The sequence below is a fragment of the Oratosquilla oratoria genome, chromosome 2 (assembly GCF_046742065.1).
Source record: "Oratosquilla oratoria isolate Oo_2021 chromosome 2, ASM4674206v1, whole genome shotgun sequence".
Lineage (NCBI taxonomy): Eukaryota > Metazoa > Arthropoda > Malacostraca > Stomatopoda > Squillidae > Oratosquilla > Oratosquilla oratoria.
This window is the reverse complement of record NC_134778.1, coordinates 52,000,983-52,058,487: the sequence shown is the minus strand read 5'-3', so window position 1 is coordinate 52,058,487 and position 57,505 is coordinate 52,000,983. Positions and strand designations below refer to the sequence as shown.

The following is a 57,505-nucleotide window of genomic DNA, read 5'->3' as shown; positions in this document are numbered from 1 at the left end:
CGGGCCCAGTGACCCGCTAATTTTACCGGTTAAACTTTTACCATTAAGCAAGTATGTACCGCTAAGGTCTCGATCATTTTTTTTTTACCAATAACACCATTTTTTTTGGCACTTTTTTAATTTCTCAATAGAATTAATGCTATTTCTGTGATCAGCATACGAAACTGTATTAATTGTGAAAGTTTCATAAAAAAAATTCCGCGTGTCACCAAACGAAGATCCAATTAATATATGGGTCTTCGTTTGGCGACACGCGGAATTTTTTTTATGAAACTTTCACAATTAATAGTTTCGTATGCTGATCACAGAAATAACATTAATTCTGTTGAGAAATTAAAAAGAGTGCCGAAAAAAACGGTTTTAATGATAAAAACTTACTGAGACCTTAGCGGTACATACTTGCTTAATGATAAAAGTTTAACCGGTAAAATTAGCGGGGCACTGGGCCTGTCACCACCGTCACTCAGTACCACCAAGACGAGACGTGCTTACTGCCCTCTGAGTGTTATGGCATAGCTTATCGAGTTATCGGTTAACGAAGCTTTACCGGTAGCAGAATGTTTGTCGGTAAGCTATCATTAAGTTTGTTGCCGATAAAACCGGTAATTTCACCGGTAGCTGCCCACCACTACCCATAAGCCCTCCCAACTAGCAAGCTAATCCCTCTGTAACTACTACACTCACACTTGTCCCCTTTTCCCTTGTAAAGTGGAACTATACAGTCACTCCTCCAGTCCTCCGGCATTCTTCCCTCTCTCCAACAAACATTAAATAACCTCACCAGCCAGTGCACCAAATCCATTGAGACCAGGTGTCTTACCTGCTCTCATCATCTTAACAACTGCCTTCACTTCATCCTTCCTTATTTCTCCACGGTCATTTTTTAGCACTTCCCACTGCAACTATCTTTCCCTCCCTGTCCTCCTTCACATTTAGTAACTCCCTAAAATACTCTGCCCATCTTCCTCTTACTGCCTTCTCCTCCATTATCATTTCACCACCTGCACCTTTTACCTTCTCTACTTGATTCGCCTCCTCTTCCTCTTTTAATTTCTTTCCAAAACATCTTTTTATTACTTTCAAAAATTTCTGTCATACTCTTACCCCAATTCACATCTGCTCTCCTCTTTGCCTCCTTTACCTTGTGCTTTACTTCTCTTTTCTTTGTACCTCTCATATGACTCCCTCGTCCTATTTTGTAACCAATCTGTTAAAGCTCGCTTCTTCTCTTCTACAACCTTCTTTTGTTTCCTCATTCTACCACTTACTACCCTTCCTTCTATTTCCTCCTGTCCTTCTTGTTCCACACACCATCTTTGCACACTTTGTGACTCCATCCTTGAACCATCCCCATTCTTCCTCCACTCCTAGCTCTACTCTATCCTTCACTACCTCCCACTCCTCTCTCAGCTTCTTCTTGTACTCCTTCTCCTTTCCCTTCTCATTTAAGCAGTGCGCCCAACACTCCCTACCTTTTGTCCTTTTCCTCTTTCTCCATCTATCCTCCACTCTCAACTTACCTTCCACCAAAAAATTATCTGATATTCCCCAACTCTCTCCCTTTAGATCATGTACATCTTTAACTCTTCCTATTATACTCCTATCTACCACTACATAGTCCATTAACGCTCTATCTACCACCCTTCCATCCACCACCCTCTTCCATGTGTACTTATGCTTGACTTTCTTCCGAAACACTGTATTTGCTAATATCAACTCTCTTTGTAGAAACATCCCCACCATTAACTCTCCACTATGATTCTTTCCCGGAACTCCACATTTTCCAACCACTCCATCAATTGGTTCATTTTCTACCCTAGCATTAAGGTCTCCCAATACTACTATATTGACGTTCCTCCCTAATCCCTCTGGCACTCATTTAAATCTATCCAAAAAGCCTCCCTTTCTTCTACACTCTTCTCACTACCAGGCCCATATGCACTTACAAAAACCCACACCTCCTTTCCCAGTTTTACCTTCATCCACATTAACCTTGAAGAAACCTCCTTCCACTCCACTGCACGTTTACCTATCTCTTCACTTACTAGTATAGCCACCCCTTCTATCCCTCGCCCACTCTTCACTCCTGAGAACCTCCCAACTACACCCACAAACTCACACTCGCCCTTCCCTCTCAACTTAGTTTCACTCAAAGCCAACACATCCATCTTTCTTCTCACAAACATACTACCTATCTCTTCCCTTTTACTCTCATCTGTACCACATCCATGCACATTAAAAGACCCAAACCTTAGGGTGCTGGTTGGAAAACTCCTAGACACTCTTATGCCTTTACTTTTTTTTTTTTTTTTTTTTTTTTTTTTTTTTTTTTTTTTTTTTTTGTTTTTTTTTTTTTTTTTTTTTTTTTGTTTTTTTTTTTTTTTTTAAGGAATGCTCCCTGTGGGGCTACAGGGAGAAAGATGCCTGGTCCCAATCCCCGTCCCTTTTTTCTCGCCTCTTATGATCGAAGTGGGAAGACTTGGTGGCAGCATTCTTTTCCCCCACCACAAGGTAGGCGAAACAAGGGAATGAAATTCAGAGAAATGGTACAGGACAGCAACAAGGCGTTGGGGGACAGCATAATGGAGGGACAGTGGCAATATAATAAAAAGTTTCATAATTTCTCTGTGAGCAGGGTCCTCTATCACAGACAAAATGATGTGTGGTTCTGGTCCGTAGGGGCCCCCATATAGTCCCTAAAATATCAATTGCATGCTACTTTGACATAACAACATGCAGCCAATAACCCAGACGGGGTATACTTGGTAATTTTACAAACCTATTTTGGCAAAGATGACCACAAAATAATGAAAATAAAAACTCGCTGAAGAAAAGATATTTTTTTACGTGAGAGTTGTAATATCAAAGATCTAATGTTATAATCACCTTTTAATCTATTTTCTAAATTACCACAATGCAACTTCAATCTTCCCTGTTTCATGTCCTTGATAATTCTTTAATCACGTACAAAACAGTATCCTGAACACTAACAATAATTCTATCAATTCATGTCATCCGGTCCAATTTCGGCCGTATACTGAAGTCCACGCTCTTTCATGAATTTTGCTCGTAGCTGTTCTTGTTCCTGTCGCCGTTCTTGCTCAATGCGTTGCGCTTCAAGGATTTCTTCAATACTAACATGTTCTAGAGGAGTGTTGTCTTCGTTAACTTCATCGATTTCTCCGAGGAGAACAACATTTCCCTCTAATGATGAAGACAATATCTCCATAGCGCTTACCAACATGGATACGCTCAATTGTAACACTAGATTAGCAAACTGATCAACATTGCGCAGGTAACCAATCAAAGTCCGACCATCAGCTTTTCATACGCCAAAATGACGTATGAATATACACTCATTCATAAAAAAGAACAAACAAAAAAAAACTTACTACATCTAAACAATTCAGAGCTAATACAACTCTCCCACTCCTTTTAAAGGAGAAGTGAGGTCAGCAAACACGAGAGAATTTAACCCTAGAATGGTTACCCTCTATTTTGCTAACGTGAGAATTTTACCCAAGTTTAAAAAAACGAAAAAGTACCTATAATGAAAAAACATTTATTTTGAAAATACACAATGCAAATACAACTCTTCACCTTTCATATATGCTATTATAAATCTAAATTGCAGTTTAAGAAGTACCTTACAAAACCCTGACAAAAAAGTAACGAAAAAAATAATTTAAAAAAAAACTTCATAATTAATTAGCAAAAGTAATAATAATATTATTATTAATAATAATAATAATAATAAGCTGATCTTCTTATCCTCCTGCGTGTGTATTCTTGGGTGATTGGAGCATGCCATGGCCGAGTCCCATCCCTCTATCTCCGCCACAAACTGTATGGGAGACAGAACTGTGGGAGAAATTCTTCCGAAATGGGCCAGGAAGCAAAGATTAAGGGAGGCAGCTGGATCACACATCCACCCTTAGTCAAGTCAAGCTAAACACTGAAGCTACTGGGCATGTCAAGCTGGAGCCACACTGCCAAGCGTATGAGATATAAAACCATCTCGAAAACACCGGGAGAATCGCATCTTTTGCATCGCATCTCGAGAGAAAAGATAGATTCTGTATGGAGATCATCCCCCGCTCGATTGATCATTCCATCGATTACGCCCTGTATGTCGTCTATTACCCTAGTCTCTAGCTCTGATTGACGTGCTACACCGAAAACACCGAAAGCACTGCTACCCGAGACAATTCCCCCTTCCTGAGGAATCTCGCTCTGGCAGGATTATGTCCCACATAACTCTCCCTGTACGATTAGCATAGCCCGTGCGGTTCTATAAAATTGCTTTTACGACGGGAGAGGGGGAACCCTCACATCAAGAAAGTCCGGTCTCGCACGCTCTAGTGCACCCGGGCCTCGTGTTCGATAATTGCTGCGAGATAGACAGGTTTCGTGCGTTCAGCGAGATAGTGCCAACGCGCTCGTAAGCGCCCGCCCCCCTCCCCCTTAGATTTACTTTTTTTTTTTTCCTCTCTACTATTCTCACGCGTTAACACCATTAACGTTATCAGTACCGCCATGGCGGCCACTGATAACTTGTCAAAACGAAGGCGCTGTGCTCCTGGTTCTGAGACTTCATCTGGTGATGAAGCTGCTGTGGTGATGGCTCCTCCTAGCAGTGAGGGTGGCAAGATCCCCACTTTCAAGGTCGTACCCTCGGCAGGGTACGACACTGCGTTTTAGGTGGTAAGAGCTCTGGAGAAAGGCCCCCTCCATGGCAAGCTGATATCCCTCCGACCCCTTGGCGATGGTAACTTGCTTCTGTTACCAAGCAGTTACCAACTCGTCGAGGAGCTAGAGGCGATCACGTCATTAGATGGTAAGCCTCTGAACTTGGAGCGTCTCAATCCTGAGGACAGGAGACACAAACTCGTGGTCCATGATTACCCGACCTCTTATATGACCGAGGCCATTGAAGACCACGCTCAGGTAATCGGGGCCACGAGGATGCGCCGTTGGGACAAGACGCCCACACGTCAGGTCCTCATTACAATTAAAGGCGAACCATTTAATAAAATCGACCTGGGGATGTATGGCAGCTATGATGTACGAACGTACATCCCAGATCCTCTCCGTTGCTTTAAATGTCAACGCTATGGTCATCACCAGGCGAGGTGCACAGCAAAGCAACACAAATGCGGCATTTGCAGCATGTCTCATGCCACTGAGACTTGCCTTAACAAGTTCAAGGCTGGCACTGAGACCGTTGCCAAGTGCCCCAATTGTGGCAAAAAGCACCACGCCTGGAACACATCTTGCTCGGTACGTAAAGTCCAGGCCGTTGCCTGTAAGGAGAGGACTGAGAAGCGACAGGACTTCATACCTGCCCTCCCAGGAACATTTGTATGGGTCAGCAGAAAGCACTCTCCCACCACCGTTACACAGCCACCTACACCCAGTGCTCCTGACACGAACAATCAGGAGCAATTCCCTTCCCTTAAACCAGCTCCCACACAGAAAATTCAAAGACACAACCAGCTCCCAAAAAAATCAAGCACACCTAAACACACGCCTGCCTCCAATCCCACCCCCAAACCTAAAACCACCCCTAAAACCAGGCCCACGCCCTCAATACCAACCCCACGAGCACAGGAACGGCAGCCTCCTCCACCTCAGTATCCGTCTGATATCATCCCCTTAGGGAAGATGATATCGACCTGATAGTGACTGGTGTCGTCGCTGCAGTCGCAACTACCCTAGGGGAAAGCGACTCAGAAAAGATGCTAGTCATGGTAGATAGGGCCGTCAAGAATGTGCTCAAGCTCCTGAAAGAGAAGAGGAACCCTTCCAAGAATCCAAGGCGAAAGGAGAGGACTCCCTCCCCCTCCACCTCTTCATCTCCCACCTCCTCTTCCTCCTCCTCCCCTGCCTCTGCCTCCTCCTCCCCTTCCATTTCCCCCAAGCCAGTCAAACCCACCTTTACCATTGGGAAAGCAACACCCACATCAGTAAAGACGAGGAAAGTTATTTCTGCTAAGCCTCAACGCCATTATGCTCTTAGGCTTGAAGACTCCTCTTCTGATGAGGAGGAAAATGTTTCCACTGTCACAAAGTCGCAACCCATCTTGTCTTCGAACCCGGGGGGACAAGATGAGACCGTAATGGAACTTGACAGGGAAGAAAGTCACCCTGTTCAATAGTCAATTAAGGTTGCTACAGTGGAACGTAAACGGGTTCCGCAGTAAAAGCTCGTATCTCCTTGCGCTTGCGCAAGAGTATGATTACGATATCATACTTCTCCAAGAGACATTGGTGAGCGATGAGGTGCGATTTCCGGGATATCGCATCTTCTCCCTCCCTCGCTTACCCACTACTAGGGGGTGTATGATCTTAGTCAAATCATCCATCCCCTGTAATGAGATCACGGACCCTGTATCATGTGGGGATGGTGTAGAGGTTCTTGCGGTTCGCCTCCATCGAGCCCATGAAACGTACACCATCTATAACATATACAGGGGCCTTAGAGCGGAACTGGACCTTGGAGAAGTGTGTGCTCTTGCTGCGGACAGGCTCCTCATCATAGGAGGGGACTTCAACGCCCATCATAACATCTTGATGTCGCCCCATGGGCCCAATGTCGCTGGGCGCCACTTAAGTTACATATTAGATGAATGCCCTGACATTGCGTTGTTGAATGATGGAAATCCGACGCACGTGCGAGGTGGACGCCTTGATCTGACCTTGGCGACGGCCACTCTCCTCCCTAGGGTAACCTGGAAGGTGCATCCTATTGTCACTAGCGATCACTTCGGTGTCTCTGTGCACATACGGGATGCACCACCCATACCAGCTGTATTACCTGTTCCCAGGTGGAAGACTGCTTTGGCAAACTGGCCAGTCTTTGAGAAATCTGTTGAAGAATGGGCAGCGTCTTACGTTCCACCACAGGACGTGGAAACGTTAGAAGCTGACTTTTCTGCAGCCCTTCAGGTGGCTGCCAACAGAGCCATCCCAAAGACTCGCCAGTCCCCCAGGGAACATAAGAACAGTTGGTATTATACCCCCGAGGTGAGAGAGGCCAACCATCGGGTGAACATGCTTAGGCGTGTTTTCCGACGGCGCCGAACTCAGACCAATTTGGCCAACTTGCGCGCTGCAGTTCGTGACGCACATGTCACTGCTGCAGATGCCAGAAGAGCAAAGTTTCATGAATGGTGTGAGGGCTTTAACGCTCACACCTCCCTAGCAGAGCTGTGGTCCAAGCTCCGTAAAGCTACTGGCAGGACTCAACCGCGACGCACTCATCATGCCCCTGATGCTGAGGCGCAGCGGCTGGTGCAAGAGTTCGTCTCTCGCTCCAGCAGCACCTCACTCCCGCAGTGTGTTCAAGACACACTGCAGGACCTCCAAGGAGTGAGGCGCCATAGTGTTGAGGACATGGTGAGTCGGTCGGATGATACTGACACTAGCTTTACGCTTCAGGAGCTACGGGTCACACACAGGACCAGCTCAGATACGGCACCTGGAGAGGACCTCGTCACCTATTCCATGCTGACTCATCTTGGGCCAGCGGGTGACGAGGCACTTCTAAGGGTGATAAACGCGTCTTGGAGGACTGGCAAGCTACCAACAGCCTGGAAGACGGCAATCATAGCGCCAATTCCAAAGCCGAAGGAACCTGGTGCTTATCGCCCTATCAGCCTGACAAGCTACATGGGGAAGACAGCGGAGAGGATGGTGCTAAACAGGCTGCTGTGGAAACTGGGCCCATTGCATGAGCATATACATGCTTACTGCAAGGGCACTGGCACAGCAAACAGTATAGCAACACTCCTCAATGCTGTCGGTGGCACACCGTCCATCGTGGTCTTTTTGGATTTGGAAAAGGCGTTTGAGCTGGCCAGTCCATTTGTGATATTGGACACCCTTGCCCGCAAGGGTGTAAAAGGCAAGCTGCTTTCTTGGGTTGCTGACTATCTCAGTCACCGGTCTGGGAAAGTACGATTTCAGGGTCACATATCAGAGGCCAGAATGCTGGAGAATGGCACTCCTCAGGGGGGGGGGTGTCCTCAGCCCCACTCTGTTCAATGTACTCGTCTCCAACATTCTGGAACTACCTCTACCAAATGGGTGCAAGGTTATCTCTTATGCAGATGACATTGCGCTCATAATTACTGGGAAACGGCGGTGCTTCAGCAGGGCCCAGCGCTGCTTGAGCACTGTAGCGACGGAGTGTTGCAGGTTAGGGTTAAATATCTCCCCAACAAAATCGAAGGCCATGGCATTAAGACTCTGGAAAGAGGGGGAGCACCTCATCATCCAGGACCTTAGGCTGGACTGGGTTCACCAGTTTCAGTACCTGGGGGTCTGGATTGATGAGAGGCTCACCTCTCAGAAGGAACTAGCCTATCTCAAGGAGAGACTGAAGGCAAGAACCACAGTTATGAGAGCAATGACGGGGAAGGCACTTGGTGCCACGCATCAGGTCCTTCGCACGTTCTATGTGCAAGCAGTCCGCAGTTTGGTGGACTACGCTGCCCCAGCTCTCATAAATGTGGCGACTGCCAAGCTTGAAGACCTGGAGCCTTGCCAAAATGCCGCAGCAAGGATTATCCTAGGAGCTCAACCTTGGACCAAGATTGTTAACCTCCAGATGGAGGCTTCTTTGCCTTCATTAACATCACGGGTCAGAAGGCTGGAGGTAGACTTTCTTGCCAAGATAGTCCAGAGCCCCAGAATAACTGAGCTGAGTCAGAGCCTTGTGATAGCTCTGGGACGGGTGGATACTCTTATCCATTCCGGTACCTGGCTATCTCAGGCGGCTGGGCTCCTGGACTCCTTCAGGCTCACCAGCGTTCTCCTTGAGAAGGGTAGGGACTCTCCACACCCAGAGTTCAAGCCCCCACCACCATGGCTGCCGATACCTGCAACCTTCGTTGTCACAAAGCTTCCCAGTAAGAAGAAGTTATGTGATCAGGAAAGAGTACTAGCGCAGGCCCTACAAGGCATTCGTGCACTATCGGAACCTGGAATGGCGGTCTATCACACGGATGGCTCCGTAGATCCCAACAGGCCCCGTAGTGCGGGGGCTGCTTTCGTGACGGATGGTTTGACCTTCGGCAGGAGAGTATCTGATCATGCGTCCACTCTCCAAACTGAGGCCATAGCAGTCCAATGAGCGTTAGAGCATGCTCTAATATCACGAACTGGTCCTGTGGTGATCCACACGGATTCACAGTCTCTGCTAGGCAGCTTAGATACAACACAGCCCAGCGACAATGTACGCCTACTGACCTCCATCCTAGCACTCCTGCTGAAGCTACACCAGCAAGGCAGGAGTGGTACGCTCAACTGGGTGCCGAGCCATATGGGCGTCCCAGGAAATGAGCTAGCCGACGCCGCAGCAGAAGCGGCGCGCCAAAGACCCGAAGTCGATGTTGTCGTCCCTCTCAGCAGAAATCAGTTGCGCATACGCACCAGGGCTCTTAATCAGGTACAACGGTTCCTTCAGCACAGACTGGAGGCAGAGGTGTCAGAAAGGGCGAGGTGGTACAGGGCAGTCACAGACTACGAGCCCCTTGTACTTCCTCGCTCCACACCAAGAAAGATGGAAACTCTGCTCTTCCGTCTGCGACTGGAGGACCGTTGTTTCTGGCAAATCAAGAACAACCCCACGACCGAAGAGAGATGTCAACATTGCCGCCACCCTGAAGCCACCCTTGTCCGCTACCTCAAGCATTGCCCCGCAACTGCTTTTCTGAGGAGAGGGCCTCCAACAACATCTGAGGGCCTTGTGCGCCGCCTATGCAGCCACTTAAGTCCGTACGAACTGCGTCGGCTGGTGGAGTGTCAGCCCCCCCTTTAAATTTCTTATATTGTGCTTTTGTTTGTATACTCCGTGTGGTAAATTGAGATTAATTGTATTGTTGCATTATTCTTATTTTACAATAGACTTTGTGTTGATGTACAAGAATTGTGTACTTGTGCTGTGGGTTCCCTTCATACCATGTGATTCTCATATGTTGAATGCTCTGTAATGTACTTTGATGCTCTGTAGCATCTGTTGGTATTGTTTATATGTTTGGATCCTATGTAGACGTCTTTTGTTTTTGTTCAGGTACTTATATTATGACGTCAATCTTCGCTTGTTTACGTTTTGCTGGAAGCTCTCAATAAAGGAGCAAACTTGGTTCCTGTTTTTATTCTCAGCCATCCCAGCCCAACAGCAACAGTGGCGACGAGGATCTGAGGATTTGTTTTTGGATGGACCAGTTTTGTTTTGAAAGACGGAAATAGCCGTCTTAGTGACTGATGGTGGAAATATACAAGGGTGAAGATATTTTTTCTCGCCGATCCCGCTATCATGTGCACCCATGCCACTACTACCGATTTACAGATAGCCTTGGTTTAGCAGGCTACTAGTCATTTGTTTCACAAGGATTAAACAAGATTTTACTACAATTCATGTACAATGGCGAATACCTCAGGTAAGATTGACTGTTTTTACCCCCAATAAAATAAGATGGGAGATTTGGCTAAGCATGTTGCAGGCTCATTTTGCACATAATGGAATCACTGATGACGACAAGAAGAAAAAAATCTTTATTAGTTTTGTTAGGAAGTGAAACTTATAGTACCTTAGCCTCCCTGAGTTCACCTGATTTACCTCATATAAAAAACTATAGTGAGTAAAACTTTTAGAATCACATTACAAGGTGAAACCGAGCTATCATCGGAGTTTAATCAGATTTCAGAAGAGAAAGAAAAAATCTGATGAAAGTTTAAGAGATTTGTATGCTGACTTGAAAAATCTAGCCAAGGATTGTAGTTTTGGTACTTTATTTGATGCACTAGTGAGAGACCAATTATTTATGGTTGTCGATACTGAAGTGTATTTCCCGAACTTGGTGGCTGAGAATTTGGATTTGCAAACCATGTCTTCCACGGACACTTTAGAGAAAATTTTAAATTTGGAAAAAGCTTTTGTTGGGGAAATGCTCCCGACTACTGAAGTGAAGAAAGTGGGGGCTAGTTCTGAATTTTTCAATAGTCAGAAAAAAGAAAGTTGTAAGCATTGTGGATATCCACACAAAAGTGAGAACTGTCGGTTTACGCACTTAAAATGCACGTTATGTAACACGAAGGGACACCTCAAAAGAGTGTGCCGTTTTGATAAGACTTTTTCTGGTAAATACACAGGTTCTCAAGGTAAGCCTAGTGATAGTGCCCAGAAAGGATCTTTTGGAAAATTGAACAAAAATAAGAGGTTTTATAAAAATCAAACTAATATGGTTTTCGAGGAAATTTCTCAGGAAGAGAGAGATACTGGTAGTGATGATAACCAGTTGTCACATTTAATGGATAGACCTAGGCTTCCAGAAGTGGTTAGTGTTAATTTTTCACATGAACCTGTACACAGTGTTGTAGGTAATGTTTTACAAGTGAGAAATAAGGTGAATATTATTATTGAAGGTCATAATGTGCCTTATGAGATTGACTGTGGTGCCAGTGTATCTACCCTAACCTTGCATTGGGTTGAGAAATTGAATTTAACTGTGGAGCCTAGTGATAAAATTTTAAAGGCTTATGGTAATAATGATTTGCATGTTTTGGGTAAGATTTATGCAAATATGTTTTATAATGGTCACAATGTATTTCAAAGTTTGTATGTAGTTGAATCTAATAACTCAAACTTATGTGGTAGAGATTTAATGCCTAAAATTGGTATTGCACTCACAGGTATAGAGGAAGTTAATGTTTTGGATTTCAAGGTACAATTAGATAATTTTTCAGCTGATTCTAGATTGCCAATTTCATGTGTTGTAGCAAAGGTACACCTAAAGAGCGGTGCTGTGCCTAGTTGGAAAAAAGCAAGGCCTGTGCCCTACCACTACAGAAAAGTAGTAGAAGATGCTTTAGATGAGTTAGTTGATAACAATATCATTGAACCAGTACATTCTAGTACTTGGGCAGCTCCAATTGTACCAGTGTTAAAAGCTGACAAAAAGTCAATGCGCATTTGTGTAGATTTCAAGGAATTAAACAAAAATATTTCATGTGACCAGTACCCTCTGCCTAAAGTTGATGAAATCCTTGCTGTTGTTGGTAAAAGCAAGATATATTTTCAAAAATAGATTTAAAGGATGCTTATTTACATGTGCCAGTAGATGATGAGAGTCAAGAATTGCTAGTTATTAATACTCATAAAGGTCTTTTTAAATATAAAAGAATACCCTTTGGTCTTGCATCATCTCCTGCCATCTTCCAAAGATTGATATCCCAGTTATTGATGAATGTAGATGGAACAGTTGCCGTCTTGGATGATATATTTGTTGGTGGTGATACTAAAGAGGAGCATGATAAGAGATTAGATAAAGTGTTGAAGGTTTTTCAGAAACATAATGTTGCTATTAACAAAATGAAAACTGTTCTGAATACCAGCTCCTTAGAATACTAAGGCTATGTCATTTCAGGTGATGGCATAAAACCTTCACCAAGAAAACTTGCTGCTATTTTAGAAGCACCTATACCAAGGTCTGTAGGTGAAGTTCAATCATTTTTGGGTCTAGTAACTTATTATTGTAGGTTTGTGAGAATTTTCCAAGTGTATTAGCACCACTGTATGATTTACTGAAGATGCAAAATTTAAATGGTCTTCTGTTGAAGCAAATACATTTATTACTGTTAAGGAAGAGTTAGCCAAATCTGATTTACTTGCCAATTTTGATGGTGAGCATGATGTTATTGTTGAGGTAGATGCTCCACCAGTTGGAGTAGGATGTGTGTTAATACAAGAAATTAAGGGTTGTTCACGACCAGTTTACTTTGCAAGTAAAAAGCTGTCTGCCGCTGAGCTAAATTATTCTCAGTTGGACAAAGAAGCTCTAGCGTTAGTGTACGCTGTAACTAAGTTTAAGTATTTTTTGCTTGGCCGTAAGTTTGTGATCCGTACAGATCACAAACCTCTACTTGGTTTATTTGGTAAAGATAAACAGATTCCTGTCAATGCAAACGCAAGAGTACAGCGTTGGGCATTATTGTTATCCCAGTATGATTACAATTTATGTTTTAAGTCTGGCAAAGAAAATGTTGTGGCAGATGCCCTGAGTCGTTTGCCTGTGTCAGATTCTGTTTTAGACTCACATACACCTGCTGAATATGTGAATTTAGTTGAAAATTTGGAAGATCAAAATATTTCCTATGAAAGGATTAAGGTTATGACAAAGAGTGACCCTGTTTTGAGTAAAGTGTTTCAGTGTGTTAAATTTGGTTGGGTATCTGATCCTGTTATTTCTGAATATGCAGCAGTTAAAGCAGATTTAAGTATATATGAAAATGCGTTGCTATTTAGGAATTGAGTTGTTATACCAGCTGAGTTAAGAGGTAGTCTACTTTTACAGCTGCATGTAGGCCCTAATGGTATCAGCGCTATGAAGGCTGAAGCCAGGAATTGGATATGGTGGCCTAAGTTAGACCAAGATATATCAGAGGTTACTAAATCCTGTTCAATTTGTTTTAAAAAATTTCAAGGTTCTCAGGAAGTTACCTTATCTTGGCCTGAGACGGGTAAGTCTTGGTGTAGGCTCCATATGGACTATGCAGGTCCAACCAATGAAAATTATTTCTTAGTGATTGTAGATTCACACTCTAAATTTATGGATGTTCATGTAACAGTCTACAACATCTACAGTAACAATTTCTATGCTGAGAAAAACTTTTTGTAATTTTGGGTTACCTGACATTGTTGTTTCAGATAATGCTTCATCTTTTGTATCTGAGGAAATGGAGACTTTCTTTAAAAAGAATGGAATTAAACATATGACTCCTGCCCCTTATAACCCATCATCTAATGGTTTAGCTGAGAGGGCTGTAAAAACTTTCAAGGAAGGATTAAGTAAATTTAAGGAAGGTGATATACGAACCAGAGTCTGTAGATTTTTATACAATTATAGACGTTCAATCCATTGTTCCACAGGTAAAGCTCCAGCTGAGCTAATGTTTAACAGAAACTTCAGAGGTATTATTGAGAAAATTAAACCACAAAATAAGAAGGAAAGGGTTTTGGAAAAAGAGTGTAAGTTTGAGAAGTCTGAATATAAGATTGATGATGCTGTTTTTGTAAAGAATTATGGCAAAGGTCATTCATGGTTGGAAGGGAAAGTAATTGAAGTTCTAGGTGTGAGGAATTACAAGGTTATGTTAAAGGATTTTGGTAACATTGTTTGGAAAAGACATTCTGATCAACTAATGCCTAGATATACACCAACTGTTCCCAGTAATGACACTGTACCTAAAGATAACTCATGTAGCAGTAAACCTTTTGTGTCTATGTCTCCTTCAGGTCAAGGACACTGTCCTGATAGTTCAGAAGTAATTGATAAGGCTGATAGAAATTTGTGGTAAATTGAGATTAATTGTCTTATTATTAGTTTTATATACATGTAGATGGTGTTAAAGAATTGTATACTGGTGCTGTAGATTCCTTATATATGTTATTCTCATATGTTTTATACTTTGTAATAGGTTTAGATCCTATACGGCACCTTTAGTCGTGTGTATATAATTGAATCCTATGTAGACATCTTTTGTTTATGTCAAGTTATTGATACGCAGACGTTCTAGACGTCGCTTGTTTGTTTACATCCGCTTGCTAATAAATCTCAGAAAGCAAGACCCCGTTTTTCAACTTTCCTCACCGACACACTGCTACAAAATTCTTCTGTAAATGTTGATAATTTTGATAGTGCTGTTAATGTACCAAGTCCACAACCTGTTAGAAGATCTAGCAGAGTTGTGAAACCACCTGATAGATTGAATCTCTAATTCTGGTGTTGTAGTGTCTTCATTATGAAGATTAATGTTTCAGTTATGTTCCTATTGATACTCCTTTTTCAATAAGGGAAAAGGGATGTGGTAAATTGAGATTAATTGTATTGTTGCATTATTCTTATTTTACAATAGACTTTGTGTTGATGTACAAGAATTGTGTACTTGTGCTGTGGGTTCCCTTCATACCATGTGATTCTCATATGTTGAATGCCCTGTAATGTACTTTGATGCTCTGTAGCATCTGTTGGTATTGTTTATATGTTTGGATCCTATGTAGACGTCTCTTGTTTTTGTTCAGGTACTTATATTATGACGTCAATCTTCGCTTGTTTACGTTTTGCTGGAAGCTCTCAATAAAGGAGCAAACTTGGTTCCTGTTTTTATTCTCAGCCATCCCAGCCCAACAGCAACACTCCGTTCATGTCAGGAAGGGTGAATTCACTGGGCTATGCATACGTATTTCACATAGGTATGCACATCCTATAAATGTATGAGTGGGCGCTGCCAAAGCCACACACGCATACATTGAATCACCCTCCCCTCTTAAAATTATTACACCATTAGCTATACACACATATCCACTGCATACATCGATCATATCAGAAAGGGTGCATTCACCGAGATGTGCATGCGTATATCACATACGTATGCACATTTTGTGAGTGTATGAGCGTGTGTGGTTAAACCCACACACACTCATAATTTAAAAATCACCCTCCAAACGGGCTCACCCTAAAAGCCTGTGGGAATTTAATTCCCAATTTCACACACACACACACCGGGAGAATTCCACCCTGGTAATAGTTTCATGATGATAGGGATTATCAAACAACCTATCCCAGATAATCTTTCCCGCAGTCTTACTCCGATTTGCAGTTATTGCCACAAATTTGGACATAGTTTCTCAACCAGTGCTTGTTTCAAACAATTCTCCCGGTCCAATTAGCTATTATAGCCCAGCGACCAGTTCACAAAGTAAATCGTCCTCCTCAAACATGTCCAAAACCCACTTCCTCATCACAAGTTAAGACGGAACCTTCAACTCCCGTCCTATCCCACAATTCACCAACTGGACTGAGAACCGTACTAGACCCCCGTTTTGCTCCTTTTGTGATGAAAGGAACTATATCTAATTTCTGTAATAGTGAGTCAAAACCCATCTCCGTCCTTAGAGATACAGGGGCTATTCAAACTCTCGTGTTGGCTGACACATTACCAAATCCCTCTGAGTCTTACTTGAATCAGGATGTCATTATAGACACCGTAGCAGGAATTAGAAAACTCCCACTTCACAAAGTATATTTAAAAACTGACATAGTCAAGGGAGATGTAGTTGTAGCTGCAATTGATGAAATGCCAGTGGTCGGCATTCAACTGCTATTGTCAAATGACCTAGCAGGTAGTAAGGTAAATTCCCCTATTGTCACTAATGACCCCATTATTGATGAGAATTCACTAGAAGATCCATCCATTTATCCTGTATGTATTGTAACTGGGACTCAACCCAAAAAACAAAGTGCTGTACAAAACGTTCACACTTCACAAGACAACACAAACACAGATACACGTGCCGAGGACAGAATCCTTGTGTATTGACACAATCTTCCTGGAAAACTGTAATGCTGCTTCCACTCCAAATATTTTCTTTTCTACTGTGACTGGGAAATCATTAATTAAAGGCCAGAAGGAGAATGAAACCATTTCTCTCCTTTGGGATCGATGTGTGACCAATACACAATTCGAGACATTATCTCGACGTTATTACCTTGAACAAGGTATTTTACTGCGCAAATGGTTAGCGCCAAATGTCTTACTGGATACAAAGTGTTATCCCCACATGCATGAGGCCACAACTCCTGCAGTTGGCCCATGACACTCCTTTGGCAAGACACCAAGGAGTCCGAAAAACATTGGCACACAATGCTAAACATTTTCGTTGGTCTTATAACAGAAAAGTTGTATCACGTTACTGCAAGCAATATCACACATGTCAGATGGTAGGCAAACCAAATCAACTCGTTCCTAAAGCACCCTTACAACCTATTCCTGCTATGGGAAAACCCTTCTCCAAAATCATAATAGATTGAGTAGGACCGTCCGTTACCTCCTTCAGAGAAAGGACACAAGTTCTTGTTGACAGTCATGTGTCTCAGTACCAGATCCCCCGAAGCAATTCCACTGAGAAACATTAGGTCTCAAACTGTTGTGAAGGAATTAATCAAGTATTTTTCTTTGATGGGTTTCCTCCAAAGAGATACAAAGTGACGAAGGCACAAACTTTATGTCAAACCAGTTTGAACAGAACTTGTGTGGTAAGTGCCAAACACACTGTACTTTCTGGTAGGAGTTTATTACGTAGGTCTACACACAAGTATGGCAGGAAGTGATCTCTCAAGCGGATGCTAGGGAGGCCTAGCCTTGGGCATGGACGCACACGCGACCCACTTTCCTGATACACTGTTGCCAGGCGGAGAAAAGATCAGGCAAAACAATACAGACAAACATATCTAGGTATATACATAAGAATATACAGAAACAAGAGAACAATTACATATAATGAGGAATATGCATGCAAAATGGTTAAGGGTAACATTATACTAAATACCTTAATACTATGGCACATAAAATTGGCATAGACGCATACGCCTGTAGCGTACGCCTAATGACGTATATATAATCGGTTATATAATTGTGTATAGGGCACTTATATAATGTAATGATAATAATGTAGCTGGCCGAGACGTCTTTGCTAACTATACGCTTGCCAACTGCAGAGAGTATATAGGCCTAGCTCGAGTTGTGTGACGGCCTATGTGTGCATAGGACCCACAGTCCTTGCACTTCTTTCTTCAAGTACCTTTATCCTCTCGTGGGGTAGATTTTGAATATTTGTTTAGTTAAACAAATTTTCACTATTACTACATTCAAACTTCACTGCACCGCTGCACATCACGTTCACTGTAGTTGTTACCGTTACCGTTATCGTAGTTGGAGTTTCTCGGCCGTATTCCGCCGCTTACACGGCGCTCATTACAGCCGCCCTCATACAAACTAGCACAAGTGTGTCTTCAGTCTTTTCTTGAATATTTCAACATTTTCGGTCATCTTAAGATTTAAAGGTAATTTGTTAGAAAGTCTTGGAGCACAGTTTTCAAAGGCTCTAAATCCAATTTCCAATTTATACCGTGGCTCATGGAATCTATGTGGCATCACACTGTGTCTTAACAACATATCTGAGTCTATATGAAAGTCATCGAGATCACGTATATATTTGGGTCTACCAGAATAGCCTGATAGGCCATCACACACATTTTATACACAAGCCTGGCCTTAATTGGTAACCAGTGCAGGGCAATTAAAGTTGGTGTTATTCCCTCACGTGAAGATAACCCTTTAATTAACCTTGCGGCTCTATTCATGAAAAGTTGCAGCTTTCTCAATAGATAGGGAGGCCATAGTGCAAACAATTACAATAGTCAAGTTTACTAATTACATAGTTATGAACGAGCATTTTGGTAATATTCTCATCAAGATACTTTCTTACAAAGGCTATATTTCGTAAGTGATAGCCTACTGCTCTCACCATCTGATTTATCTGACATTTGAAAGTTAAGGTGCAATCCACCATCACTCCTAGGTCCTTCACAACATCTTTTACTTCCAGTACAGTGTCATTAATTGTCAAATGAATGTTCAGTCTCATGATATCATGTTGTTTTCCAACAATTACACAATCAGTCTTATTTTCATTTAGTTTCAGTTGTTTGGACTTCATCCATCTATTTATATCTACCATAATTACACTCAACTTTTCTTCAATATTATCAATATTAGTCACTGACATGTAAAATTGAGTGTCGTTTGCAAACAACTTGAAACTTACTCTATGTTTCTCAAGTATATGAGATAATTCAATTGTATATATACAGAACAAAACAGGACCCAGTACACTTCCCTGGGGACACCTCTTTCTAAGTTTTTTTTCTTCAGAGTAAGATTTACCTATTTGAACACAGTATGTCCTATCACTCAGGTAACTCCTTAAGTATTCTAATGCATCCCCATCTACACCAATCGATCTGCAGTCTCTCAATAGCAGTTTATGCACAACAATGTCAAACGCTGCACTCAAGTCTAATAAAATCAAAACACCACACTTTCTCTTATCCATTACCACAAGTAAGTCATTGATCACTGAGCACATTGCCATTTCAGTTGAGTAAAGTCTCCTATAGGCAGACTGGTTATCAGGTAATACATTCACTAGTTGCATATGCTCGAGCAGTTGATTCAAAATAACATTTTCCATCACTAGATAAAAATGTCAAATTAGAGACTGGTCTAAAAGAGCTCAAACACTGTGCATCAAGATTTCCTTTAATTATTGGCTTCACGATCGCTCTCTTCTCAGACTTTGGGAATATATTACTTTCAATACTTTTATTCACTATGTCCACATAAAAGTCCAGAAATTGATCAAAGTTCTCACTACGAATAATGTCTCTTATTGGAACAGGATCAGTCACAATTCGTAAGTTTCACTCTCTGTACTATTAAACCAACAGTAGTTCTGTCTACTGAAGTAAACGGCAGTAATTTCGTTTCCGGTGCACGAGCAGTAAGGATTACTTCATGGTTCATGTCCATATCAAAACCAGACACAATATTTCTAATCTTGTCAAAAAAGTCTAAGAATTTATTCGCTAGCTCTCTGTCAGAAAAACCTTCTGGTAACTTGTTTTTTTATTTTTATTTCCTGTCAAATTATCCAATACTCCATACAACTTGTTGATATTTGTACCCGCGTCTAGCGTCTTTTTTTCTATAATACTCCTTCTTTCTCTTTATTATAAGGCGATTTTCAGCATTCCTCGCTTTTTAATAGTCTCTCCTGGCTTCCTCAGTTTTCTGTGTCCTCCAAAGCCTCTTTTTTTTCTCTTTTTTTCACACGTCCAACTTCATCATTGAACCATTGCGCACTATCTACAATAACAATTTCTTTCTCTATTAACGGACACATATCTTCATATTTTCCTTTAACGATGTCATTAAATAATATCGAGAGACACATCACACATTCTTCATATTTTCTATGAATATGATTACATGACTCAAGTTTCTCCACATTTAGGGTGTTTACAATAGAAGTTATAGTAGATAGTAGCATAAATAACAAAGAGGTGGTTTTTTAGGAGTGGTGCAAGAGTTTTGAGAACAACATAAATGATGGATAGTAAAAATTAGGGAGTGGTTTAGATTTCTCTATGAATGGAAATTTGTCTGTAATAGAAAGTTGATACACGACTGAATAGACGGGATGTTATTAAAGCTCCTACTGTATCGACAGGGTAATCATGACCCAATACCCTGGTACAGGAGAAATTAATTTTGATAAAAATATGAAAAATATTTAGTCCCCCCATGAAGTTAGCGTTTTTTCTTTGCCTCCCTATAGATGGCGCTGTATCTAATATCACTGAAGATCAACTAGGTTGCTTCTGTTCATAATATAGATTACTTGTCTTGTTGTAATAACATTAGTGATTAATACGTGTACAGAGGACTGCGAAGATAAAGGAGACAAGTAAAGTGTACGCAATTTCAATGGCGTCAACTACACTTCTTATACCCCAGGAAGGGGGGCAGGCTGAAAAAGGTGGAATAGTGAACGATTTCATGTATGGCTCAAATGTGGCAGCAAGTCATATATACATCCGTATGGGTAAGTTGTGAAAGTCAAGTCACAAGTGTAACTAGTTTACCTTCAAGTGTATATTCGCTAAGAAAAAATAGAATTTAGAAATTTATAGGTTTTATTGTTATCCATTTCCATAGTGCCGAGTGGCACATATTCTTGTAATCTGGCTGCTACCAACTTTTTAATTATTCTACCTTCATAATTATTAATTTAATTGTTGCACTCTTGGTTATGAGAAGATCAAAAGGTCAAATTTTAATTGTGCACACCTAGATATATGCAATAGAAAATTATGTAAATTATAATAGATCAATGTAATATGCGATTTTCTTGACAGAAATCAATAAAAAAAAATTGCTAAAACCTATTTTCTAATGAAGGAAGTCGCTGTGGTTGAATTACATGCCATGTTTGTTTTAATAGGTGCTGAGGTCGAAGAAATGAAGGGATGATAAATTAGTCTTAACCTAACCTAACTCAACCTATGTAACCTAACCAATGTCTAGTAATTTGGTAGCTAGGTCAATATGAAAATGGAATTCCTGATATTTGAGCTGAAGTAGTTCTCATGGGAAGGAATAAGTCGCTATGAGTACAATGCAATTTGATTTATCCATCTAGCTGTCCTAGTTCTCGAGATATTGCATTTTGAATGGAATTAAATCGGGCCTATTTTGTCCGAGGAAATCGGGCCGAAACGTGCGGTCTGACTGATCGCCGATCAAACGTAAACAATGACGGTTTTTACTGACAGGCACAATTTTATATAAAAAATTAGCATATGGTTGCATTATTTGACCTATTTTCTATAAGATGTGTGATTTCCATGTAATTTGATCATATAATTACGTTTTTATCCTCTGCAAAATTACCCACCACAGCTACGAATACCGTAAAATTACATGAAAATCACACATTTTAAAGAAAATAATTTGAATAATTCAATTATATGCAAGCTATTACACTAATAATCCAATAGTAACAAACTTTATAGTGTAGTTTGATCCATACCACCAGTGATCATAGCGGGCAGGACGAATCGTAGCTGTGGTCCGTAATATTACGGAGGATGAAAACGTAACTTCTCTTCGATCAAATTACATGAAAATCACACATTTTAAAGGAAATATTTAAAATAATTCAACTATAAGTCTATTACACTAATAACATAATAGTAAGAAACTTAATAGAGTGAAGTTTGGTCCATATCACCAGTGATAGATAAGATGGCGGGATGGATGTTGATGTTGTTATCTGATAATCCGACCCGATAGAAAAAAAAACAAATTTAAACAACCAATTTCTCAGCTCTACCGTAACATACTGACTTTATTTTGGTATTAGAATAATCCACGATACTAGTAGTTTTGGTTCATTATGGTCAGTTGCCCGCACGATAAATTTGTTAGCTCATTTTTTACGTTGAAACATATACCAATTTTTTATCTACTGCTGAATGCAGGCCGCCATGTTTATCTAATGTTTTTATTGACCGACATGTAACTGATGATGTGAATGTTTGAAATTTATTACGATCGTAGTAAATACACTCGCACAACATTTTTATTAATTAAATTTCCCGCGGTATGTAAATTTGGTCGTTTGAACGGCGTGCGCATAAAATGACGCGCTATTGTGCTCGTCATCGACGGTGGCGCCTCTGGTGGTGTTTGACCTACCTTAATTTGGTACCTCAAATTCTAAAGATCATTCAGGTCGTCATTACGGATGTTGATGGCCTGATAGATATTGTACCTTCAAACCTTGGGCAATTAACAGACGACAGCAGAACCTCTTGTTCTCTCATAAAGTCCAAGTAAGCCGGGGTCTCGCTAATTACCAACAAAAAACAACCAAAACCAACCAAGGTCAGTTTTTGCTTAAATGCACAATTTTATATAAAAAATTAGTATATGGTTGCATTATTTGACCTATTTTCTTTAAAATGTGTGATTTTCATGTAATTTGATCAAAGAAGTTACATTTTTATCCTCTGCAAAATTACCGACCACAGCTACAAATACCCTGTCTCATTAATTACTGACTAAGGACGGTTTTTGCTCAAATGCACAATTTTATATAAGAAAATAGTATATGGTTACATTATTTGACCTATTTTCTTTAAAATGTGTGATTTTCATGTAATTTGATTAGAGAAGTTTTTATCCTCTGCAAAATTACTTACCACAGCTACGAATACCATCCAGCCCGCCATCTATGATTACGGGTGGTATGGATCAAATTACACTGTTAAGTTTCTTACTATTATGTTATTAGTGTAATAGATTGCATATAGTTGAATTATTTGAACTATTTTCTTTTAAATGTGTGATGTTCATGTAATTTGATCAGAGAAGTTATGTTTTAGGTTCTGCAAAATGACCGACCACAGCTATGAATACCATAAAAAATTAGCTTTATATGAACTATTTTCTTTGAAATGTGTGATTTTCATGGAATTTGATCAAAGAGAAGCTACATTTTTAGCCTACAAAATTATTGACCACAGTTACAAATTTTCTGACCAGACCCGATTTTCATGTAATTTGATCAAAGAGAAGCTACGTTTTTAGCCTACAAAATTATTGATCACAGTTACAAATTTACTGACCAGACCAGACCAAGGATAGTTTTTGCTCAAATGCACAATTCTATGTAAAAAAAATAGCATATGGTTGCATTATTTGAACTATTTTCTTAAAAATGTGTGATTTTCATGTAATTTGACCAAAGAAGTTGTTTATAGCTTCTGCAAAATTACTGACCACAGCTACAAATACTGTCCAGCCCACCATATATGATCACTGGTGGTATGGATCAAACTACACTCTATTAAGTTTCTTACCATTGTGTTATTAGTGTAAAAGATTGTGTATAGTTGAATTATTTGAATTATATACAGCTATAAATACCATAACAAGTTAGCATATGGTTGCATTATTTGAACTACATACATACATACATATACCAAGGCTTTTTTCCCCCTTACCCGGGGGGTAGCCAAAAAGGACAAGGCACAAAAACATTCCCACCCATTTCATCCCCGAAAACACTCCACACCCCTCCACCCTCCCTCCCATCTTAGCTCCTCCTAGATGACGGGTCATCCCTGCACCCTGTCCACTGCCCTGGGTCAGAAGCAGTGTCGCAGGACACAGCACATCCACAGCAAGGCTGCTTCATTAAATCGGCGACCCCCCCTCTCCGTCCCCCCATATAACTTCTCTTTATCAAATTACATGAAAAACACATTTTAAAGAAAATAGTTCAAATAATCCAAAGGATTATTTGAACTATTTTCTTTAAAATGTGTGTTTTTCATGTAATTTGATAAAGAGAAGTTACATTTTTAGCCTCTGCAAAATTACCGACCACAGCTACGAATTTACCGACCAAACCCGACCAAGGACGGTTTTTGCAGAGGCTGAAACATAACTTCTCTTTGATCAAATTACATGAAAATCACACATTTTAAAGAAAATAGTTCAAATAATTCAACTGTATGCAATCTATTACACCAATAATATAATAGTAAGAAACTTAATAAGGTGTAGTTTGATCCACACCAGTGATCATAGATGGCGGGCTGGACGGTATTCGTAGCTGTGGTCGGTAATTTTGTAGAGGCTAAAAACATAACTTTTCTTTGATCAAATTACATGAAAATCACACATTTTAAAGAAAATAGGTCAAATAATGCAACCATATGCTAACTTTTTATATAAAATTGTGCATTTCAGCAAAAACCGTCCTTGGTCGGGTTTGGTCGGTAATCAGACCTGGAAACCTCGTCTTTGTAACAGTACTTATTAATGTCACCTGGAGTTAGAGAACACCTGGTCCACAACATGAAAGCTATTGTCTGATAGTGACTGCACTGGCATGGTGTCAGGACTGTATCCTATCAACTTTATTAATTAGTAAATTTGCTTTAAGCAATTTTTTTTTTTTTTTTCCCAAGAAAATCGCGTATTACGTTCATGTATTATAATTTACAAAATATTTAATCTTCTAATGCTATATTGCGTAGGTGTGTACAACTAAAATACTACCCAAGTTAGGCCCAGGTTAGTATACAGTTTAGTATTTTTGGTAAATTTTTAGAGGTGCACATCTATGCGATATAGCAATAGAAAATTATTAATTTTGTAAATTATAATGCACCAATTTAAATATGTGATATTTTTGCAGAAATAAATAACAAAAATGTTGCTAAAACCTATTTACTAACAAATGAAGTTGCTGTGGTTGAATGATACGCCATGTTTGTTTTGATAGATACCAAGGTCAAAGAAATGAAAGGATAAATTTGTTTATTCTAATCTAAACTATAAATTTGTTTATTCATATCTAAACTACCTAATGTAACTAACCTATGTAACCTAACTTATATTTACTAATTTGGGACCTCAAATTCTAAAAATCCAGGTCGTCGTCATCACTGATGCTGACAGCCTGATTATTAAATTGTATCTTGGGCAATAACAGACAACAGCAGAACCCTGTGTTTTCTCATAGAGCCCATGATTGTTTTGATAGATACTGAGGTTGAAGAAATGAATGGATGATAAATTTATCTATTCTAACCTAACATAATTAACTTATGTAACCTAACCTATATTTACTAATTCAGTACCCCAAATTCTAAAGATCATCTGGATTGTTGTCACCGATGCAGACAGCCTGATTATTATTGTATCTCGGGCAATTAACAAATGATAGCAGAACCCCGTGTTCTCTCATAAAGTCCAAGGAAGCCATATTGTCTTTGTAGTAGTGCTTTTTAATGTCACCTAGAGTTGGAGAACACCTGGTCCAAAATGTGAAAGCCATCATCTAACTGACAATGACTGGACTGGACAGACCAATGTGGCATTTGGACTGTATCCTAGTGGCTTTGTGCATTAGTAGATTTGCTTGCAGCAAGGTTTTTTTTTTGTTATGTCCACCAAGAAAGTAGCCTATTACATTCATGTATTATTATTTACAAAATTAATATCCTAATACTACCGTATTTTTCGGACCATAATCCGCTTCATACCATAAGGCGCATCCGTAATTTGCTATTACCCGTCCTTACATAAGGCGCACCTGGTCTCGTCATCGGATAATCATGCATATGTAAGTGCATTCAGAACTGAACATTTTCGTTGTTGAATGAGAAAAATCGGTTGGGATTTAGCAAAATTACAAAAGTAAATGATATATTTTTTTATTTTGGTCAGTGAAATCAGACCACATCCATGGATGGTCTGCCCTGCCAATACCCCTAAAAAAACAACATAAGAATGTTACGGGAATTGTGGGGAATAAAACCAACATTAGCAGTTTTGTACCCAGAATTCTCTATTCACTTAAAAACACAAGATTTATTACAAATGATGGTAAATTTTTAGTTTCGACCATGGGCACAATATAGCAATAGAAAATTAATTATTAATTTTTTAAATTATAATGTATCAAAGTAATATGCAATTTTGTGAGCGGAAATAAAAAAAACAAAAATGTGTTAAAACAGATTTCGTAAGTAACGAAGTCGTGTCAGACGAATGATACACCATGTTTGTTATGATAGATGCCAATGTCGAAGAAATGAAAGGATGATAAATTCGTCTAACCTAACCTAACCTAACTTGTGTTTAATAAATCATTACCTGCAAATTAAATGTCATCCGGCTCGTCCTCGTTGTCATCATCGTGAGAGACGTTGGCGGGCTTTTCAACCATTCTCTCAGCTTGCGGGGTATACAAAGTTCTTGCAGCTTGAAGGAATGCATGTATCTCAGCTCCATAACATTCCTTCAAGAAAATGTACCTGGCGAGGTACTGTCGGAAGTACTGAGGCCGTCAATTGACAGACGACAAGATGGCATCCCGATCCTATGCTACTGACTTCGTTCATTAGCATATTTGCTTGTAACAAGGTATTTTTTATTTTTATTTCCGCCCACAAAATTGCGTATTACGTTGATACATTTTAATTTACAAAATTAATAATTGATTTTCTATTGCTATATTGTGCCCATGGTTGAAACTAAAAGAAATACCCAAATGACTACAGTCGGAGTGGAGCGAGACTAAACCAATGTAAAATGGCTGTCTGTGTTGTAGACGCTATCATGTCATAGCCATGATAGCGTGAATGAATGCGGTGGCATGTACTCGAAAATTGTCAAAGTTTTCGCAATTTTCTTGTCAAGATACATACATCTTGGTTATAACTTGGTTGTAACTTTTGCTAGGCCTATGCACTGTCGCCATCGGTAGGCTAGCTACGAAACGTGTCAAAATAGTACGTCACAGTCCAGGGCATTTTTTTTGCACTGAAGCCACACATAAGGCGCACCACCTGATTTTGGCCAATTTTAAGGATTTTGCCCGCACCTTATGGTCCGAAAAATACGGTATATTGCGTAGGTGTGCACAACTAGAATAATACCTTGATTTCTGCCAAGAATAATGTACATTATGTTGATGCATTATAATTTACAAAATTATTTAATTTTCTATTGCTATATCACGTAAGTGTGCTCTTCTAAAAATTTACCTACAGTTTTTCTCCAAAATTATCCTTGGCTGGCTGATTTTTCCAATATTTGTCCAGTTGGTTGATAGATTTTTAAAAGTGTACACCTATACAATATAGCAATAGAAAATTAGATATTAATTTTGTAAATTATAATACATCATCATATGTTCTTTTCTTGGTGGAAATCAATAACTGAAAAAGTTGCTAAGAGTGATCTACTAATGAATAGAGCCAAAATAACTGATTGAGATGCCATCTTTGTTTTGATACAAGCACATTAATGTGATATAAAGAATTCGTCACAGATTCATAAAGAACAAAAGTTAGTAATTTCTGTATACAGTCAGGCTTCGCAGAACACGAGTGTTAGGTTCATTAATTGTCATGTGGGAAAAAATTTGTATTGGACGAAGAACAGGTTTTATGGGAAAAAAATAGGTTATGTTCCCAGACACAGGCACACAACACTACAAGGTAGGCTATTCAAATCATGCTATTGTGGATCATGGTCATATTTGGCAAATGCTGGCATGTGCAAATATGGAGCAGATGGTTCAGACTGCCCATCCAACCACCCCTACCTATACAAATACTTCATGAGGGATGGAATTGATGAACAGGGTTATAGAAAAGGTGCTGAATGTAAATTCTTACACCCAAGCATCTGTAAATTCTCGTGGCAAAAGAGAGAATGCTATAACTTAAACTGCAAATACCCCCATCTGAAAGGCACAAAAAGAACAAAAGTTCAACAGGCAGACAAACCCACAAAGGAACCTGCAAACCCAAAGCAACCATCAACCAACAACCAACCACAACCATTGACCCAAGAAAGTCAAGAAACCAGTATTCCTCATGACTATATATTGGGGTTTCAAGAAATAAAGGCACAAATGAGAAACCTCCAAAACTCCATGCTGTACATAATGGGATTAATCAAACCCCAACTAGGAACCCCCAGCCTTAATCAAATACATCATTGGGGGAGACCTTTACCACTACACCCAACCTTCCAATAATCTATATAAATATTCAAGGCTTATATCCCAATAGTAACCAATTCATAATACCATTTATAGAAACATTAACTATGGGAGAGCTGGCAATAATAGCATTAACAGAAACTCGCTTAACCCCAATGATCGTGGACTCAGAAATTCAAATAAAGGGATACAGCTGCCACAGAATGGATAGAGATGGACAATCACATGGAGGTGTTATAATGTACATCCCAGGAATCATCCCTTCTGAAACCATACTCTCCAATTCGAATGGTACATGTGAAATAATCATAATAGCAATTACTGTAGAAAACGGGAGAATAATAATGGCCATCATCTACATCCCACTAGACAGCTCCAGTTCAGAAATAAAGGACATACTCAGTAAAATTACACTGTCCTCAAATCAAAGAGCACTCTAGGGAGGTGATAATAACAGGTGATTTCAACCTACCAAACTGTACATGGAGCAGCCATGGCACCATGGAGTCTGGAAAATACTATAACAAAGTAGAGATGCTACACAAAATGATTGAAACGCTTCTCTTAACCCAAGAAGTTCATACTCCAACACGAAACAACAATATCCTCGACCTCATACTAACCAATAACCCAAATATGTTAAATGATCTAAACATATCCCCAACTATACATTTGGCTCACAATATAATCAAAACAGAAACAAATATATCCCTACTAAAACCAGTGACTAAACAAAGAAGGATGCCATTCTCAGATATTAACATAAACAAGGCTAATTGGGTAAAAATCAATGAAACCCTTGAAAGAATAAATTGGAATGAAGAACTTAAAAACCAAGGCACACAGGAATGCTGGAATGTGATAGAAAAACACCTAAGGAAAATCATGTACTCCATCGCACCTAAGAAGCAACCAAGAAGGAAAAAGATATCAAAAGAACATAGATACAGAAAGACATTAACCCCTTCCATACGGTGCCGCACACGTAGGCGTCATGGGGAGCGAGTGTATTCGCGAGGCTGCCATATCGGCGTCTTGATTATATTTATTGTAGTCGCCCCTCCATATTGACATTCTTTCTAATTCTTTTGTAATCGCATTTTCTATGGTTATCAAAATTCACGGGTGAAGAGAGAACGATCGATATAAGCGGTGACTATATTTTATGATGCGAGTATTATTACGACACGTCGTACGGCTGGCATTGGCTGCTGCCACCGAGATCCAAGTCCATGACGCCTACGTGTGCGGCACCGTATGGAAGGGGTTAATGAGGAGGAGAACTAAAATTGGAAAATCACTCTCCAACAACCGCAAAAAGGACAGTCCACGCAATATAAGAGAAAGAGATAGAGCCGAGAGAGAACTACATGATCTAGAAAATAAAATAAAAACATCTCACGAAACCAAAAAGATGGACAGTGAAAGAAAAACCATAAAAACAATACCAGATTTTTCTTTAATTATGCAAAAAAGAACTCCACACTTAAGAACAATATCGGACCACTAGTTAGGGCAGATGGACAACATACTACCACATCCCCACAAGAAATGGCTGACATCCTTGGCCTGCCCCGTCAACTAATATCCATACAACTGGTGGTATTTCATAGCACAGGGTATGGATCTAGGGGGCTTGATATTATTTGCACAAATTCCACATTCACAGGGGTCTGTCCCCTAACCCTGCAAATGTCAGGGGTTAGGTGGATATTGCATCCAGTAACTTTTACTGATTCTTTAAAAGGTCACCTATGGATTTAAGATTGCTCATTATTCTTTCAGGTTTTCTGCGGAAAGTGTATGGCTTGTTGTCAGTACAGCTTGCTATCACTACAATTGTAGCAGCCACTTGTGCTTACACTGAGGTGATTCGAGATACCATTCATGTTAACCCATGGATTGTCATGATCTGTCTGCCTTTCACCATGTGCACTATGTTTGCCTTGTATGTCAAAAGGTAAGTCAGTATTTACCAAATTGTATTTATTAATTGCAGTATTTACCTAATTGTAGTATACAGGAAAGGAGCAATGCTTGTTGGGTCCTCCTGTTCTCTAATTTTCTAACATACCTAGACTCAAATTCACGTATGGTTCCAACTTAATCTATATCTTTGATTTCCAATTATCATGTTTAGATGAAATTATTGTTTGAGTTAGGGCTATATCACTGTTAGGCTGGTCGTCTGCCCCATGTTGGGTGCCAGTTAGGCCGGTTGAAGGCAAACTCTGGTGGAGAGTTGGTTTATTTAACAATGAATGTTGAGTGCCATTGGGGGGGTGGGGGAACAAGACAGTGAGGGAGGTGACAACTGTGTTTTAAGTTGTGTCCCCAGGCAATCTACTTATGAGGGAGCAAAAGGTAGGGGGAGGAGGCAAGAAAACAGGAACCACAAGCCAGGCTCACATATGCTGCTTCGAGGCTATCTGAATCTTTGGGCATTGGTCTATATGCATCGTTTCCATCACTCCATCAGTTTGGTGGTTTCTCCCACTGCTGTGTTGCCAAACAGTAGGATAACTATGATTTCAACTGTAGACTAACGCAATAATACTATCTCTTCTCTCCTTTCCCCTTCTCTTTTTTTCCCTCTATACATTGAATTATTGAAATAAGGATATTGAAAGTTGAAAAAAAAAAGTTTCACATTTCAAGCATGTTCAGCTGTATCTTGTATTGTACTCATATCAATAAGATTGGTTCCAGAACCAGAGTAACTATATATGTAAAAAAAAATCTTACAATATATATATTTTTATTTAGGTTTGTATATCCTTTACAAAGGTTATATTTCAACTTTTGTTATAAAGTACAGTATTTTTGTTTTTGAAATGTACTTATCACTTATTTGCAAAGATATATATTATGCCAAATGTCTTACATTATAGAATCTTTTTTTTTACTGAATTTTCTTCAATATCCTTTCAAAAATTTATCTCTACTTCAGTTATAAAGTATTAATGAAGAGGTCAAACATAGGAAAGCCACACTATAACATATATCTTTATTCTTTGATATAAACCAGTTGTATTGGCTTTATGAAATATGTAGCCCATAATCAGTTAATTACATGAAGAGGAGTTGAAGTCGGAGTCAGTGATGCCAAAAATAGAGGAGTCGGAGGTTTTGTGTTCTGACTCCACAGCCCTGGCAAACACTATTCAAGATTTTAATAAAAAACTTGATGCTGAGAGATACAAAGACAGGTCACCACGAGCATAGCTCCCTTCCCATGTAATACAACTAGGTAAATAAATACTCTCTTTTTCATGTCATTATCTTCAAATCTTATCGTGATCATTTCCACACTGTTCCCTCCATTTTGTAACCTTCGTCACATTTAAATTTTTCTTAGTCAAGAACATAACTCCATCCTGTTTTTCCTTTCAATTTCTAAGCCAGTGATTATATAATCAATTTCCAACACTGTTAGGTGATAGTGGACCCCTTAATTTTGTCTCTACATTTGCCATTGTATCTGGCTTTGCTTCTGACAAGTAATCATTAAGCTCATTTAATCCTGTGTGGGTGTGCATTTGGAAGGTTGATGTTTGACTAGGATGCTGCTGGTATAGTTTTTTGTTGCATTCGGTTGTGCTTGTGTGATGTAATGCTATCTGTCTTGTAGGACCTCCACTTGTAGTAGTCATTTTTGCAATAGAACATTTTGTAGATTGAGATTTCAATAAATTGTTCTTAGAGAAGTAGATTGGAGGGAAAGCTATATATGTTCAATATTTGGTGTGTACTGGGAGTTATTAACCATATACCATTTTATTTACTTCATATACAAAAGTATCATTTATTCTGTACAGGCACCTCTTCAATATCTGGTATGTACTTAAAGTTACCATATATATTGTTTACTGTTTCATATACAAAGATATCATTTATTCCCTGCAGGCACCATGTTCCAATGAATTTTGTGCTGCTAGCAACATTCACCGTGTTGGAGGCTATTACTGTAGGTGTAGTAGTCAGCATGTATGAAGCTGAGAGTGTGATCAAAGCCTTTGTCCTCACAGTGGTGATCACACTAAGCTTAACTTTCTACACCTTCCAGACCAAAAGAGATTTTAGCAACATTGGTGTTGGGTTTGTTTCTATTTTTTTCTTTTTATCATAATGAAACCTATTTGTTTTAGAATTGACACATTTATGGGGCATTTAAAAAGTAGTTTACTAATTGTTTTATTTTTTTTCTTAAGGTTGTTCGTTGGATTGATGGTGTTGATAGGGTTAGGTTTACTTAACCTGTTTATTGGCAGCAGTGGCATCGAACTTGCTATAGCAGGTGGTGGAGCCCTTGTGTTCTCCCTCTTCATAGTTTTTGATACTCAGGTGAGACCAATGAAAATATGTAAGGGTATTACTAAATGTTATAGAAGGGTACTTCTTTGATTTTAGTTTTGCTATTTTTGGTTATGATTATTTTTTTCTTTTTGTGCATGATTATGTTTAGATTATGATTATAAAACATTTTACTGTGATTATTTATAAAAAAAATATATTAGTAATGATTAAGTGCAATGTCAAAATAGGTAGCAAGCTACATCTATTAGGTGCAGTGTTCCATATTTGAGCACAGTAATACTTTGGTTTAATGTCACAAACTCCCCCATATCAGGAGGCTAGGACGGTGCCCCTTAAAGTGAACTTTGTAGTATGGAATTTAATGAACCATGCCCTTAGTTAAACTCACTATTTAAATAAAATAGTAACTAATGGTATTAAAACATAGTGTGTAAAATGAGGAGGTGAGGAGGAGAACAGGGGTGAAAAAGGATTTGGGAGATAGGGTCGATGAAAGAATATTAGGATGGTTTGGACACATGGAAAGAATGAGTGAAGAAAGACTAGTAAAAGAGGTATGGAAGGCAGATGTGGAGGGAGTGAACATGAGGGGACGTCCTAGGATGAGGTGGATGGATGGGGTAAAGGGGGCTTTGGGGAAGAGGGGAATGTCTGTTGAGGAAGGAAGGGAGAGGACGGAAGACAGAGGTGAGTGGAGAATGGTTGTATATGATGTTGTGACTGCATGAGGAGGAATGGGCGGGGGAAGCGGCCTCGCTGTGGATGTACTGTGTCTTGCGACACTGCTTCTGACCCAGGGCGGTGGGCAGGGTGCAGGGATGACCCGTCATCCAGGAGGTGCTCAGATGAGAGGAAGGGTGGGAGGGGTGTGGAGTGTATTTAGGGATGAAATGGGTGGGAGTGTTTTTGTGCCTTTCCCTTTTTGGCTACCTCCCTTGGAAGGGGGAAAAAGCCTTGGTATATGTATGTATGTGTAAGAGGTTTTATTTGTTTTTGCTTTACAGTACATAATATATTACTTTATGAATTTATTTCAAATCATGATCACAGGCATTCACAGCAATAATGAAAACAAAATATTTCTCTTTGTAAAATATAGAACTTGTTATACACTTAATTTCTTATACATACACATACCAATGTTTTTTTCACCCTTACAAGTGAGGTAGCCTAAGTCAAAGGCATAGATCCACTCCCACCCATTTCATTCCCACATACTCCACTCCCATTTACCACCCCTCCCTTTCTCTCGTCTTGGCTCCTCCTGGATGACATGTCATCCCTGCATTTCACCCACTACCCTGAGTCAAAAGCAATGCAGCAAGATACAGTACACCCCTAGCAAGGCTGCTTCATTCTATCGGCAACCCCCCCCCCCTCCATCCCCACATGCAAAAAAAGAGATGAGGAGAAATACCTTCGGTTTGCATTAGAATGTTATTCACACCCATTCCCTAAGCTCATCTATGCATTCTTGTAATATCCAGTTTGTAATTTCATCCGGATCTTGTGATTTTCTGACGTAGTTTTTTTATTTGGTCTCTAATTTCCTTTTGTGTCATAGTTATATCTTTCATTGAGGGCATCTTTCTCTCTATATTTCCTATATTTTTGTGTACTTTCAATTGTGAATACAAATTTAAAATGTTTGTTCATAATTTCAGCCATTTCTACTATTTATTGTGTCTTTTTGGTTACCATTCACATACTTGTAAAATAGTTTAGGTTGGTCCTTGCATTTTTTTATGATGATGTCCTTTTCATAGTTTCTCTTTTCATCCCTGCATATTTTTACATATTCATTTCTTAGTTGGATATATGTTTCCCTCTTACTCATTTTTTTTTTTTTTTTTTAATCTTTTTTTCCATCTTTTCCCAGCTTTGTCTCCTCTGTCTTTAGCCTCACTACATTTTTTGTTATACACACTTTCTTACTTCTGTTTTGGTACGTATTTGTTTATTCCCTCATTATAAATTTCTTTTATGTTCCATTTCTCTTCCATCTTTGTTTCTTCATTTAAGAATTTTTCCCAATTTGCATTTTGAAAGAATTTTCAGTTTCTCAAAGTCTGTTTTGTTGTACATTAGCCTTCTTTTTCCATGTTTCTCATTTCTTCTCAAATCATTTTTGTAATTTTTACAATTAGCTAGCTTTGTTGTTTTTGATAGTACTTCTGCTATCATTTGAGACCTTAGTTTGATTTTTAGTGCCCTAAATTGTTTTTCTTGCGAGTATTTTCATATTCTATGCACTTCCTCAATCTTTGTCTATATCCTGTCCCACCTCTTGTATCTCCTTCAGAATTGCTTTAGCAATTTCTTTCTCATATTTTTCTCTTTGATATCTAGGTACATTATGTATTTCTTTAGTACCATAAACTACAATGCACTTTTTTTATCCACTGTGTTGCAGACCCAATTTTCTTTTTCCTTAATTACTTTGATTACCAATTCTTTGGCCTTTTCTTCCACTTGTACTATTTCCTTTAAAATTAACTTTTGATTTTCTTGTTCTGCTTTTTATCGAGTTTTTATTTCTTGGAGATCAGTCTCCTTAATCATTTCTCCTACTTTCTCAGTCACCGCTTGTATTTGTTCTTTCACTTTTTTTTTCAAGGCCTTGTTTTTGTTTTTATCTTCATTTTTCATTCTTTCATTCTCATTTCTGAGTTTATTTGATTTTTTTTTCAGATCATCAAGCTCCTTGTTGGTCTCATCATTATCTTTTTTAAGTTATTTCTTTGTGCATTGCCCTGTACTCACTTTTCAATTCTATTGGTTCATCGAACATATCAGTAATATCCCTATTTCTTAAAATATTTTTGTACCTAGGTTCTCTATCCAACTCCACACTACCAAAAAATCCACCTCTTTCAAACCCTAAAAAAGCATAATTATCCAACCTTTGGTATGATTTTGGGGTTTTGTTCATACAGGATCTTGTATGAATTACCCCAGAGGCGATTCCATTTTGCTCACATCCAGACATCTCTTTGCTGGTTTATTTTTCCATCTTTCACTTTTGTCATCCTCCATTTTATGTATTTGGCACTAATTTTTATAATAATTATTCCATTTTGGTCACTCAATTAGTATAAGTCCCTTTGCATACATAAATACAACTAGTGTTGTTGTTGTTGTTGTCGTTCCCTAGACTGTCTGTCCGAGCAGTCCCGTCTCCCCAAGGAAGGCCACAGCCGAAACTGGGTTTTCCCACAAATCCTTTATAGAGTGTATGTTGTGTTGTTTGCGTGCATGATTGTGTATAATGCAGTCTTCCATTATGTGTTGTATGGTATGGGGTGAAGTGTTACATCCTGGGCAGCTGTTCACAACACGGTCGTCCAGCCTCTTCTGGTAGCTTAGAAGTGCTGGGTGGTGACCGCATCGCAGTCTGGCCAAGTGGACTCTGTCCTTTCGTGGGAGAGAGGATTCAGAAGGGTGGATATCAGGGGGTCTGGCATGCAGCAGTGTGTTGTCTTTCAGTGTGTTAATGGAGCGGTGAGTGATATGATTATGAATATGTTTCTGGAGGCTGGTATTTGGTGGTTGTGGAGGAAGAGAAGAGAGTATCTGTGCGTAATAAAGGTCTTTGGGTGTAGTTTTAATATTTCTTGGTGTGTGTGGGTGTTCTGCTATGTAGTGTAGCGGGTGTGATGTGTTTGTGGTGGCTGCGGCAAGTGTTTGTGTGCCTCTCATGTCGAGGTGGTCCTTGACTTTGAGGACTTTTGTTTCATGGTGTAAATGGTCTGTAGGTGTTGTATTTGTGCAGCCTGTAATTGTTTTTAGGGCTTTGTTTTGTATGATTTGAAGGGTGTTGTGGTGTGTCTCACTGAGATTAGGAGCCCATGCAGGACTCGCATAATTCATCACTGAGCGTATGCATTGTTTGTATATTGTTATATTAGTTTCTTTGTTTTGTCCAAATGTTGTTCCAGTGATTGACTTAAGTGCGTTAAGTCTAGGTGTGCATTTGTTTTTTATGTTTGTGAGGTGTTGTTTGAAAGACATGGATGTATCGTATGTTACACCAAGAATTTTCGGTGTGTTTGTGTGTGGTATTAGAGTGTTGTTGATGTAGAGATGAGGTATGTATTTGTGTTCTTTTGTCCAGTTGGTGAGAAGTGTTGCTGTAGATTTGGTTGGAGCTATTTTGAGTCTGTTTGTGATGAACCATGTGTTGAGTGTGTCTAAGTAAGGCTGGATTATTTCTGCAGCTTTGTCTGTGTTACGATGTGTGCATGTGATTGTTATGTCATCTGCGTAGGAAGAGATTTGTATTTCTGAGGTGTCTGGTGTGGGTAAGTCATGCATGTATAGATTAAATAATGTGGGGGATAGAACTGAGCCCTGTGGTACTCCGTTCTTAATGTTTCTGATGTGCGATGATTGGCCATTATATGACACATGAGCATTCCTGCCTGCCAGATAATTGGCCTGCCATCTTTTGGTGTTATTGTGCATGTCTGTGTTATATATTTTATTTGTTAGGTTGTGGCGGGGGATAGCATCAAAAGCTTTACTAATGTCCAATGTTATAAGAAGTGTTCTGTGGTGGGGCCTATCTGAATTGATGCCATCTAAAATTCTTTGTGTGAGGTTTGTCAGAAGAGTGTTTGTGGAGTGTAGTGGCCTAAAACCGTGTTGTGAGTCAGCAAGGGGAATATATGGTGTGACAAGTTTAAGTATTAGGCGTTCAATGACTTTAGAGGGGGTGCAGAGAAGTGTGATTGGGCGGTGCGATGTTGGGATTGTTGGGTCTTTGTTCGGTTTTGGAATGGTGATTATTTTACCATGCTTCCAGATGTCGGGTATAGTGTTGTGTGAATAGCTGTAGTTTGCAATGTTTGTGAGTGCGTGTATACCTTGTGGTCCAATGTGTTTTAGGTGGATGTTGCTTACGTTATCAGGGCCACAGGCAGATGAGTGCTTGAGATTATGCATTATGAGTTTTGTCTGACTGTCTATGAAGGGTGTATAGTTTGAGTCTGTGGGGAAGTCTTTCTTACGTCGAATGGTGCGTCGGTCGTCAGGGTGATATGTAAGTTATCAGGGCCACAGGCAGATGAGTGCTTGAGATTATGCATTATGAGTTTTGTCTGACTGTCTATGAAGGGTGTATAGTTTGAGTCTGTGGGGAAGTCTTTCTTACGTCGAATGGTGCGTCGGTCGTCAGGGTGAGATGTAAGATGGCTCGTCTGTGCAAAATGACGTATGAGTGCGTTTGCTTGTTGTCTGTTTGAGGGTAGATTATCTGTTGTTGTGATTATTGCTGCGTGAGAGTGTGTAGTGTTAGTGTTGGATAGTGTGATGCTGTTGAGTGTTTTGTACAATTTGCTGGTGTTTGTTTTGTGATCAAGTGTATTGATAAAGTTTTGCCAATTTTGTGTTTTTTGTTCATGTATTTTATTGGCAATCACAGTGTTTAGTGTTTGTATTTGGTCTGCTATGTTTTGAGGGATAGGTGTGGGGGTATCATGTTTAAGTGTGTCACGTTGTCTGATGAGGCCTTGGATTTCTGGTGTGAAGTTGGGGTTGTGTGATTTTCTGTTACCTCTAGGGATGTATCTCTTGTCTGCGTTTTGTATGATTGTATTAAAAGCATGCACAGCATTGTTTATGTTTGTGATTGGTGTACTGTTAAGTGTTTCAAAATGTTGTTCTGTCTCTTCAGTAAAAGCTTCCCAGTTAGCTCTCTTGTAATTGGTGTAAGTGTGTCTGTGGCCAGCTGGGGTGCATCTTGTTTTGGTGGTGATGATGATTGGAAGGTGGTCAGAACCAAGGGCTCCGACCACTCTCCATGATGTTGTTGGGGTTAGGCAGGGGAGCAAAAGGTGATATCAGGAGAGGAGGGAGTGTAGAGGGCTTGGTATGGGATATGTGTATGATTATGCGTGTTGTTCATGATAGTCAATGAGTCGAATTGAGTCTGTATATCAAGCCCTCTGTCTGTGTCAGGGTTGTCGACATACCAGGCAGACGACTTGGCGTTGAAGTCACCACTCATGATCAGGTTGGGGATTGAGGTTAGTTGGCTAAGTTGAGGTCTGAAGGTGTTTGGAACTGTGGGGGATGATTGGGGGGGAATGTACATGTTGACTATTGTCAGTGTTGAATTGTTGCCTGTGTGGATTCGAATGGATTGGGTTTCTGTTGTGTTATCTGTGGTAGGGAGGAGAATTTTGGTTGTGGCACTTGTGTCCACAAAACAGATGGAGTGGTAGATCAGGGTGATGAGTCCACCGCCATTGCCGTCAGTCCGGTCTTGTCTGATGGTGGTGTAATTATGAAATGATGGTGTTTTGTGTGAGTGTCTTAGTTTTGTTTCTTGTAAAATCGCAATGTGTATGTTGTGTTGTTTAAGAAAGTGTTCAAGTTCATGTTTTTTTGTGTTAATACCGTCAATGTTGTGTTGTAATATGTTGATGTTGTGTGTTTTGTATGTGTTGTATGTTGCCGTTTGGGGTTGGGGTTGGGGTGGTAGTGGGGAAGGTGTAGGATCTAGGTCAGAGGGGGGGAAAGGAGAGATCGGGGACAAAGGAAGGGGAGTACTAATCGGGGGTAAGGGCAAAGGGAAATTGGGAGTGGGTAAGGGTGTTGGCTGTGGTTGGGGAGGTGGGAGTGGGGTTACTGGAGGGCAGGTAGAACATGTCCAAGTGTTTGTGTATTTGTTTGTGTCAGCAAGTGTTGTACAAGTGAGGTGGGCCCAGTTTTTGCACATATTGCACTGAACTGAGCCCTTTGTCTGTCTGCTCGAAGTAATGGGTTTAGAGCATGTTGGGCATGTGTATTTTGTGGTGGGCCCAGGATTGCTCTCTACATCTCCGGCTAAAAGTAGAAGAAGAGGGGTGATCGCCGGAAAATCACCCCTCAGTGCAGAAAAAACGTAACATTGTATGTTGGAAAAAAAGGATTGTGGTACTCCCCCAGGTAGGCGTAGCTCCTCCTTGGGGATCGGTGCCATCTGCATAGAGCTGATGGCCAGGGGTGGTTGCTGCTGATTGGCCCCCAACTCTTGGGGTTGGGGGGTGGTCCCACGACGTAGACGTTGCAGCTCCAGGACCTAGTGTTTTCCAAAATACCTTAGTGGTGAAGCGCTGCACAGTGGAGCTCTTTCCAGTCGTCCAACTCCGCCCTCTGCTTTCATGTAGATCAAACCCTCTGTCCATGTCAATGTTGTTGACATACCAGGCCAACGACTTGGCATTGAAATCACCACCCATGATGAGATTGGGAGCGATGGCAAGTTGGTTGAGGTTAGCCCTAAAGTTGTTTGGACCCATGGGGGACAATTGGGGAAGTGGAGTATGTATATGTTAACTATATTGATCATGGATTTATTACCTGTTCAGATTTAGATTGATTGGGTTTCAGTGAAACTAACTGTGGGAGGGAGGGATTTGGTGATGGTACTTATGTCTACAAAACAGATGAATTGGTGGATGAGGGTGATGAGTCCAGCACCATTGCCATCAGACAGGTCTTGCTTGATGGTGATAAAATTATGAAATGAAGGTGTTTGTCAGTGAGGATTAGGATCAGGGTTAGGAGGAGGTAGAGGAGTGGTTGGGAAGTATGAAGAGGGAGCAAGGGTGGGAGTGTATAATGATTCAGGCTGGGGATGGGATGGCGGGAGTGAGGTTATGGGTGAACATGTACAACAGGTCTAGGTGTTGGTGTATTGTTCTATGTCAGCAAGTGTTGTGTAAGTGAGGTAGACCCAGTTTTTGCATGAATTGCACTGAACCAAGCCCCCTTGTCTGTTGGCTCAAGGAGATGGGTTTGGAGCATGTTGGACATGTGTAGTTTGTGATGGGTCTAGGGTTGCTCTTTACATCTCCAGCTAATAGTAGAAGAGGGATGATCACTGTAGAATCAACCCTTAGTGCAGAATATTGTGAAGTTGCATTGTTGGAAAAAGGTCGGTGGTACTCGCCTGAGTAGCTGAAGATGCTCTCAGGGTGGTGCCACCTAGTTGTATTTTATGGCAAGGGGAGCCATGCTCATGGTGTCCTGTTTTTATATCTTATAAGATCAAGTTTGTTCTTGAATTCTTGTATGGTGTTTGCACACACTATTTTTTTGTCCAGTTTGTTCCAGATATCTATCACTCTGTGTGGGAAGCTATTCTTTTTCAGGTCTCTTCTGTATTTATCCTTTTTGAGTTTCTGTGCATGTCCTCTTGTTTTTCCTCTGCCCCGCTTTAATAAGTCCTCTCTATCAAGGAATTCCTTGCCTTTCATAATCCTGTAGATGGCTAGTAGGTCCCCTCATTCTCTTCTTTGTTCCTGGGTCAGCAATTCCAGTTTGGCCAATCTTTTTTCATATGTTAAGTTTGAAAATGCTCGCTTCTTCTCTTCTACAACCTTCTTTGTTTCCTCATCCCACCATTCACTACCCTTTCTTCTATTTCCCCCTGTCCTTCTTGTTCCGCACACCATCCTTGCACACTTTAAGACTCCCTCCTTGAACCATCCCCATTCCTCCTCCACACCCATCTCTGCTCTATCCCTTGAACCATCCCCATTCCTCCTCCACACCCATCTCTGCTCTATCCTTTACTTCCTCCCAGGGAGTGAACATGAGGGGACGTCCTAGGATGAGGTGGATGGATGGGGTGAAGGGGGCTTTGGGGAAGAGGGGAATGTCTGTTGAGGAAGGAAGGGAGAGGACGGAAGACAGAGGTGAGTGGAGAATGGTTGTATATGGATGATGTTGTGACTGCATGAGGAGGAATGGGTGGGGGGTGGGGTAGTATGTGTGAGTAAATTTTGACGCAGCCCGAAGGGATTTCTCCCCGTCCTCGCCTTATATGCAAAGGGGGACGGAGAGGGGGGGTCGCCGATTAAATGAAGCGGCCTTGCTGTGGATGTACTGTGTCTTGCGACACTGCTTCTGACCCAGGGCGGTGGGCAGGGTGCAGGGATGACCCGTCATCCAGGAGGTGCTCAGATGAGAGGAAGGGTGGGAGGGGTGTGGAGTGTATTTAGGGATGAAATGGGTGGGAGTGTTTTTATGCCTTTCCCTTTTTGGCTACCTCCCTTGGAAGGGGGAAAAAGCCTTGGTATATGTATGTATGTATGAAAGTTTGAAAATGTTGGGGCCATCTTTGTATTCTTTCTAATTTTCTTGTATCCTTTTTTGTACTAGGTGACCATATCATTGCTGCATATTCCAGTTTTGGCCTTATCAGTGTCATTTACATATATAGAAAACATTATTGGAGCTAGCACTGACCCCTGTGGGAAGCCACTACTGGTTTCTTCCCAGCTTTGTATATCTGTCCCTGAGCACTACCCTCATATTTCTTCCATGGCTACAAAGTCCTCTGTAAGGGGCACCGTCCTAGCCTTCCGATAGGGGGGAGTTTGTGACATTAAACCATATCAGGAAATCCTCTATCCAATTCAATAATTTTCCTTGTATACCTCTTATTGTTTCCAGTTTATTTAGCAATTTTCTGTGTGGTACCTTATCAAATGCTTTTTGTAAGTCCAGGAAGGCAGAGTCTCCCCAGCCATCCATTTCTTGCAATATATCTATCAATCTTGAATAGAAACAGATCAAACTAATGGTACATGATCTTCCCTGTCTGAATTCAAATTGCCTCTGGTTCAATATATTATTCTCCAGATATTGTACTCCTTAGGGACACCAGTCTATAATTTGTTGGGTCTTCCTTATTTCCCCCCTTATATATTGCCACTATATTGGCATTTTTCCAGTCTCCTGGTAATTTTCCTCCTATGGGTGAGCATTCAACTATTTTGTATATTTTTCCTATTAGTTCATCTATATTTTCCTTTAGTATCCAGTTTGCAACTCCGTCCGGGCCATGTGAAGAGATAGGTAAACGTGTAGTGGAGTGGAAGTTTTCCTCAAGGATAATGTGGATGAAGGTGAAACTGGGAAAGAAGATGTGGGTTTTTGTAAGTGCATATGGGCCTGGTAGTGAGAAGAGTGTAGAAGAAAGGGATGCTCTTTGGATAGATTTAAATGAGTGCATAGAGGGATTAGGGAGAAATGTCATTGTAATAGTACTGGGAGACCTTAATGCTAGGGTAGGAAATGAGCCAATTGATGGAGTGGTTGGAAAATGTGGAGTTCCAGGAAAGAATTGTAGTGGAGAGTTGATGGTGGAGATGTGTCTAGAAAGAGAGTTGATGATAGCAAATACAGTGTTTCGGAAGAAAGTCAAGCATAAGTACACATGGGAGAGGGTGGTGGATGGAAGGGTGGTAGATAGAGCATTAATGGACTATGTAGTGGTAGATAGGAGTATAATAGGAAGAGGATGTACATGTGCTAAGGGGAGAGGGTGGGGGAAATCAGATCATTTTTTGGTGGAAGGTAAGTTGAGAGTGGAGGATAGATGGAGAAAGAGGAAAAGGACAAAAGGTAGGGAGGTGCTTAGAGTGAACTCTTTAAAGGAAAAGGAGAAGGAGTACAAGAAGAAGCTGAGGGAGGAGTGGGAGGGAGTAAAGGATAGAGTAGAACTAGGAGTGGAGGAGGAATGGGGATGGTTCAAGGAGGGAGTCACAAAGTGTGCAAGGATGGTGTGTGGAACAAGAAGGACAGGAGGAAATAGAAGGAAGGGTAGTGAATGGTGGGATGAGGAAACAAAGAAGGTTGTAGAAGAGAAGTGAGCTTTCACAGATTGGTTACAAAATAGGACGAGGGAGTCATATGAGAGGTACAAAGAAAAGAAAAGAGAAGTAAAGCAAAAGGTAAAGGAGGCAAAGAGGAGAGCAGATGTGAAATGGTATAAGAGTATGACAGAAAATTTTGAAAGTAATAAAAAGATGTTTTGGAAAGAAATTAAGAGAGGAAGAGGAAGCGAATCAAGTAGAGAAGAAAAGGTAAAAGGTGCAGATGGAGAGATGATAATAAAAGAGAAGGCAGTAAGAGGAAGATGGGCTGAATATTTTAGGGAGTTGCTAAATGTGAACGAGGATAGGGAGGGAAAGATAGCTGCAGTGGGAAATGCTAAGAAAATTACCAATAAGGTATGTAATAAGCCATTTATAGGTCTTTAAATGATTATTTAAATGTCACAAGTGTTTACATTTGTTACGCGCCCAAACTTTTCGCGGCCACTGTATATATATATATATATATGTTGGTACATTATGACAAGTTGATGAAGGTGGAAAAAGAAGTCACGGGTCTAGTTCCGAGTTACTGAGTTTATTCCTGACCGGTTTCGCTCTGAAGAAGCATAGAGCGAAACCGGTCAGGAATAAACTCAGTAACTCGGAACTAGACCCGTGACTTCTTTTTCCACCTTCATCATATATATATATATATATATATATATATATATATATAAATATATATATATATATCTATAAATATAAATATATATATATATATATATATATATATATGTTATTAGAAATTACATAAAAGGTGACGTCATATTGAACTCGTTTATTGAACTCTAGAAGTTTAATTTCATTAAAGTAATAAATTATGTATATTTAAATTATTGGATAAAATCTGATTAATTAATAATGTTAATGATCAGTTGCTACTGATAATTTGTAGTCTATTGAAAAATTTAAACATTTGAAATAAATACCGAAAATTCTGGTCGGTGAAAAGTAAACAATGGTCGCGAAAATTATAGATATTGCGTGTGGCCTGCGACCGGATTCATTCAAATACTTGTTTTCGTCAAGTCAAGATGCTTAGAATTTGTGTCAACTGAAACTACTGAAAATCAATTTCGGAGGAACAATTACTCCCAACTATAAAGAGAAACCTCTCTTTAAAACAAAGCATAAGATTACACAATTGAAAATAACGGATAAATTTAAAAAGGCGAAAGGGACGTAAGTATAACTCGGCTGAGTTAAAACTGGTCTCTCGAAAATCCACCTTTTCTATAAATTACATCTAAAATTCAAGAATAAGGTAAGATTGAACTTTCTCTTTTGAATTAGTTTAACTAAAGTAAGAATTATTTGTTTGGATGAGGAAAACAGATCTTTTTCCAATATATTTAAAGAGAGGATTTATTAACATCAAGACTCGGCATAATCTATCTGATTCGCCATAGCCAATAGTTTACCTCCGTGAATTGATTCAGTATTCGAGCCTTTAAGTGGGCCTATTTGTTTATAATAAAAAGGTAATTGTGGATTCACTGTGCCGATTATTATTAAAAGGCTTAACATATTCGTAAGTAAATTGAGTTGTTTTATATAATAGTTTCAAGAGTTCAATTAAATGAGTTTGTCAAGTTCGCCTAGTATATACTAGGGCCTATTTGTTCTTAGTGGAAACCTTGTGTCCAGGTTGGTTTGTTTAGTTGAATTATGGCCTATGTTTAGTGAAATCGAATTGTTTTAATTTATGTATAGGCTAGTACAACCTGAATATTTTTTTGTACTTTGTATCAATACAGTCTAATCATGACAAGTGATAATGATAATGAGGATAAGGATAACCTTGATGAAGCTGGATTTGAGACTGCATTGGTTAAATTGAAACGAGAAAGGGGTATACTTAAAAGAAAAGTTACTCTAATTCTTAATAAATTAAAGGATTTACTCAGTAAAAAGACATTAAACATTAATTTCTGTAGTAAACAATTAGATGTTATTGATCAAGTTATAAGTGAAATTAAAGTTAAAGATGAACAGATTTTAGATCTTCTAAAGGAAAATGAAGTAGATGTTAAGAATTTTGACACATTTACTAGTGAAGTAGATAAGCAAGTAGGCTATCATATGGAAATAGATGAAAGTCTATCAGAATTTCAGGAATTTAAAATGGCAGGGAATAAATCCAATAATCACTCTACAAGCTCTATAGATGCTGATAGATTTGTTGAAACACTCAATAGGCTAGACCATTTTGATACTAAACCGCCTCCCTTATCATGCGGCGTTTTTGATGGAACAGAAAAGGATAAATTTACCTTTTCTTCTTTCCTCAATCAGTTTAATAATGTCATAGGTAATAAGGAGAGTATGTCCCAGGCAGTGAAGCTTAGTTATTTACATAGTTATCTTAGGGGTTATGCTTTGAAAATCATTAGCCATTTGTCTATCATAAATGAAAATTATGATATTGCACTAAGATTATTGAAAGATGAATTTCTGGATGTACCCTTTATAGTGGATGAAACTTTCAGAAGGATTCTAAGCGCAACAGTTCCTCAAGGATATGACGAGGAGTTTTTTACATTAAAGTCATTCATCATTGAAATAAGAGCATACATTTTTTAATTAAAGTCAAATTATGGTTATGATTTTACAATGAAAAATTCTCCTGGAAATTTACTATTGAGTCATATTCTCTTTAATAAGTTGCCTACAGCATTCAAAAGGGAACTGGTTCATAAATATAATAACTATCCTACCTTGACTGAAATCTTTGAGTCATATAATGACATTATTAAGACTCTAATTAAGACCTGTAAAACTACTTTGCCTAAATCTGATCAAATTAATAAGGCCAAAGAAAATTCAAAAAATGCACCCAAAGAAAATAAAAGTTCTCTTCAAATTTTCAAGACCAGTCAAAATAAGGTTGTTCCCTCTAAAAACCTTATTTGTAAATTGTGCAGCGCATCAGGTCACTCCTTGGGACAGTGTGGAAAATATTCAACTCTTAAAGGTCAGATATCAACAGATATACCATTCGCTAAAAATCATCGTATTGCTCGAAAAAGTACTTTTTAAAAGCATACAAATAAAGTTTTTACCTATTACAGAAGAATTTATTCAGAAAATTCACTTTTAATTGCGCCTCGCATACCACTTTTCCGAAGTCTAGATATTCAGAATAACAATATTGTTTGTTTGTTTCGGGAAAGGTTCGGGGAATTCCGCGTTCGTGACGTCACAGTTGCCAAACAAACAATATTGTTATTCTGAATATCTAGACTTCGGAAAAGTGGTATGCGAGGCGCAATTAAAAGTGAATTTTCTGAATAAATTCTTCTGTAATAGGTAAAAACTTTATTTGTATGCTTTTAAAAAGTACTTTTTCGATGATTTTTAGTGAATGGTATATCTGTTGATATCTGACCTTTAAGGAGAAGACAGAGAGAGTACAGGAATTAGGTCTCTGTGCACGTTGTGCTGGATCTGGTCATAAAGAAGATGAATGCTTTGGCAAGCAAAATAAATTAAAATATGGTTGTAAACACTGTAATTCTTATGGCCATATAGCACCCCTTTGTCCTGAATTTAAAGGACCTTATACTAGTAATAATCATCTTTGTTTAACATCTCAACAAAATTCTGAAAATGATTACATTTCCCCTACTGTAACTTTGGAATTTATTCGTGGTAAACAGAGTAAGAAGATCAGATGTTTAATTGATACAGGGAGTCAGCGATCCTACATGTCAGCAAGAGTTGCTAAAGAGCTGTGTACGGATTTAGACTCATTAAATATGATAGACTTCAATGTAAAAACATTCATTGGAGCTGAAGTTAAGAGCTTTAAGCAAACCTTAATAGGTGTTAAAATGAATAAGATAATTCAAATGCCATTTCTTATTGACCCTTCACTCAGCATAAGTTTTGTTGTACCGGGTATGAATGAAGCCCTAGAAAATATAAAAGATCAAGGATTTGAATTGGCTGATGAAGCCTTTGGATTAAATCAGGATAATGAATTAATAGAGGTGGATGCATTGATAGGTGTAGACTTGCTTCAATTCCTTCCAGAATGTTCATTTGCCACATGCTTGCAAGGGAGCTGCATGGTAATTGGAAATAAAGTAATTCCTATTGGTAATGTCAATCATTTTTTGACTAGGAAACAGGCTTCTCAAATTAGTAAAAAAAAAACGGCAAGTAATAAAGTTCAAATTTATCAATGTCAGAAGTCTTCTAAAGTTCATGACACCTCAGTTAATCTGATACTTAATCCAATTAAATCTTATTTTAATCCTCTAGAGAACATTCTAAGTGATTCAGATATTGAAAATGGGATAGAATATCTCTTTAGCTTGGAATCTATTGGAATTAGTAAGAATGAAATTTATAGTTCAGAGGATCAAGAACAAATTGCTAGATTTAATGAAGCTATTCAGTTTAAAGATGGCCATTACCAAGTTAAGCTTCCTTGGCATTCGGAAAAAATAGAACTGGTCCCTTCTAATTTTCAGGTTGCCAGAAAAGTTTTAGGGAGAGTTTCAAAAATTCTTAAAAAGTCAAATCTTTATGAAAAATATGAAGAGGTCTTTGATAAGCAGCTTCAGGATGGAATCATAGAGCAGATTGAAATAGACTTTTCTGATGAAAAGGTGAATAATCACACTTGGATTCCACATAGGCCAGTCATTAAGATGGAAGAGCAGGTCTCAACTAAGATTAGACCAGTTTTCAATTGCTCACTAAAAACTGATAAGAATCTACCTTCTTTGAATGAGGCTGCATATACTGGAGTTGATCTAATGGAGTCCTTGCTTAAACTGTTATTTTGCTTTAGAACTAATGATATAATCTTGCTGAGTGACATCAAGCAGGCATTCCTGTCAATTAGGCTCAGCCAAGAGTTTGACAAGAACCGTTTTTGTTTCCTTTGGGAAAGGGATAAATTGACTGCTTATAGATATAGAACTCTAGTATTTGGATTTACATCATCACCCTTCATTCTACATTATGTAATGAAGAAACATGCCAGTAAATTTCCACTTGACAAATGCACTGACATTCTTTCCAGTCAATTCTATGTTGATAATTTAATATTCACAGGCAATAATTTGGAAATGACTGACCTTTATCGGCTTTGCTATGAAAGAATGGCTCTTGGTGGTTTTATTTTAAGATCTTGGAATTCAAATTCACTTGAACTGAGACAACTGATAGAAAAGGATGGCAAATTAGTTGAACATTCAAATGAGACAGAGAAAATTCTAGGATACAGATTTAATCCTAATATGGATGAGATGCAGCTTGCACCTGTTGAATTTCACTCTGTCAGTACTAAAAGACAATTGTTATCCGAGACTTCAAGTTTGTTCGATCCACTGGGGTTAGTCTTACCCATTAGTATCAAAGGAAAGTTATTGATGAGGAAGGTGTGGCAACACAAATTAGGATGGGATGAAAAATTGCCTGAGGACATAATAAATGAATGGGATAATATCAAACCAGGTTTTGAGAAAGCCAATCAGGTCTCCTTTAATAGGCAGGCATTAAATGAGAATGAAGAATATGGACTTAATATTTTTAGTGACAGCTCACAAAATTGCTTTGGGTTTGTTGCTTATGGTACTAGTAAGGAAAGTAGTTCCCTCTTATTTGCTAAAGCAAAAGTGGCTCCTGCTAACAAGGAAAAAGAACATAGCATCCCAGTCTTGGAGCTACTTGGAGTGATTCTTGCTTTAAAGTGCATATCCACTATTTTGAATGCCTATTCCAATATAGGATTCAACTATATCAATATTGCTGTTGATGCACAAGTTGTGCTCAACTGGTTAATAACCAGACAGACTAAACTAAAATCTAAGTTTGTCAAAAATAGAATAGGTGAAATGGATAGTAAACTACAACAGCTTGAAAGGGATTATAACATTCCCATTAGTTTTAATTATGTCAAAACTGAAAATAATCCTGCTGATCTCTTAACTAGAGGCATAACCTACTACAGATTCATCGATAATTTTGAATTTTGGCTCAAAGGACCAGATTGGATGAAATATGATTTAAATACCTGGCCTAAATACCCATTGTTGAGTGTGGGTTTTAATCTGATAAATTAAAATAAGTATCGTTTGAACTACGGAGAGCGCGCTAAAATAAAAAATTCACTCAAAAAAAGAATTACCATTTTTTTACAGTCAGTTCAAACGTAAAATCGAAAAAACGTAAAACGAATGAACGTAAGTAGAGGAGTGTCTGTATATATATATATATATATATATATATATATATGTGTGTGTGTATAGGCAAAGTAGACCACTTGTGTATATATATATATATATGTATGTATGTATATGTATGAAATCCAAGATCTAGTAGAAAATTTCAAGCAGTGGCAACACTGGCTGAGAAGCAGACAGGAATGAGCTAGACTCTAGTCACAAGGAGACACTCCTCATGACTCATGGCTAGCAAGGTAAAGGTTTGCCTTGGGCATACAAACTATGAAACATCGCTCATTAAGCGAGTCAATAATTTTCTTTAATTTTGCTTGTTATGTGAGGTGCTCATAAGTTAGGCTTGACTGTATTTGGCTATATATGACCTCAGAGCTCTCATTTGGGAGGGTAGTAGCTGTTGATCATGAATCCAACATATGATCCAAAGACTGGTGAATCACAACATAGAGATGTCAAAAATTTATTCCTAGAGAAATCTGTTGGAGGTTCCAAGCACTGATGCTAGTTGCTGTGGGGCTGCAGGTTTTCCAATTAGTGAAACAAGAGACTGCAGTTGATTAATTGCAATGCAGCAAGATACACCTTCACAGCAGGGCTCATCAGCTGAGACTGGTTTCATCCCACCATTTCATTACATTACAAGCCCCTCCACCCCAACCCCATCCATGTGAGAAAAATATACAGAACAAACAAGAAGATATCCCTTCAGTCAGCATCATTTCCTCATCCATTTACAACCACTTTTTTACACCTGCTTTTCAGATGATAGTTACTAGATTATGAATCTCAAATGAAGAAAATTGATTTATTTTTTATTTTTGACAGATGATGATGACAAAGTTGTCCCCTGAAGAATATATTGTGGCTACTATCAACTTGTATCTTGATATCCTCAATCTGTTCCTTCATCTTCTTCGGATTTTTGGAGAGCGAAGAGGCTAAACTTCTATTCATATGCACCTCATTTAATCAGTAGCTGTGGGAACTTTTGTTAGATGATAATATATACCTTGAAAACTATTATTTGTAGCAATTATCAAAGTTGTTTAACATAGAAAGTATTTTTGTACTTGTTATTCAACTGAAGATATTACTATAATGTAGAGATAGCATTAAGTAAATGGCATCATATTCTCAGCAGCATGATTGTAGAGCACATCCTGATTTTGTAATTTATGAAAAGGGTTTAACGGTGATATTATTTAGGGTTTTCATATATTTGTAATTAATTCGATTTATATTGCTTCACTGTTTAAAAATGTAATTCAGAAGGAATATAATTAATTTGTAAGAATGAATTAGCTGAAGTAGGAGCATAACTTCTGTATTAACAATTCTCCATACTCTGTAGCAACACATCTTTGTAGATTGTGAACAACTAAGAATCAAGGTTGTAAGTTATTTAGCACAATAACAATGATAATGTAACATTGATAGCTTCTTTATTTTGATAGCAAGAAGACATGATTAAATCTGTGATAAATTAGGTTTTATGATTTTCTATCTTTATACCTAAGGCTTTCCCTATCAAGGGAAGTAGCCAGCCAGAGCCTGCACCTATCCCACTCCCATTTGCTTCCCTCTTATCTTAATTCCTTGTGGATGAAGAGTCATCCCTGTCTCCTGCCTATTACCCAGGTCAGAACCAATGCAACAAGACACAGCACATCCAACAGTAGGGCCCCACTGCTTCATTTACTTGGCAGCCTTCCCTACTTATCTTTTAGTGTGAAAATGAAGATAAGGAGAAACCCCATTGGTCCACATTGATTATTATCTATCCACAACCATACTCCAATCACACCCATCTCTTGTCTTCTCCTTTCCCTCCTCAGACATTCCCCTTCCCCCCTCATCCCATCCAACCATGTCCCATTCCATCCACCCCTGCTATCCACATTTTTTGTTTTTGCCAGTCCTCCTTCACTCCTTCCATGTGCCCAAACCACCCCAGCATTCCCTCATCAACCCCATCTGCCAGCCCCCCTCCACCCCCACTCTACTCCTCATCTTTACACCCCCTCTCCATCCTCAACAACACCCACCACACCTCTCAAACACTTGATATAAAACAAGTTCAAACTTCTCTACCTCCCTTAAATTTCATAACTTTGCCCCATTCAGTGTTGCAGGTACAACCACCCCTTCACACAAACCTTCCCCCCTCATCCAACCCATCCAGATACCCACTCCAAGACATTCACTCGCCTCCCCCCACTCTGCAGCCAATCTACACTCCCAGTCATCCACTTCCTGCTACATGGGACCCCAAATACTTAAAATACCCATTTCTTCTAACCTCTCTCCTCCAAGACCTACTTCCAACTTGCTGCCACCCTCATCCCTTGGACATCATGTCACTTTGTATTTACCAGGGCTGTGGAGTCGGAACACAAGACCTCCGACTCCGACTCCTTTATCTTTAGCCCCACCGACTCCGACTCCTCTTCATGTAATTAACTGATTATGGCCTACATATTTTATAAAGCCTATACAACACATATACGCTGCAATCTTGAGTAGAGTTATATCATTATAATTGGTTTATATCAAAGAATAAATATATATGTTATATTGTGGCTTTCCTATGACCTCTTCATTAATACTTTATAACTGAAGTAGAGACAATTTTTGAAAGGATATTGAAGAAAATTCAGTAGAAAAAAAGATTCTATAATGTAAGACATTTGGCATAATATATATATCTTTGCAAATAAGTGATAAGTACATTTCATAAACAAAAATAATGTTCTTTATAACAAAAGTTGAAATATAACCTTTGAAAATGATATACAAACCTAATAATAAAAAAAAGATATAATGTAAGATTTTTTACAAATACAAAAAAAAAATGAAAATACTTTATAAAAGAAGTTTAGGCAAATTTTTTGAAAGGAAACGGTAAATATAGAGAAAATAAACCTTATTGATACGAGTACGGTACAAGGCAGTGTTACAGCTGAACATGTATGATACTGAAAGGTATATGTATCATACATACTTTTTGGGTATCATTATACTTCATATGTTTTCATACCTTCTTTTGTCTAATGTACTGAAGTTACTGACACAAGTACCTCTTGGTTTAACCACATACTGGTACTGCTATGTGATTATTGCGATGGACATAACTGGTTCTGGGGCCAATCTTATCGATATGAGTACAAAACAAGATACAGCTGAACATGTTTGAAATGTGAAACTTTTTTTTTTCAACTTTAAATATCCTTATTTCAATAATTCAATGTAAAAATATAGAGGGGAAAAGGAAGGGGAAAGGAGAGAAGAGATAGTATTATTGCGTTAGTCTACAGTTGAAATCATAATTATCCTACTGTTTGGCAACACAGAAGTGGGAGAAACCACCAAACTGATGGAGTGATGGAAATGATGCATATGGAACTTGACAGGAATATTACAGCTCCCGTGACTGTGTGTCAACAGGTGTATAATGGAGGTGTTTTAATTTATTCAAGTAATACTTTGGATGTTTATCGGTCTGTGTATAAATTTGAAAGCCAGCGTTGCACAAGGACGTTTTGGGGGTTTAGTGGAATGACCACGAAGATAAGACGATGAGATTTATTACATACACATACCAAGGCTTCTTCCCCCTTACAAGGGGGTTAGCCAAAAAGAGGAAGGCATAAAATCATTTCCACCCATTCCATCCCTGAATACACTCCACACCCTCCCTCTCATCTGAGCACCTCCTGGATGACGGGTCATCCCTGCACCTTGTCCACTGCCCTGGGTCAGCAGTGTCGCAAGACACAGCACATCCACAGCAAGGCCGCTTCATTAAATCGGCGACCCCCCCTCTCCGTCCCCCCATTGCATAAAATGAGAGGACGGGGAGAAATCCCTTCGGGCTGCGTCAAATTTTGCTCACACATACTACCTCACCCCCCATTCCACCTCATGCAATCACATCATCATCCATATACAACCATTCTCCATTCACCCCTGTCTTCTGTCCTCTCCCATCCTTCCTCAACAGACATTCCCCTCTTCCCCAAAGCCCCCTTCACCCCATCCATCCACCTCATCCTAGGTCGTCCCCTCATGTTCACTCCCTCCACATCTGCCTTCCATACCTCTTTTACTAGTCTTTCTTCACTCATTCTTTCCATGTGTCCAAACCATCCTAATACTCTTTCATCAACCCTATCTCCCAGCTCCTTTTCCACCCCTATTCTCCTCCTCACCTCCTCATTTCTCACTCTATCTAGCCTAGTAACCCCCATCATACTTCTCAGACTCCTCATCTCAAACACATTCAAATTCCTTCTCTCTTCTCTTATGATCCATGTTTCTGCCCCATACAGTGCTGTTGGCACAATCACTCCTTCATACAGTCTCCTCTTAGCATCCATTCCCAAATGTCTATTCCTCATTACACTCTTTAATCCACCAAGGCATTTACTTGCTTCTCTCAATCTACATTCTACCTCCACCTTCACTCCAACTTTTCCTGCCACATTTGCACCCAAGTATCTAAAACTATCCACTTCCTCCTGTCGCTCTCCCTTAATGCTCACTTCCAGTCTACTGCCACTTTCACCCCTTGTACATCTCATCACCTTACTTTTACCCACATCTATCTTTAGCTTTCTTCTATCACACACTCTCCCAAACTCTCACCAACTTCCTCAATCACTCCTCCGATCCTGTCACAAGTGCAGTGTCATCCACAAACAACAGCTGGCTCACCTCCCACTTTTCTCCATTTTCTTTAACCATCTCCAATCCCTGACCCACTACCCTTGCATTTACCTCTCGCACCACCCCATCCATGTATAAGTTGAACAGCCAGGGCGACATAACGCATCCTTGACGAAGTCCCACCTTTACCTCGAACCACTCACTCTCTCCATTTCCAATCCTGACACAAGCTCTACTATTCTCATAAAAACTCTTGACAGCTCCCAGAAGCTTTCCTCCTATCCCGTATATCTGCATAACCTCCCACAGTGCCTTTCTGTCTACCCTATCATAAGCCTTTTCCAGATCCATAAAAGCCCAAAAAACATCCTTCCCCTTTCCTATAGCTTTCTCACATATTTATTACATTTATTACATTTTATAATAAAAAAAAAATAATAATTATATAATCTACTTATAAGGAGTGTGCACTGCATAACTCTACAGACTAAACGAAGGCCTTATAAAGTGTAAATTTAACTGGAGTCGGAGTCGGTATATTTTTACCAACTCCGACTCCAGTGACACCGTAATTGCTTCTGACTCCGACTCCGACTCCACAGCCCTGGCATTTACCCACATTTACTTTCAACTTCCTCCCATCACTCACCTTCCCAAACTCCATCACAAACTACCTTAGATCCTCCTCAGATTCAGCCACAAGTACAGTGTCATTAGCAAACAACAACTGGTTCACTCCCACTTCCCTCCTCTCTGTGTAACCATCTCTAATCCTCTGTCCATCACCCTCACATCCTCCTGCACCATCCTGTCCATGTACACATTGAACAGCTATGGCGACATAACACAACCCTGGTGTAACCCCGCCTTCACCTCAAACCACTCATCATTCCCAATCCTAATGCAAGTTCTACTATTCATGTGAAAGGTTTTGACTATGCTTAACAGCCCACCCCCATCCCATATATCTGCAATAAGTCCCACAATGCCTTCCTGTCTTCCCTGTCATAAGCTTTCTCATCCATGAAGCCTAAAAAGACATCCTTACATTTTCCCAAAAACTCACTAATCAGCCTTTCCACAAAAACTTGATCCATACACCCTCCACCTTTCCCAAATCCACACTGTTCCTCACCAATTACTTCTGTTTCTTTCCCAATCCTCTCAGTTAACACCCTCCTACATGCATTTCCAACTGCTTACAAAGTGATCCCTGTAAAACTACTACATACACATTTGTCCCCCCCCCTTTATTTAAGCACTCCTCTAGGTTCACATTAAACAACCTCACTAGCCAATCTATTATAATGATTCCTCTCCTTGTCAGACACTCCTCATGACACCCATCCAATCCAGGCATCATACCTGCTTTCATGGTTTTCAGTGCTTCTTATACCTAATCCCTATAGTTCTGTTATTTTCCTCTCCTATTGCAATCACCATGTTAGCTCCTCCCACAGCCACAATAAATTCCCCCTAACCACCTCTATGTTCAACAACTTTCTGAAGTACTTCACTCATTTTCTGACCACCTTCATTTCCATCAACATCCATTTATCTGCACACTTTATCTTTACCAAACTCCCCCCCTCACTCTCATCATTTCCTTCCAAAACATCTTTTTATTATATATATATATGTGTGTGTGTAATTACCTAGTTGTATTTTATGGGATGAGCTGTGCTTGTAGTGACCCGTTTTTGTATCTCTCAGCATCCAGTTTATTCATAAAATCGTGTATAGTTTTGGCACTCGCTGTTTCTCCATTTAGTTTGTTCCAGACATCAATCACTATGTGGGAAGCTATTCTTTTTCAGGTCTCTTCTGTAACTGTCCTTCTTTAGCTTCTTTTTGTCCTCTTGTTGTACTGGGTGTGGTTAAATAAACCAAATAACTATGTAAAATACTATATTTCTCAATGGGATTAAGCACTACCAAGACAAGCGTGCGGTCACTTTGTAAGCCGAACCAAGAGTGACTCCGATGCCAAGAAGCTCAGACTTGGCAGGAAAAACATATATGCTTAAATGAACACTTGGTTCTCACAATAATATATAAAATATATAATGATAAATAAACAATATTACAAATACGTATGTACAACACACAAAGAATATTCTATGCCACCATTACATAGCTCGGCCACCACCACTCAGTGACCCCACCGAGCAAACAAAAAGAAATGACCAGGCAAGACAAAAGCAAACATAACACAGTCCACACACATACAAAGGTGAATACAAAAGTGTGGAAAAGAATAATATTAGCACACCCTAATACATAAACAAGAATACAAGAATATATACATAAGAATCACATACAACATAATGAAGGTACATAAGAAACACATACAACAAAATTAGATAAGAACTGGCGCCAAATAACCAAAATACAAAAGACAGCAATTGCCGGACGTCCAGGACATGACACTTAATAGCTAACCAAGAGGTACACACACAAATCAGTACACTTAACAGAGAGAGAAAAAAAGACACAAAGCACAGGTCAAGACAAACATAAATAACAACATAAACACTGTACATATTCAATTATGAAGACACAGGACCCCTTGAATGGAGATTATGATTATGAGGGGCTGATACAAGAATAGTTTGTACAGTGGGCCTTGGAGGAGGCCAGGTAAACGCCAGTATGGGCACCTGAGTGACCTTAAGTTTGTCCACATGCACCACTTCGCTCAGTCCCTGTGAAGGATCACAGACCCTGAATTTGTTGGGATGCAACTTTTCAGTAACCGAAAAGGGGCCTGTAAATTTACAATTCAACTTAGATTGGTGGTCAGGCATGCTCTTATAAACATGATCACCAACAATGATGGTAACAGGCTTTGCACGAATATGTTGGTGTTTCAACATTTCGGCCTTGGAAACATCAAGTTTTTCTTTCACAGAGTCATAAATGGCATGCAACATGTGACTATAGTCATCAAAATTGTAGAGAGGAGGATCAGGGCTGTCAATCACATCATAAGGGAGCAGTTTTTCAACTCCATTGATGACATAATGAGGTGTTTTGCCCATAGAAACATTAATGGTGCTATTAACCACTTCCACACGGTGCCGCCTATGTAGGCGGCATGAGGAGCAAGTAGGTATTCGCTGATGCCGAAGTTGCCATCTTGATTATATTTATTGTAGTTGTACCTATGTAATTTTCATTCTCTCTAAACTGGCTTCATCAGTTTTCTATGGTTATCAAAATACACGGGTGAAAGAGAACAGACAATTTAGCACTGACTTTATTTTTTATAATGTGTTTATTATGACGAGACATCACACGTCGGGCAGCTAATGCTGCCAGACCTGCAATGTGCCCCGGAGGGAAGAGGTTAATACAAGCACTGACATGGGGAAGCCAATCTTCCCAAAATTCATGAAAGTTACTAGCAACGTGTCTGAGTATATCTGGAATTTTCCTATTCATCCTCTCTACAAGACCATTGGACGCCAGATGGTAAGCAGTCACGAATGTTTGTGTGCGTGTAGAACCTTTGTTCTGGGCACAAGAACTACACCGGACTACATGAGAGGTAATGTCTAGTTGCATTTTAGGCCAATAATACTTCTTACGCGCCATAGCCAGAGTTTTGTCACGACCTGGGTGACCAGCCTGAGGGGCATCATGAGCAAGGGAAAAAACAAAAGGAACTAGAGACT

The 57,505-nt window shown here is 39.4% G+C and overlaps 1 protein-coding gene across 1 annotated transcript; it reads left to right on the top strand.

The window, feature by feature from the left end:
* The first annotated feature begins 20,296 nt into the window (after positions 1-20,296).
* Positions 20,297-51,737, top strand: LOC143038678 (protein lifeguard 4-like). The gene is made up of 5 exons (XM_076208221.1): positions 20,297-20,509; positions 29,783-29,957; positions 31,904-32,095; positions 32,209-32,341; positions 49,989-51,737. Exons 1-5 carry the CDS (start codon positions 20,392-20,394, stop codon positions 50,103-50,105), a joined length of 735 nt encoding a protein of 244 aa, XP_076064336.1. The 5' UTR covers positions 20,297-20,391; the 3' UTR covers positions 50,106-51,737.
* Positions 51,738-57,505: the final 5,768 nt, after the last annotated feature.

Coding starts and splice junctions, on each gene's coding strand:
- LOC143038678 (XM_076208221.1), top strand. CDS start 20,392: ATGGCGTCAACTACACTTCTTATACCCCAGGAAGGGGGGCAGGCTGAA. Junction 32,096..32,208: donor TTTAGCAACATTGGTGTTGG/GTTTGTTTCTAT, acceptor TTTTTTCTTAAG/GTTGTTCGTTGGATTGATGG. Junction 32,342..49,988: donor TCATAGTTTTTGATACTCAG/GTGAGACCAATG, acceptor TATTTTTGACAG/ATGATGATGACAAAGTTGTC.